At 42.0% G+C, this 72,089-nt stretch overlaps 2 protein-coding genes, 1 long non-coding RNA gene and 1 pseudogene across 3 annotated transcripts; 3 read left to right on the plus strand and 1 right to left on the minus strand.

The window, feature by feature from the left end:
- The first annotated feature begins 7,978 nt into the window (after positions 1 to 7,978).
- On the plus strand, positions 7,979 to 9,043 carry LOC146670718 (uncharacterized). The gene has a single exon (XM_085405051.1). The coding sequence runs from the start codon at positions 8,019 to 8,021 to the stop codon at positions 8,712 to 8,714; it is 696 nt and encodes a 231-aa protein (XP_085261177.1). The 5' UTR covers positions 7,979 to 8,018; the 3' UTR covers positions 8,715 to 9,043.
- A 1,741-nt stretch (positions 9,044 to 10,784) lies between these two features.
- Positions 10,785 to 11,659, plus strand: LOC146670719 (uncharacterized). Its single transcript, XR_014911561.1, has 2 exons — positions 10,785 to 11,123; positions 11,329 to 11,659. It is a non-coding gene; the product is annotated as an uncharacterized LOC146670719 (long non-coding RNA).
- Positions 11,660 to 19,401: 7,742 nt separating this feature from the next.
- LOC146670720 (GTPase IMAP family member 8-like) lies at positions 19,402 to 46,872 on the minus strand. The gene is made up of 4 exons (XM_085402763.1): positions 46,159 to 46,872; positions 31,664 to 32,386; positions 30,060 to 30,698; positions 19,402 to 20,387 (listed from the first exon to the last, which is right to left on the minus strand). The coding sequence occupies exons 1-4, from the start codon at positions 46,769 to 46,771 to the stop codon at positions 19,633 to 19,635; spliced, it is 2,730 nt and encodes a 909-aa protein (XP_085258889.1). The 5' UTR covers positions 46,772 to 46,872; the 3' UTR covers positions 19,402 to 19,632.
- A 6,160-nt stretch (positions 46,873 to 53,032) lies between these two features.
- LOC146670721 (uncharacterized) lies at positions 53,033 to 57,387 on the plus strand (annotated as a pseudogene).
- Positions 57,388 to 72,089: the final 14,702 nt, after the last annotated feature.

Consider the following 72,089-nt stretch of genomic DNA (forward strand, 5'->3'; position numbering starts at 1 on the left):
TGGTGGTACCCAGGAAGCGGAATGAGTCCACAGAGGTGATGAGGGTGTCAGTCAGGATGATGGGGGGGGGGGGGGTGGCTGTGTGCTTCCTGAAGTCCACAACAATCTCCACTGTCTTCTGGGCATTCAGCACCAGGTTGTTGTGGCTGCACCAGGACACCAGACATTCAACCTCCCTCCTGTAGGCAGACTCATCCCCATCCGAGATGAGTCCAATAATGGTGGTGTCATCTGCAAACTTGATTAGCTTGACAGACTGGTGGGTGGAAGTGCAGCAGTTAATGTACAGGAAGAAGAGCAGAGGAGAAAGAACATAGCCCTGAGGGGAGCCGGTGCTGATGGTCCGGGAGTCCGAGACATTCTTTCCCAGCCTCACGTGCTGCTTCTTGTCTGTCAGGAAGTCAGTGATCCACCAGCAGATGGGATCAGGCACATTCATCTGGGAAAGCTTGCCTCGGAGATGGTCTGGAAGGATGGTGTTCAAGGCAGAGCTGAAGTCCACAAACAGGATCCTGGCGTAGGTTCCTGGGGAGTCCAGATGCTGCAGGATGAAGTGTAGAGTGTTGGGATATGTTGATGTTGATAGCATCGTCTACAGACCTGTTGGTTCTGTATGCAAACTGCAGGGGGTCCAGGAGGGGGGCCGTGAGGGTCTTGAGGTAGGAGAGAACCAGGCGCTCAAATGACTTCATGAGCACAGATGTCAGAGCCACAGGTCTGTAGTCATTTAGTCCAGTGATCCTTGGTTTCTTGGGGACAGGGATTATGGTACTTGAAGCAGGCAGGCACATGACATGCCTGCAGTGAGGAGTTGAAAATGCCAGAAAACACTGGAGCCAGCTCGTTTGCACAGAGTTTGAGGGTGGCAGGAGACCCAACGTCTGGGCCAGGAGCTTTTTGAGCATTCAGGGTCTTAAACTGCTTCCTCACATCTGCTTCATGAATATGAAGGGTTGTAGTGGGAGAAGGTGGTGTGAAATCCTCCTTGGTGTGGGGTGTGGAGGGGGGTGTTGTAGGTAAAGTGTTTGATGGTGGTGATGGCTCTATGGAGGGGGGAGAGGTGGGGGAATGAGTGTCCACAGTGTCTCTATTGTTGGGGCTGTTGGAGGTGTGAAGGCTGCTTGATGGCTTGTTAAAACGGCAGTAAAAGACGTTAAGAGTGTTGGCTAAGAGCAAGTCATCAGTGGGGGGTTTTAGGCTTGTAGTTGGTGATATTCCTAAAACGTTTCCACACAGAGGCCGAGTCATTCTCTGAGATCTGCTGCTGCATCTTCTCAGAGTGCTGATGTTTAACAATGTCCACTTCTTTAGTGAACCTGTACTTGGCCTCTCTGTAGCAGTCCCTGTCTCCGCTTCTGAACGCCTTTCTCTTTTCCAGCCACAGCTTTTTGAGTTTAGGAGTAAACCAGGGTTTGTCATTGTTATAACTCACCCTGGTGCGTGATGGCACAATGCTGTCCTCACAGAAGTGGATATAGGAGGTGACAGTGTCCGTAAACTCGTCCAAGCTGTTAGAAGCAGCCTTCATTGTGTCCCAGTCTGTAGACTCCAAACACGTGCGAAGCTCCTCCACAGCCTCGTTGCTCCACAGTTTTTTAGTCCTCAGGACAGGTTTGGAGAGTTTCAGCCTCTGTCTGTACGCAGGGATCAGGTGGATCGTGACGTGGTCAGAAAGTCCGAGTGAAGCACAATAGGCCCCGCTGATCATGCTGTAACAGTGGTCCAATGTCCTCTCCTCTTTGGTCGGGCATTTAATATACTGCTTGTATTTGGGAAGCCCTTGGCTCAGATTGGCTTTGTTAAAATCCCCAAGAGCAATAATGAGAGAGTCCGAGAATGTCCGCTCCATGTGCAGTATCTGCTCCGCGAGGGCGCACTGATCTGCCTGCACATCCGCATCTGGCAGGATGTAAACAGCGGCCAAGATGAATGAAGCAAACTCCCGCGGAGAATAAATCAAATCAAATTCAAATTCAAATTCAAATTTTATTTGTCACGTACACAGTCATACACAGTACGATATGTAGTGAAATGCTTGGACAACTGCTCGTGACCTAAAGAAAACAAAAAAGGAAAAGGCTATGAATAAGATAGGAAATAAATATGAAAAATTAAAAAGGGTAAATTTAACTAGGAAGGAATAAAATATAAATTAAGGTTAAAAATGAAATAACTGTACAACACAAATTAGAATGAAGGGTAAATTTAACTGGGAAAGAATAAGATAAAATATATAAATTAAAGTTGAAAATAAAATAACTGTACAACAAAATACACAATATAGAACTATATAAGAATGTATGAAGAAATATAAATAAATATATACACAATAACAGCAGCTGTACAAGTATTAACTGGAAATGAAGAATATAATGTCCAGTGTTGTGCAATCCACATTATGTCTTTTGCAGTGCAAATATGCTTAAAGTGATTTAAGTGATGAAGTGAAGACAATGTCCAGAATGTCCAGTGTGTGTAAGAACTATATGTGTGGGTCAGTACTGTGTGGTGGTGTGATTGTGATTGAGAGACCGTATCGCCTGCGGGAAGAAGCTCCTCCTCAGTCTCTCTGTGTTGGTCTTCAGGGAGCGGAATCGCTTTCCTGACCTCAACAGAGAGAACAGTCTGTTGTTGGGATGGCTGAGGTCCTTCACGATCTTCCTGGCCTTGGTCCAGCACCGCCTGCTGTAGATTGAGTGCAGGTCAGGGAGCTCGGAGCGGATGGTGCGCTCGGCTGACCGCACAACCCTCTGTAGAGCTCGTCTGTCCTGCATGGTCCTGTTCCCGAACCAGGTTAAGATGTTTCCCGTCAGGATGCTCTCTATGGTGCACGAGTAAAAGTTCCTGAGCACCTTGGAGGGCAGTTGGAAGTCTCTCAAGTGTCTGAGGTGGTAGAGACGCTGACGGGCCTTTTTCACCACGGTGTTGATGTGACAGGACCATGACAGGTCCTGCGTGATGTGAACTCCGAGGTATTTGAAGCTGTCCACTCTCTCCACTGGGCACTCGTTGATGACGGGGGTCTGGTAGTTCCTCTCCTGCTTAGTGCTGAAGGATTTATATGTGTACAAAGAGTACAGCAGGGGGCTCAGAACACACCCCTGGGGGGCTCCAGTGCTGAGAGTGGTGGAGGCTGAGACATGTCCGCCCATCCTTACTGCCTGTGGTCTGCCAGTTAGGAAGTTGGAGATCCACTGACACATAGATGAGCTGAGTCCCAGATGCTCCAGCTTGGTGGTGAGTGTGGAGGGAATTATGGTGTTAAATGCAGAGCTGTAGTCTATGAAGAGCATTTTAACATAATTCCCCCTTCTAGTGTCCAAGTGAGTGAGTGATGTGTGGAGGAGATGAGAGATGGCATCGTCTGTGGAACGATTTGGACGGTAAGCGAACTGTAGTGGGTCCAGTGTGTCTGGTAGTGAAGAAATGATGAAGTCTCTGACCAGGCGTTCAAAGCACTTCATCACTACTGAGGTGAGGGCTACAGGGCGATAGTCATTGAGAGAAGCAGGGTGGGGTTTCTTCGGGACAGGAACAATGATGGACTCTTTGAAGCATGTGGGGATCACCGACTGAGATAAAGAGATGTTGAATATCTCAGTGAACACAGGAGCTAGCTGGTATGCGCAGTCTCTGAGGATACGACCTGGGATGCCGTCTGGTCCTGCTGCTTTCCTGGTGTTCACTCTCTTGAAGGCTCTCCTTACTTCATGCTTGGAGATGACGAGCACGTTTCCGGTGCTGGCAGTATCTTCCTGTCTGCAGCCGTTAGCGCCGCTAGCAGCACTAGCATTGTTGGAGTCCTTAGCGGCAGCCTCGAAGCGAGCATAGAAAGTGTTCAGCTCGTCTGCCAGAGTCACGGCCGCGTTCGTCATACCGGTTGTTGGTGCTTTATAGTCCGTTATTGTCCTTAGTCCCCGCCACAGGCTCCTAGAGTCACTCTGTTGGAGTTGTGACTCTAGTTTCCTCCCGTAGCGCTGCTTCGCCTCTTTCACCGCCCTCCGCACGTTATATGACGCGGCTTTGTACGGGTCCATGTCCCCCGTCGTGAGTCCCGTGTTGTAGGCAGCGGTGCGGGATCTCAGAGCGTCGCGGATGGTTTTATCCACCCACGGCTTCTGGTTGGGAAACGTTGTGATAGTCTTTGTCTCCACGGTATCATCCGCTAGTTTCCTGATGAATCCCACAACCGCTTCCGTAAACACGTTGACATCATCATCGGAGCTGTTTCTGAACATGCCCCAGTCTGCGTCATCGAGTGCGTCCTGTAACGCGGCCACCGATTGATCCGTCCAGCGCGTGACCTTCCTCTGAACCGGAACTTCCTGTTTCAGCCTTTGTTTGTATTTTGGCATGAGGAAGATGGCGGCGTGATCAGATTTGCCAAACGGAGGGCGGGATTGTGCCTTGTAGCCGTCCTTGACCGTAGTGTAGCAGTGGTCCAGTGACCTTTCACCTCTGGTGGGGCAGGTGATGTGTTGATAAAAGTTCGGCGCTGCGCGTTTGAGGTTGGCGCTATTAAAGTCCCCCGTCACAATAAGCGCAGCGTCCCGGTGTTGTGTCTGGTGCTGTGTGAGTGCCTCATGCAGCTCGCATGAGGCGGTGACCGTGTCCGCTTGTGGTGGAATATAAACGGCACTTACAATGACCGATGTAAATTCCCGAGGTAGATAAAAAGGACGACACATGATGGACAGTAGTTCCAGATTTGGTGTGCAGGAGCGTGTGCGAGGAACAACGTTCGCACTGTTGCACCAGTTGTTGTTCACCATTAAACACACGCCGCCTCCCCTTGACTTCCCCGAGTCCCGTGTCCTGTCCATGCGGTGAACCGAGAAGAACTCGGCCGGCTGGATGGCGTGGTCCGGCACCGCTGGGTTCAGCCATGTCTCGGTGAAGCAGAGGAGATTGCAGTCCCGAATGTCTCTCTGGAACTTTACCCTGGCCCTGAGGTCGTCAAGCTTGTTCTCCAGTGACTGGACGTTGGCGAGCAGGATGCTAGGCAGAGGTGTGCGGTGTGCACGAGCTCTCAGCCTGTTCCTGACGCCGGCTCGCTTCCCTCTAGGCCGCCGCCGCTTCCCTTTGTTCTCCCTCAAGATCTCACTCGGCCGGAGTTAAAAACTTCGAATTGTGAGTACATTGTATACCAATAGAAACAAGAGTGTCACTGTCATACCTAATGTACCCAATGGTGATGATTTTGCCGATTTAGAAACGCTGAAAACTAACTTAAAAAACAAAGACAAAGAAAAAGTGGTCGGAGCAGTCGTGACGGCAGCCGACCTCACCGGCGCCATCTGTATATCTGTATAAAAGGGTTTGCAGTGAATAAAAAGGTATTCCAGAGACGAAGAGCAGTGCTGAGCAATCACTGTTACATCTGTGCACCAGCCACTAATAATGTAGAAGCAGACACCTTCACCTGTGGTCTTACCAGAGAGAGAGGCCTGCCGGTCCGTGCACAGATGAAAACCCTCCAACTTGAGTGCGCAGTCCGGGATGTCCTCACAGAGCCACAACTCCGTAAAACATAAGACACAGGAGGAGGCAAAGTCTCTGTTCATGGTTCTCATCAGGGCCAGCTCGTCCATCTTTCCGGAGTGAGCGTACGTTGGAAAGGAAGATCCCAGGAAGAGCAGTTCGCAGTCCGCGTCTCCTCAGATGCACGAGTGCGCTGGCTCGCTTTCCTCTCCTTCGGCGTCTCACTTTCCTGATCAAATCTGCAGTAAATCTGCCGCAGATGCGACAAATATTGGAAGTAAATCCACAGGTGTTGTAGTCCTGTAGTTAAGAAGCTCTTCTCTGGTGTAAGAATATCCAGAGGAGTGCCCAGACACACAAGTTATGCACAAAAACAAAACAGAAGTAATGCACTGAAGTACCAGGGCATCCATATGTGGCGCCATCTTGGACTGTTTAAAGAATCTGATATAGGATAGAAAACTGAAGCAACCAGAGATTAAATGATGAAGACTCTGGGTTCTGTAGTTCACGTTTTACAGTCCTGAATGACTCTCTGCACATCCATATAATTTATTGAAGTGGAGTTTAGAATGCACTTTACATTTAGACTGTTGCTGTTTAATTTTTTACATCATGAATAAGGTTTACCTGCTAGGGGTTTGATGGATCAACTGGATAATATAGTCAAAGACAAACTTCATTCATCACATGCAAGAATCCTAGTTGGATTTTTGTTATCACTTGTAGTTTTTTAACCAAATATTGAAAACAACTCTGATAGACTGGATACCTGGCCGGGTGTACATTACCTTTCACTCAAGCATCTCAGGACAGAGCCCTGCTCCACCATGAGCCTGGGTGGATACGTGGTTATAATATAAAAGGACAGATACTGAATATGAATATTTCATGAAAATCGAATTATAATACAAATTCCTAGGTGTTTGTTATATCCAGCGAGAGTAATATTGATTACATATGTCTGAATTGCTAACCCTAACCCTAGCTCGACAGACCACAATGCCCTGGACTGTCAGTAGTTTTTTTTGTAAAAGAGAAGGAATATAAAAAAAAGATCAACATTGTGATATTATTTCTTCCAAACTGACCAGAAACATGCTTGTCATACTCTCACAGCAAAGGATCAGACTCACTGTGCATGACGGCTCGGGCCAGTAATGTTTTTTAGATGGTCAGTTGTTTAGTATGCTTGTGTACAGTCATGGTCACCATCTCTATTTCAGTATAATTAATATGCAGAAAACACAAAAAGTTGATTTTCTTCCAATATTCTAACATAATTAGAAAAATTTGACTTTGTAAGTACATATTGTTACAGTCCTAATGCCAATAAGATTCTTAATAACTCCTGCTTTGAAATACTGAACTTTAAAATTTACCTCATGGAAGATAATTTCCTTCTGAAATGTGCTGTGAATGAATGCTGATGCAACTCACTGTGGGAAAGCTGTTAATAAAATGAATCTGTGACACATGCAACACATTCACAGAGGAAGAGGACACAAAGGGAGGACACGCAGAGGCTGTGTTAAAGTCAGAAATCCAAATCTTTAGTCAAAAACAGGCGGCGGTTACAAACAGGAAGACAAGCAGTCCATCAAACAGTCTACAGGGTCAAACATACACCGAATTCAAACAGTAGTAAAAAATAACTGGACACTGAAAAACTTAAAGCAATTACAAAGAGAGAAAAACGACGATTTCTAAGGTTTATTTTCTTAAATGCAGTTAGATAAAGATGGAAACATACAGAATGTAAACTGTGTGAGTTTGGTGAACTTTGTTAGTAACATCCAACCATCCATTATCCGGGGCCGGGTTGTGGGGGCAGCAGCCTAAGCAGAGAAGCCCAGACCTCCCTCTCCCCAGCCATGTCCTCCAGCTTATCCGGGGGAACAACTAGGCATTCCCAGGGAAGCCGAGAGATATAATCTCTCCAGCGTGTCCTGGGTCTGCCCCGGGGCCTCCTCCCAGTGGGACATGCCCAGAACACCTCACCCAGGATGCGTCCAGGAGTAGGGATGGGTATCGTTTAGGTTGTATCCGATACCGGTGCCAAACCGGTACTTTTGAAACAGTGCCGGTGCTTAAACGGTGCTCGAACCGGTGCTTAAAGAATGGAGAACACAAACTTTGTCTAAAAACCTCTCATGTTAGGCTGTTTTTTTTGGGTAAAAAGATAACAATGTTAGCCTTTTCTGCAGCTATAGGGCATATATGGTATCACTCTTGGCTGGAAGCAGTGCTTAAACAATGGAAAAAACACAAACTTTGTCCAAAAACCTCTCATGTTTAGCTGTTTTCCACTTTTTCTTTGGTCATTTTAGCCTTTTTGGCCAGAGTGAAGGGAGTATCTGCCATCAAACAAGAAGACAGCCGCATGTAACTACGACAGTGTTTGCTAGTTCACCTTACATGCATTAATTAAATAACGTGGTTAGCCTTTGCTACTTCCCTTATTCTGGGAAGTAGCAAAGGATTCTGGGAAGTAGCTAGCCGGTCGTCACGGCAAAGCTACGAGAGCGTCTCTCAGCATGGGCCCGAAAAAAGTTCTGTCAGCCGAGGAAGGAGACGATATTAAGAAGTCGCTGGAGTTTATGACAGAGGAGATTTCTACTGTCAAACTGCAGCAGAAAGCCATCCTGGACCTGGTCGAGGAAGTTAAGGCTCTCCGCATCCAGAACGCCGAGAAGGATCGGCGGCTGGCGTACCTGGAGAACAGAGTGGCGGATTTGGAGCAGTACACCCGGATGAACGATGTTATCATCACGGGGCTTCGCATCAAACCCCGGTCATACGCCCGGGCGGTCGCCACTGACAATGTAGGAGGGCCAGGAGAGGAAGATGTCAACTCCACGGAGCATCAAGTGGTTACCTTTCTACGGTCCAAAGGTGTGGAAGTGGATTATAACAACATTGAGGCTTGCCACCCTCTACCCCGAAAAAATGACAGTAACAAACCAGCCATCATTGTGAGATTTGCAAACAGAAAACAGAAAACAGCACTGTTAAAACAAGGAAGGAAACTGAAAGGATCCGATGTCTTCATGAACGAACATCTGATAAAAAGAAATGCGGACATTGCCAGGAAAGCACGTTACTTGAAGAAACAGGGAAAAATTCAAAATACATGGACCACCAACTGCAAAGTATTCATTAAACTCAATGGAACACCGGAACAAGCCAAAGTGTTGGTCATCAGAAATATGGAAGAGCTGGACAAATACTGAGGTCAACTTACTCTGGAGGTATGAATACACATGTGACGTGACACACAACACAACACATGGCACAGTCCAAAAGAACTTCATCTGCATCCGGCAACAATATCAACATGACTCATTGGAATTCTCTTTATGATAATCTGGAACTGAGAACATTTCGATACACAGACCATAATGTTCTAGACTTAGAAAAGGATATAGACCCGGAAAATAATTTCTTCTACAACATCAGCTGTAACTGCTGCTACTTCACTGATGAACAGTTTAAGCACACCATCAACACGGAAAATAAATTATCAATAATCCATTTTAATAGCAGAAGTCTGTATGCCAACTTCAACAATATAAAGGAATATCTAAATGAGTTGACAAATCAACAACAATAAAATACAACAGAAAGCACAAATATTCAGATAGACCATGGCTCACTAAGGGTTTACAAAATGCATGTAAAAAGAAAAATACACTCTATAGGGAATACCTAAAACAAAGAACAAAAGAAGCTGAAAATAAATATAAAAAATACAAAAATAAGTTGACCAATATTATACGTGTATGTAGAAAGGAGTATTATAGTAAAATATTGAACAACAATAAACATAATATGAAAGGAATATGGGATGTTTTAAACGGTATCATTAAAAATAATTCTGGACAACAAAGTTATCCACAATACTTTATCGATAATGGCAATATTATGGAAAACACTGCTGATAAGGTCAACAGCTTTAATCATTATTTTGTAAATATTGGACCAAAACTGGCAGAACAAATTCCTGAGTCACTGCCATCAGTAGAATGTAGTGAAAACCTGATTGATAGGAACCCTAACTCAATGTTCCTCACATCAGTGGAGGAAAAAGAAATAATTGACATTGTACACATGTGTAAATATAAAACATCCACTGATTGTAATGATATTGACATGAAAATCGTCAAGAAGGTGATTGAAGGAATTGTAGGACCTCTAACATATATTTGCAACTTATCATTTCAGACGGGAAAAGTGCCAAACAAAATGAAAATAGCTAAAGTTGTGCCGCTGTATAAAACCGGGGATAGACGCCACTTCACAAATTACAGGCCTGTTTCTTTACTACCACAATTCTCCAAAATCCTAGAAAACCTGTTTAATAAACGATTAGACAAATTCTTAGATAAATATAAATTACTCTCTGACAGTCAATATGGATTCAGATCAAAAAGATCAACATCTCTGGCATTAATCGAATCAATTGAGGAGATTACGAATGCTATAGATCAGAAACAGTATGCAGCTGGAGTATTTCTGGATCTCAAGAAAGCATTCGACACAATCAATCATGACATATTAATTAATAAACTGGAACGGTATGGGATTAGGGGGGTTGTACTGCAATGGGTGAAAAATTATTTAAGTGACCGGAAACAATTTGTGAAGCTGGGTGTCCATTCCTCATCATGCTTGGACATTGCTTGTGGTGTTCCACAAGGCTCTGTACTGGGTCCAAAATTATTTATTATTTATATAAATGATATTTGTAAGGCATCTGATATATTAAAATTAGTATTATTTGCAGATGACACAAATATTTTTTGTTCTGGGGGGAATCTAAAGGAGCTGCTGGATACAATTACTTCAGAAATGTGCAAAATTAAAAAATGGTTTAACAGGAACAAACTATCGCTAAATCTAAGTAAAACTAAAATTATCTTATTTGGGAATTCCCTTAGAAATGCACAAGTGCAGATTCATGTAGATGGTGTGGAAATTGAAAGAGTACTTGAACATAAGTTTCTTGGTGTGATTATAGATGATAAATTAAACTGGAAGTCTCATATAAATCATATACATAACAAAATTTCAAGAAGTGTCTCAATCTTGAGTAAAGTAAAACACATTCTGGACCACAAATCACTCCACATTCTCTATTGTTCCCTGATTGCACCGTATTTGAATTACTGTGCAGAGGTTTGGGGCAATACTTACAAATGTTCGCTATCATCAATCTTTATATTACAAAAAAGGGCCATAAGGATAATCCATAAAACTGGTTACAGAGATCATACAAATCCACTATTCTTAAAATCAAAAATTCTAAAATTCACAGATCTGGTTCATTTTCTCACAGCACAAATTATATATAAAGCAATAAATAACCTGCTTCCTGACAATATTCTAAAAATGTTTTCTAAAAGGGAACGGGGATACAATTTGAGGGGGGAATTAAATTTAAAACATCCTCGTATCCGTACAACATTAAAAAGTTTTTGCATCTCTGTGTGTGGAGTGAAGCTGTGGAACAGACTAAGTAAAGATATGAAGCAATGTCCAAGCATGGCGCAGTTTAAAAAGCGGTTTAAGGATATGGTTTTTACAGGGTACAGGGAAAAGGTAGAGATTTGATAGGGTGTTCTTGTCTAATATTTTCATGTGTGTGAGCATGCACGGGTTTGTTGGTATGGGTATATATGTATGTGTATATGTATGTATATATATATATATATGTATATGTATATGTATATATATGTGTGTGTATGTATATATATATATATATATATATATATATATATATATATATATATATATATATATATATATATTAAATATATATAAAATTGTAGGTTGTGTATCCTTCAGGTGTTAATGGGGTTATTGAAAATGTGTATATGTGTGTATATACGTAGGTATGGATAGATAGAAACATATATGTGTATATATTTAAAAAAAAAAAAAAAAAATTACACATAACATATAATGTAATTACAAGGAGGTATTTCTGTAGTCTATTGATACTAGATAGTGGAAAAGGGGTGGGATTAAATAAGCTTATGCTTCTTCCTGCTCCTTTTTGAACATGGACGTTATTTGGAGTTGTGGTTGCTCGTTTTCCTTTTGTTTGCTTTGTTCATTTGTCTCTTTTAATTCTATTTTTTTTTTTATACTTTTTCAACATGTTCAAAATAAAGATTCAATCAATCAATCAAACATAAATAACACACGAAAAACATTAAGCTACTCAGAATCAGAATCAGAATACTTTATTAATCCCGAAGGAAATTAGGGTTACAGCAGGCAGCACGCTAATGGCGCATGCACACTTACAAAGGAACCTTCTGACCAAACTTACACAAACAACATATTGGGGAGACATGTCAGAGAGGTAGGCTGATAGGAAAAAAACAACGAAAATACATAACATGAGGTGAGAGGAGGAGAAAAAAAAACTCCACTCAGACTGAGCTCCTACTGGGAAAACAGTTTGATAACAGAAAAAAACACCTCAGCACAAAAAGCACATGACTATCAACACACCATAGAAACACAAGACAAGCAACAGGGGCAGGTAAAGGGTAAGAGAGAGCCGGTGTAGACAGCGCATCCAGTCCTGCAGCATGTCTGCGCTGGTCCAGTCGACTGCCATCTTCCCCGGGAGGGGACAAGCATCGAAGGCGTTTGGAAAGGGAGGGCGGATCAGTGTGTGCATATCAGTGTATGTGTGTGTGTGTGTCCAGAGTTCAGCTGAGACACTGTCCTTCGCCCTGCTAGGCTAAGTAAACAGTCAACCCAGGTTGCCTTGCATAGAATGGGAAGAACAGTCTAAACACAGTCCATTATCAGGGTATTGTTGTTCAGCTCCAGCCTTGAGACCGCAGCTGGCACCGAGAGGGTCTCCGCATGAAGTGATGGTGGTTTTTACTTTAGTGCGAACAACATGAATTTCAACATGAATTTCAAAGCTGTTCTAACAGACACTGGTCTCTCGATCTCCCGTTGGAGAGCCGTGAGCTTCTCCATGATGTTATCAAACTTACGCTCCGTGATGTTGTCATTCTTGTGCTCAAAGAGCCGATTCTGAGAACTCACGACCACAGTGAGCTTCTCCAAGATGTGATCCAATTCACGCTCAGAGGTGTTATTCGGAGTATTCACGGCTGCCGTAAGCTTCTCCAAGATATTATCCATGCTGCACTCAATGAGCCCATTTTGGGAAACTCACGCCTCGTCCCATCGTTTCAATCCCAGCGGGCAGCCTTGTGGGGGTTTGAACAGCCAGTTCCGCTTTCTTAATTCTTCGATAAGTCAGGGCCAAGCCAGCTCCGATCAGCAAGAACCCTGTTATCATGGTTCCGAATAGGTAGATATCTTCAGCACTCAGGCTCACCCAAGCCCAGACTTCTCGTTGAGAAAGGGGTGTCAATTGCATTTAGGAACCAGTTGATCAAATCCATAATTCTCTTTTAGGTTTTAGAGAACAGACTGTGAGAGAGTGTTCCACGGAAAAGTAATACAAAAAACATGAGACTAGACAAGGACAAAAGAGGCTAAGCAGGGAAGCTAAGGGAGGGGAGGAGAGGAGAAAAGTGTGACCGCCTTCGTCAAGAGCAAGAGCAAAGAGAACCACGTAGAGAAGAACGGCTGCTGCTGCCATCATCATCCGTCATCATTTCTGCTACACTGGCGGGGCTAGGGGCCAGGACTCTACTCTTCGGGTTCTTGGGTGATGCTGTCCGATAACAGGCACCACACCTGCAGTAGATGTGCCCGGTGTGAGGTCTCGCAGCAAGCTATCAAATACGGTGCTTTTCTCGGCTTTAAAAAAAACTGCTATGCATCGCCAGGTGTTTCATCGGATTCGAGGTATTACCTCATTTGCACAGTATCACAGTATCACCTTAAACCACTTGCAACGGTTGTATAGGGATCGAAGGGCCCGTAGCAATGGGCCAGACACCCCATACTCCTGCAGCACTTCCCACAGGACACTTCCAGGGACACGGTTGAATGCCTTCTCCAAGTCCAGAAAACACATGTAGACTGGTTGGGCAAACTCCCATGTGCCCTCTAGTATCCTTGAGAGGAAAAAGAGCTGCTCCAGTGTTCCGCAACCAGGACGAAAACCGCATTGTTCCTCCTGTATCCGAAGTTCGACTAGCGGACAAACTGTCCTCTCCAGCACCCTGGTATAGACTTTCTCAGGGAGGCTGAGGAGAGTGATCCCCCTGTAGTTGGAACACACCCTCCGGTCCCCCTTTTTAAAGATGGGGACCACCACCCCGGTCTTTGTTAGTAACAAATGAGGTAAAAATAAAAAAATAAAAAAACAGACAAAACACAGAAAGAAGCTCTCAGTATTCATTAATAACTAGAAAGCATCTAAACATTCTTGTCGTGGATTTTTACAGTCTTAGTTCAGCTCGCTGTCATCATTATAATCATCATGATCAATGGCAAGGTCCTGAGGTGGGCGGGGCTGTCTCTGGTGATGTCACCATGAAGGAACAGCATCTGGCACGTGTTGGTGAAACCTCCCAGTACACTGGTGTAGTTTCCTCTCCAGCTGTTTGACATTTGACACTTCAACGTTAAGGGGAAGAAGAAGAAACAGTGTTAGGTCAGGTGATCACATGGTTTCTAAAATTACTGACAGGCCATTATAAACGGATGACATGTGTTTATAGTTACTCTAGTTAGGTAAATCTACTTACCAAAAGCAGCAGCACACAGATGAACAAGGATTAGATGCTGAATGTTGCAGAAACATGGTCATGCAATGCTGCTGTGGTAGGTTAGACAGTCCAATAGTGATATCCTGCTCATATGAGAGTTTGAAAACACACATGCAAATATTTAATTGTATTACAGTCAAAGTGGGATGTTCATTTTTGTCCTTTAAAATGTTTGTGTATTTGAAAGCACTGTCACTTAAGGATGAGTTGGATCGTCTCTCTCTAAGAGTATCTCCTTTGAAAGCAGAGACAAGTTTACCCACTGATCCACGTCACGCCACCTGGATGTTGACTTCTCTCTCCCTCACTCAGAAACACTCCTAAAATAACCAAGCAAATAAATAATATTGAAGATTTACTTACACCATTACAAAATCAGCAAAAACATCTCCCTTTGATTCCATTTCTCCATTCCTGCAGAACATCAGGCAACAAATATCCCAGAAAATCAAAGTAAAATGTAAAGCACATAGTTGTGCCTGTACAACTATTTCTATTTTAGCTGTGTATGGTTTATCTGCACCCTCTGAAGAAAGATCAGAATTGTAATTTTCTCTGCTTTGTCTAACCTCTGCAGAGCCTCTGTCAAGAAAAACATATCTGTAAGCTGTGAGATTATTATATTGTCTTATGGCACGTTATACTCCTAATTAAAGATTGTGAAACTATTATGTAGTTTTAGTTTGCATTATTCTCCTGAAGAGGCGATAACTATTAGATTCATTAAACTGATTTGTATTACATTAGACTGCTGATTTATTGTGAATGAATTATATTGTTTTATGACGCATTATACTGCTGAGTTATAAGAAATACTGTTTTCAGACAGTCATGGCCTTATTTGTCTGATTAGAAGAGAACAGAGTTCTCTTCTAGAAACTATCTACACCCTCACTTATCTTAACTGCACTACTGTATAGCTCTGTGTAAATAATCATTCTGTACATTCGATAATCTTTAATCCTACAACTGTTTACAACTTGCATAGTTCCCATTTCTGTATAGCTGTATATCACAGATTTCTGTAAAGTTATTTATTTCATATTCTGTATAGTTTTTCATATTTATATCCTGTTCATAGCCTGTACGTAGCTTGTACTCACTACAGCCTGTACATACTTATAGTTATAGAATATTCACAACATACTTCATACCGTGTACATTATAACATACCATAATAGACCCATTTCTGTAATATAATCACATATCTATATTATTGCTAATATATATTGTAATATATCTATATCACTAAAGCACTTCTGGATGGATGCAAACTGCATTTCGTTGCCCTGTACCTGTGCATGTGCAATGACAATAAAGTTGAATTCTATTCTATTCTATTCTATTCTAACAGAGCATACCGGAGAGGTTTTCTGCCCCACCTCATCAGGAGGAGATAAAAAAGGGAGCCAAGGCCGTCACTTAGGTGCCGTAAGAGAGAAAGAATGTGAATGCTTAGGTTTTTACGACTAGGTGGGGTTCACTAGAGGCTATAAGAGTTTGAGTAACGCTCCACCATTTTGAGATTTCCTGTGACCCTCTTCATGCATGTCTCCCCATCCGGATGGTTTATGCTCATAAAGTGTTGAATTGTATGGACTAAAAGAATTGTTGATTGAGCATTTATACACCGAGTTTTGTCCTTCCTTCAGCCCAAAGATTAAAAGAATTTGGAGAATTTAACAAAGCATAGAAAATGTAAAATATACATTTCATAACACACACTGGACAAACCTCGGTCAGTTGATTTCCTCTGTGCAGTGCAGAGGAGCATCAGTCAGCAAGTCAAGGGGGTGAGACAGACTCGTGCCCTTTGTGACTCTGCTGGTTCTTCTGAGGATACATCACCATCTCTCCACACCGTCACCATCTGTGAGCACAAACCGCCGCTCTGCCAGCATGTAGGAAATCACATACAATGGCTTGCAAAAGTATTTGGCTCTGAAAAGTGGGGTGTGTGTAATTATTCAGCCCCCTGAGTCAATACTTTGTAGAACCACCTTTTGCTGCAATTACAGCTGCCAATCTTTTAGGGTCTGTCTAAAAGACAGACCCTAAAAGACCCTACCAGCTTTGCACATCTAGAGACTGAAATTCTTGCCCATTCCTCCCTGGAAAAATCTTCACTCAAAGACAAGTATCTTTGACAGTGTATATACAGATGTATTATATATGAGACAAATATTGTTCCTTCAGTATGTTGGCATTATTACATTTGGCTCAATGCTTACATACATGTGTAAAAAGAAAATGTCCGAGCTGTGAAAACTGTTTCTGATAGAATGAAGAGTCGACTGATATATGAAATATTCCTTTATTGGGTGAGAAAATCAGACCATGTCATAACTGCTTTAAGTCATACAGAATAGATATCAGAGCCTTAAACAGGCTGACTTCTGCTAAATGGGTCAAACTGGGCAGAAAGTAAACAAACACATAACATCCTTATAGAATATGATGTAACACTATAGATCAACTTAGCTCAGAATATATAAAGCATATAAACAATCACAGCAATATGATGCAACAAACACAGCAGTGCTACTGATCCAAAATACTCAAAGCTTCATAGAACTGAAACAAACATTTATTTTTAGCTCCATTCTGCTGCTGATACAGACTTTAGGTTTCTGAACATTACACTTGTTGCTGCCTTTCATAGTGTGTAACTTGAAGGCCCTGAGTACTTTCTCCCACACTGAAAACACTGGGATGATCACATTATTTGAACATTACCTAATAAGACTGATTCAGGACAGACAGTTATGTTAAACTTCACCAGCAGTCCTTCACAAACAGGGAACAGTCTGTCTATTCTCTCCATCTGTCAGCTGCTGCTGGCTCTTCCTCCTCCTCTTCCTCACACACTGCTGAGTTTGTCCTGGTGGATCATCAGGGGTGCAAAGCCTCACAGATGATGTGCAGCAGTGGGTCCCTCAATCTGTCCTCACTCTGGACACTTGCAGTTGTCACACATGGAAATCAAATGTGTGATAAGCTGCAGGATTCAAACACAAGTGTAACTTATAAACACATGTTCATACTTTTATTCCACAATCAGAGAGAAAGAAACAGAGAGAGAGTGCAGGAAAGACAGACAGGTGACAGTCTCAGGTGTACACACTGCTACACAACAGCACCAGAGAAGCAGGATTTAGTGTTTGTGTTATTACGAGTGTAAACAAGAAGAGTTCCAGATGGTACAGTGGACACATGTGTGACTCCTGTGATTAAAGCATCTTTCTTTCAGCTTAACGAGTGAACCGTCAGCTCGTTCAAACACACGTATGAATTGTGGGATATATGAGACCACGAGTACGCTTCGAATTGGGACAGCAGCCGTCACGTGACAGTGACTTAATCGCACTCAAAATGCGTACTTCAAGCGTGCAGTCTCTTAATTGGGACACAGCCATAGTATGTCAGTAGGGTAGTGTAGGCCAACTGGATAGAGTATTCCGATTGGCCCTTTAAGGTCAACCTTGTTGTTCATTGGTGGACTTCTCTTCTGCATGCAGTTGGTTTAGATTTGGGCATTTTGAGTCAGTTGATGACTTTTAGAATTATCTTTTCTGATTAGATGATTAAAACTTACATCATTTAGCTGTCTTTAGTGTATTCTCACAAATTTCAGTGATTCATTGTATAAAAGAATATGAACTTTTAATATGCATTCAGGTGTTATCTGACTCTAAAATTTCTTTTGCCATTACTCAGCTTTTTCTAATTTTAATTGTGTTCAGCTACTTTTCAACTTCTTCTGTGTGAACATCAGCTTTCAACAGTTCTGCACTTTTTTTCAGGTGAACAATTCTGTATTTTTCATATCATTCAACATTTTTAACTTGACATTCAGCAATTATTTCATTTCAGCTCAAAATATTCAGCTATCAGCATTCCCGAATACAGTTTCTTCAGAAAATGCATTTTCTAAGTAAATAATTGTTAGAGTAAATAGTTAAACATTTGTCATTTTTATATTTACCATTTGTCCATTGTTTTTAACTCTGTGAAAGGAATTCTTTCTTTCCTCCCATCCCCAGATTCTCGAGGTTCTGGGTGCGAGGTTGAAGTGTTTTATTACAGGAACGTCCTTTTGAAGGTCTGTTTGATGTTTGGTAGAACTTCCTACCCTTTGTATGGTTTCACTGTGTTATCTATGGTAAACCATACATTGGGTGTGGGGGAGACTACCACTACCCTCTTGATGACCAAGGATGTTGTTCCTGCTTTTAGGTTTTATGACCCTTTGATCAGCAGGAACAAACACACACACACACACACACACACACACACACACACACACACACACACGCACGCACACACACACACACACACACACACACACACACACACACACACACACACACACACATTTACATACAGTCCTTGTCTATGTAACCAAAGGGGGTTGCAAGGGGAGGTGTTTTGTAAACTATTGTTTGAAGTTTGTCAATAAAAGGCAGCGAGAGGAGGCCACCATCGTGGTCATTTCGACGTGCTGGTCACAGATGAAAAGGCCTCCCTTGCGCAAGAAATCGATCGAACACTGTTGCCTTGTTTTTCTTTCATGGGAATAAGTCCTGGATACAGCGGGGTCTGAGTTTAGACCCAACAATAATAGATTATTGAAAAACCAAATTGTGCCTTGTTCTCAGATTCACAGCAAGTGGAGAGATGCAGTGATACTACTGTTACCCATGTTAACATGTTACCTTCAACAGGTGGTCAGGCTGTCCACACATTTTATTTTATTGGACATTTCATTATTGAAGCGCCAAAGTCTTTATTTTGATCCTTGTGACTCTTTTGGTATTTTATAGGAGGAAACTGCATTCAGATGCAGGTGAATCCAGAATAAACTGCTGATTTTCTGATTCATGAGGTTCCTGCATGTGGAGTAAGTTTAACAGACACACAGATTTGTCTTTAATAATTTTGTCTTTACTTGATAAAAATCATCACTTTATTTCTTTATAATCATTCCTTGGTGCAGTCTCTTTTGACATCACAGAGTTCATAGCTTTAAATGTGATCTCTAACATCATTACAGTATGTTGTGTCAGCCCATTCATTTTCTATTATATTTCTAAACTGTTATCAGTGTCAGTGAATATTTTTCTGCACTAACTGGCTGGTTACAAGAAAACATGCTTCAGATTGCATCAGACCGATTCATGATACATTGTTCAGTAAGTAGACAACTCTGAGCTTCAAATCACCATAACTTTATTGGTTTACAGCAAATAGTTCATGAATACACTGAGAGTTATATAGTCAGTAATCAATAATCATCAATGAATAGGCCCCTCTTTCTGTAAAATATGAGTAACATTTAGGTAATTGTGAAATATTAAGTAAGTATTCAATAACTTCACACTGTTACTTCTATTTACATTCATTAATTTCTAATGAGCTGTAGAAATACCTAATATTACAGTATAACACAGACACTCTTTTCCACCACATGTGTCACTTTTTGGACAATGATTGTAGGTGGGTGAAAGTATGGGTTTCTAAGAGCCTGTCGTTTTGCTTCTTTATATGTCAGACTTGGATTTCCTCTTTGAAGATGTTGTGTCTCTTCGCTGATGGCCTTCTCAGCCTCTTGTAACATTTCACTGGTGTAGTAGCTTCCTCCATTTCTCTGAACCATTTCATTGATCTTCTTCAGCAGCTCTCTAACTTGACAGCGATCCTGGCTTCTGTTGTTCAAAACATGATATCCTCCACCACACTCACCAATGAAGCGGCAAAGAGCTGGACTATCACAGATAAATTTTTCTACAGTGACTCCATCTGCCTCCAGGTCATCTCCACGGGTGAACAAGGCCATGGTGTAACCTGCTGCTTTTTCTCCAAAAATCTTCTGAATCATTTTCACTGTTTCTTGTTCTTCACTTGTAAACCTGCCGGCCTGGATCACAACTAGGAACACATGAGGACCAGGAGCAGTATACATGATGCACTTAATGAGCTCTCCCACAACCTTCTCTTCATCTTTAGTGTCAAACAGACCTGGAGTATCAACTAAAGACAGTGTTTGACCATCAAAGTCTTCTGAGACATTCTCACACTCTGATGTCACTGAGCCAGAAGATGATGTAGATGTAAAAGCCTTTCTTCCTAAGATGGTGTTTCCTGTTGCACTCTTTCCCACTCCAGTCTTCCCAACAAGCACCATCTCCAGTCGTTCCCCTTGATCTGTTTAACAATTACACATGGTAATTGTACATCTCATTCACATTGATTATCATTTCTACAAAGAGCACATTTGAAATATTTCTGATGTAGATATATTCATTATTTCATAATAAAACAAAGACAAACCAGCCTGATAGTTATCTGGATATTTGCATCAACATCACAATTTGGGACAAAGTTGATTTATGCCTACCACATGTGATAAACTTGCATTAAAGGTTGTTCCACATAGGAACATTATGCATGGATGCAGGGCTGGACTGGGACAAAAAATCGGCCCAGGCATTTTGAGTAGAGACCGGCCCACCAGGTATTACAGGAAAAGCCATAAAGCCTTTGAATGAAAACAAACGCTGTGGTGACAGTGATGTACACTGTCTTGTTGGTATATATATGATTTCTATACATTTTACATCAGATGAAAACATTGGGTGTAAGATTCAGATAATTATTCAATAACAGCCAGACATTTTAAATGAGAATAAGAAAGTATTTCTTTGTGCTCCCTTTCCCTGTTAATGCCCTACCTGCCCCCCTGGCAAAACTTTTCTAGACCCGCCCCTGCACAGTTACCAGCTGTCAGCTACACAGAAAAGGATCCTGGTGTTATATGTCTCTCAGAAACAGTTCATAACTTCAACTCATTCATGTCACCTAAAAGGTAAACCTGTTTCTCCATCACCTGTTCAGCTCTGATGATTCAGTAAGGACATCTCCTGGTTTCATCTTCATGTTTCCATTGTCATGCATGCATGTGGAAGCTCCGCCATAGCCACCACAATACAACTGAGTTATTTTTACACACTGGTCAGCATCCAGCTGGCCAATCCACCACCTTTCATTGTTTATACCGTTACCAAAAAAACAAAAAAAATCCATCCATCCATCTTCATCCGCTTTATCCGGGGCCGGGTCGCGGGGGCAGCAGCCTAAGCAAAGAGGCCCAGACCTCCCTCTCCCCATCCACCTCCTCCAGCTTATCCGGGGGAACACCAAGGCGTTCCCAGGCCAGCCGAGAGATATAATCTCTCCAGCGTGTCCTGGGTCTGCCCCGGGGCCTCCTCCCGGTGGGACATGCCTGGAACACCTCACCCAGGAGGCGCCCAGGGGGCATCCTTGTCAGATGCCCGAACCACCTCAGCTGGCTCCTTTCGATGTGGAGCAGCAGCTGCTCTACTCTGAGCCCCTCCCGGATGGCCGAACTTCTCACCCTATCTCTAAGGGAGAGGCCAGCCACCCTTCGGAGGAAGCTCATTTCTGCCGCTTGTATCCGCGATCTCGTTCTTTCGGTCACTACCCACAGCTCGTGGCCATAGGTGAGGGTAGGGACGTAGATCGACCGGTAAATTGAGAGCTTCGCTTTTACACTCAGCTCCCTCTTCACCACGACGGACCGGTGCAGCGTCCGCATTACTGCAGCCGCAGCCCCAATCCGTCTGTCGATCTCTGGCTCCCTTCTCCCATCACTCGCGAACAAGACCCCGAGATACTTGAACTCCTCCACTTGGGGCAGGAACTCATCCCCGACCCGGAGTGGGCACTCCACCCTTTTCCGGCTGAGAACCATGGCCTCAGATTTGGAGGTGCTGATCCTCATTCCCGCTGCTTCACACTCGGCTGCGAACCGTTCCAGTGCGAGCTGGAGGCCCTCACCCGATGGAGCCAACAGAACCACATCATCTGCAAAAATCAGAGATGAGATTCTGAGGCCACCAAAGCGAAAGCCCTCCGCCACTTGGCTGCGCCTAGAAATCCTGTCCATAAAAATTATGAACAGAACCGGAGACAAAGGGCAGCCCTGGCGGAGCCCATCACCCACCGGGAACGAGTCCGACTTATTGCCGGCAATGCGAACCAAGCTCTTGCAACAGTTGTATAGGGATCGAATGGCCCGTAGCAATGGGCCAGACACCCCATACTCCCACAACACCTCCCACAGGACACCCCGAGGGACACGGTCGAATGCCTTCTCCAAGTCCACAAAACACATGTAGACTGGTTGGGCAAACTCCCATGCACCCTCAAGTATCCTGGAGAGGATAAAGAGCTGGTCCAGTGTTCCGCGACCAGAACGAAAACCGCATTGTTCCTCCTGTATCCGAGGTTCGACTAGCGGACGAACTCTCCTTTCCAGCACCCTGGCATAGACTTTCCCAGGGAGGCTGAGGAGTGTGATCCCCCTGTAGTTGGAACACACCCTCCGGTCCCCCTTCTTAAAGATGGGGACCATGTTCAGCGTCTCCATTGCCGAAGCTGCTGCATTGAGCTGCGGCCGCAAGGTGGTTGGTGCCTGCCGCGGTGGTAATCCCCGAACCAAATGGTGGACACCAGAGGTGAAGGGAGCCACCAGGCTGAAGAAGGAGTCCTATCGGGCTTGGTTAGCCTGTGGGACTCCGGAGGCAGCCGACAGGTATCGACAGGCCAAGCGGAATGCGGCTCGGGCAGTGGCTGAAGCAAAAACTCGGGTGTGGGAGGAGTTCGGAGAGGCCATGGAAAAGACAAAAAAAATTATCGTCCCATAAAAACGAAAAATTACCATTGGCCCACCGGGCAAATGCCCGGTATGCCTGATGGCCAGTCCAGTTGTGCATGGATGAGACATTTAAATAAATAAATTTTAGGTTTTAGGTCAGTGCCTGTCCTGGTGGTAACCCCCTAACAAAGTGGTCGACACCAGAGGTGAAGAGAGCTGCCAGGCTGAAAAAGGTTGGTTAGCCTCTGTGAACGCGTCTTGTACAATGGCAGAAGCAAAAACTCGGGTGTGGGAGCTTAGAGAGCAGATATGAAAACATTATTATAAATGAAATATACATGGTATAAAGACCTGCAAAGAGACAGTACGATGTACAATTTATTATAAAAGTAAGTAATTTTCCATATTAGAAATTGAATTTAACCAACTTCCTTTAAAAAAAACTGAATTAAAAAAAATCAATTTTTCATTTTTTTATATTTTTGTTATGCATTTTACAGTGTAATATTTATTTAAAAATGTTAATATTACAAAAGCTTCTGTCCTCATCAGTATACCTACATGTGATAAAAGCTGTGGGGAATTAAAATTAATATTTAATTAATAAGCCACACACGTGAGATTAAAAAAAAACTCTTTTTCAAGACTTTAATGGGCAAAGAAAGGCGGCATTAACTTAACATAAGAAAATCTATGTGAACACAGAGAACATACAGACTCCACACAGGAGACTGTGCCTGAGTCCAAAATCAGGACCTGACTGAAACTTGCACATTTTGGGATTTTATTTTCACTGTTCTTTACATGAGGAGATGTGTTCTTTAATAAAACTTGGTACAGTAAGACATCTCTTTCTAAAACTTCTACATCCATCCATTCGCTTCCGCTTATCCTTTTCAGGGTCGCGGGGGGCGCTGGAGCCTATCCCAGCTGTCATAGGGCGAGAGGCGGGGTACACCCCGGACAGGTCGCCAGTCTGTCGCAGGGCTAACACACAGGGACAGACAACCATTCGCACTCACATTCACACCTAGTGACAATTTGGATTATCCAATTAACCTATCCCCACAAGCTGCATGTCTTTGGACGGTGGGAGGAAGCCAGAGTACCCAGAGGGAACCCACGCAAACACGGAGAGAACATGCAAACTCCACACAGAAAGACCCCGGCCTGATGTTGGAATTGAACTCAGGAACTTCTTGCTGTGCGGCAACTGTGCTAACCACCGTGCCGCCTCTTCTACTTCTCCATGTCAGTTATTTTAATGTGTAGAGTGCTACACATTGTCAAACTGACCCACAGCTGCTCCTGTTTTTTTGGGTTTTTTTTAAATAAAGATAATCTTTTGTCTTTATTAGATAGTGGTGCAATGAAGATAGACAGGAAATTGTGGAGAGTAGTGATGGAATTTCCGGCTTGGCTCAATAAAAAGAGCCGGTTCTTTCGGCTCCCAACTGGCTCATCAGGTTGGTTTTGCTTTAATTAATTTATTACTAACAACAATATAAAATTATGCACAAAAAGAAATTAGTAATGTAAAAAAAAAAAACTGTGGTTTTATTTATATATGTTTATATATAAATATATAAGGTCGTCCCTAGAGAGACAAAGGACGTACAAATCCCAAAACACATTTCTAGTGTTAACTGAACTTCCAAACCAGAGCTACCTCGGTCACTTAGATTGAAAGCACATGTGTATTGTTTGTGTATTTATACACAAGCAATTATATATATTCAAATAATTTAAAAAAATGTTCACTTACCTGTTACTACCACACACCAAATCCGGTCATTGGTACCTCCTGGCTTGTGTAGCCACTAGGTTTACATGTTTTGGAGTTTGTACGTCCTATGGAATTTTTATGTGTTTTGGAGTTTGTACGTGCTTCAGGGTTCGTACATATTTTGGAGTTTGTACGTGCGTCTCTGGGGGCCACTGTAAATATACTTTTATTTATTCACTCCATATAAAATTTAATAAATAAATTATATAATACAAAAAACAACTATTTACATTTCAACCTTTAACTATTTCTATTTTTAGCTTTTTCATTTTAAACAAATTTAAAGTGAAACAACACAAAACACTGCCAACCACAACACAATTAAATATAAATTAAAATATGAAAACTAAGAGAAGATGCATATTCTCTGTCATATGGGCCTGCATGAATAAACTTTCTGAATACTTTAGTAGTGGATGATGACTATACCATTCTCATGTGACGTTGTTGTCCCTGGCTCTCTTTCTCTCTCTTTCTCTCTGTCTCTGTTCCTGTGCTACTGCGAGTGTAACTACCGCCCCTCCCCCCTCTTCCCAGCGCAAAGCACAAGGCTCGCGTGCAGAGTGTACCGGGAAAAAAAGTGCGAGAGAGAGGGTGAGAGGAAGAAAAAAAACAAAATCCCTTAGTCAGGACATGCTATATTGTATTTAGATGGAAGCTAGCGAGCTAATTTCCTGCTAACTTCTAACTCCGTTAAATGTCATAAATTCCATTTTCACGGATGCCTGGATGTTAAACTCAATTGTTACACCTAGTAGAGCAGAACGCTGATCATTTTATTACAGATGAAAGACTTTCGACAACTCTCAGTGATGCCACACAGTGATCGTTTGACTTAGGGACCTGCAGCGGAGTTTGAGCCCAGACACGGCTAGTGACGTCAGACTTAAAGACCAGATAAGGAGCCGGCTTAGGTCGTTCACTTCAAAGAGTCGGTTCTAAGAGCCGTTTCGTTCGTGACCGACACATCACTAGTGGAGAGAGAGGATTCGAAGACACACAGCAAAGAGCTATTGGTCAGATTCAAACATGGGCTTCTCTTCTGCAGACATGTGGTTGTCTGCTCACTGACTGAGCTAAACTGGTGCCCTGGCTGCTGCAAGTTAGGATGAGCTGTGAGGAGTTAGAGGTTCTAGAAGGATTTGAAATGTGCATCATCTGACCTTCATTTCATGATGAATATGAACAGCTGGGTTTTTGGTTAAAGTTATCAAAAAGATCAGATCTCTGGACGTGTCCAAACTTAAGCATGGCACTCTTTTCCCTTTAATCACTCCAAGATCGTGCAAAACAAAGATAACACAGTGGTCTGCTGTGTATATAAAAATAATATTTTTTTTAACTTGCTGCCTCTGGAGATCAGTTCATCATCTCCTGACAGAACAACTCAGTAGAAAATAATTTCAGACAGTCATTTACCATTTTAACAAAATACTTAGACAATACGTTAAATATAGATCCAAAAATAAAAATCACTGAAACAGGGAGTTTTTGAACTTTTTTTACCATTCATCCAAATTCATATAAAAATGTATATGTTATAGAGAAGTGTATACAAACACTGAGTGAGTATATATGTTATACGTGCACTTACTTCTGGCCATCTTTGTGTCTTTCAGGCAGTTGTTCTGTGCAGTGTTTCTGTCAATGTTCTGCTGCTGAATGCGTACTTTCTCCTTCAGTTCAGTATTTTATTGAGTTTCAAGCTCCTCCCTCTAAACACATCATGTCACATCACATCTTATAGTGCCAAGCCCTGTAACTAAAAGAGGCCAAGAAGAAACAAACCACAGTCAGGTTTGCAACAGTCAGGCTGTTTTTTGGATGCATTGCAGAGAAGGAAATAAGCTCTAATCTGTAAATCTGAAGCCTAAACTTTAACAAGTTACACCAGCTGAAGAGTTTTAGTCCAGTCAAGAGCAGCCTCATATTTTGACCAAAGTTTAGGATACACACTGAAAGTGTATGTGTGCACAAAAGCTGACATTGCAGTCTGATGCTATCATTGTTAAATTATTTTTAAAAAATTATTTTTCACATTAATCTTAAACACTTAGCCTTAAATTGAAAACAGAATTTTAGTATTTATTTGTAATTTAATTTAAAAGAAAAAATTTAAAACCATAATACTGTCTCCACACAGGAGCTCTCTTTGTCACCTCTACCACTACAGCACGTTCTCACTCCCAAAGCATATTATGCTATGTGACAAATCATCGGTATGTTATGCTTTCGGCCACCCAACACGTCTCTATGTTACGCAATCGGAAACGGGAGCAAATTGGAGGAAACATGAGAACCGCTTTGACTGAATAGGCACATGTACGTTTATTTTACTTTAATCGCTAAGACCATTAAGGTTGTGGTTAAGGTTAGGGATAGGGTTATGGTTAGGATTAAGGCTAGGGTTAGGCCTGGAATACACGGCTGGAACGTGTGTTACCGTTCTATTGGAACGTCATTCTATTGGATTTCATCCACAATCTGGCACGTATCATAGGAACGCAGACGGTTACCCTTCGCATTGCCATGTGATGCCAAGGGACGTGACAAATCGTGTGTATGTTACGCGTCCAGAAAGAGAACGGGCTCACCACTAAAGCCATTCTCTCTCACATGCTCACATTCTCAGGTTAACCTGGTTACAAGCTCTTAGAAGAGCACTGCTTGTGACAAATCTTTTCCATCTGTGCTCTTGGAAACTTTCAGAAGTTTTTCTCATTTTACTTCTTGTCTTATTATTGCTCTGATATGCATTGTCAGCTGTATGGCCTTGTACAGACGTGTGTGTCTTTGTTTATCATGTCAGTACAGCAGAATTACCACAGTTGAACTGTAATCAAGAGAACATCTCAATGTTTCTGATGTCATTGATCATGAGAAATGTGAACCCTAACCCTAACCCTAATTACTTACTTACTTACTACTTACTAACTAAATTTCAAGTTTTTTTGCAAAATTTCTGAAAACTTACGTAAATGTGATATTTGAGTGTGTGTTTTTTTTACTTTAAATAATTTGACAGAGAAATCAAAAATTATATTTTTGATTTGTCTTTATGGTGTACTGAGTGTATATTATTGAGGGGAAAAATAATTTAAATGAAGGAGAATTAAAATAAAACAACTGAAAAAAGTGAAGTAAGTCTGCATGCTTTCTGAATCCACAGTATGTAGATAAGATTTGTCCTGATTCGAGATATTGAGAACCAAAACAAAATACCAGAGGCCCAGAAGGATGCAATCTAACAGATGAGTTTATTGAACACACACGCGGGAAGATGTACACTGCAACACATCAGATGTAGATCTCCGCCCAAAAATACACAGACAATGGCTTTTATAATGTCAGGGTTAACACCAATTCTCGCATTTACAAGAACATAATTTGTATTTTAAGAACATTATTTGCATCTTTTACAGACAATGATCATTTTTAAAGCTAAATGCAAACACAGAAGTTCCCCTCTCTAACATCTTCTTCCAAATATGGTGATGATCTCAGGCCTTTGAGGTCCCCATGGACTCGACATCCTCTTTAGCACATTTTCTGTCACCTGTTACTAAGCAAACTCAAACGCAACAAGTTGCAACAAGAAACTGAATACATTCAGGCCTTTGCTGATGGCCTGTTTCTAGATTATATGCACTATATGTGTTTTGTAAGCATGTATGCAGTTTTAACCTTCTATAGCTCCAAGTCACTTACACAATAGATTGTCCGGACATCGCGCTGAACGAGGCTTATGACCTTTCCTTATTTGACTGAGCTTTAACTCTTTAATAAGCACAAAATGCAATGTGTGTATACAATGATTATGGCTGCACCTGTAATAAAAGGTTAATATGGTGCCAGTATGTTTAAACATCTTAATGCAGTATCAGTGCTGTAGATTATATTATTGATGCAATGTTAATGCTGCAGGATATATTGTAGCAGTAAAATAATTTCTTTAATTCGACAGATTTAAAGAACTCTGCACAGGAATGCACTGTGAGATTAACACTTAATCCAGACTAAAGTACACTAAGGGCGACCTCGAGAAAGATACTGTAGACTAAAGCATCCTTTGGTCAGCTCTTTGTTCACAGAGACGTTGCTCATGGTTGGAGGAAGAAAGCAGAGACCATGTCCCCACAGTTAAGCACGGTGGGATAAGTATTATGCTGTGAGGACACTTCCGTGTGTCTCTATCTGGGACTCTCATCAAGCTGGAAGAAATCATGGAGAAAATATTTGTGAAGATTTTGAAAGAAAACTGTAGTCACTAGCAAAACGGGACAACCACCAAAAACATCAAGGTCCATGCCAGGAGACCATCAAATCTCGGGGAGCTTGAGAGATTCTCCAAAGAAGAATGGGCCTGGATTTCTCAGGAGACAAGTGTGAGACTTGTTTGAAAAAACAACAACAACAACAACAAGCAACTGCAGGCTGTTATCGAGCAAAAATAACACATATCTGGCTCTTTGCTTCAGGGGGAAAATAACTTTGACCCTAATATTTAAAAAAAAAATCTTTCCTTTTTCAAAGTAAAATAATGACAGCATCCAAAATAAAACTAGGATGAAAAAAATTGTGTTAAAAACCTCCTTGCTCTGCTTAACAGCACTTGGGAAATATTTAAAGGAAACATATTTTTCTTGGGCGTGTGAAAATTCTGTCCTCATCAGTATATGTAGACATGATAAAAGCTGTGAGGGATTAAAATTTATAAAGCATATGAATTTAAGTCACATGAAAACATGCATGTGCATGTGGAGTAAATTTAACAGACACACAGATTTGTGTTTGTCTTTATTTGATAAGAAAATCATCACTTTATTTCTTTATAATCATTCATTGGTGCATTCTCGTTTGACATCACAGAGTTTATAGCTTTAAATCTGACCTCTAACAGCATTACAGTATGTTGTGTCAGCCCGTTGGGTTTCCTCTATTGTATTTATGAACTGTTATCAGTGTCAGTGAATATTTGTCTGCACTAACTTGCTAGTTACAAGAAAACATGCTTCATCAAAACTTCATCAGATTGCTTCACGATGCATCGTTCAGTAAGCTGACAACTCTTAGCTTCAAATTACATTTTGCAAAATCTGACATAAAGTTACTGGTTTACAGCAAAGAGTTCATGAATACACCGACAGTTAGATAGTTATTAATCATTCATCATAAGCCTCATTTTCTGTAAAATCCCGAGAGAAATATTTAAGTAAACATGATACATTCAGCAAAATAGTTTCACACTCTCATTGTCTCATATTTAATGAGATTTTTATAATCTGCAGCTCAGAGATCAAAAACATTGAGTATTAGATTATGCTGCAGGGTTGATTGAACTGATTTCTAGGAGCCTGATGTCTGAGCTCTTGATACATCAAAGATTGATTTTTTCTATGAAGTCTCATCTCTTCTCTCATGGCTCTCTCAGCCTTTTTGAACATTTCGGTGGTGTAGTATTTCCCTAGATTTCTGTCAACTATTTCTTTGATCTTGTTCAGCAGCTCTTTGACCTGAGAGGGATCCTTATCTCTGTTTTCAAGAAGATAATATTCTTGATGACAGAGACTGATGAAGCTGCACAGAGCTTTATCTTTACTTATTATATCTTCTATGGTGTCTCCATCTGCTTTCACATCACCTCCACAGGTAAACAACACCATAGTGAAACGTGCTGCTTCTTCTCCAAGCATCTTCTGAATGTTTCTAACAATTTCTTGGTCTTCTTCTGTGAATCTGCCCCCCTGGAGTACAACCAGGATCACATGAGGACCAGGATCAGCCAATGAGATGCATCTACTGATTTCTGTCATCACCTGCTCTTCACTCAGCCTAGTGTTTAACAGACCTGGAGTATCAACTACAGCCAGGGTCTGCCCTTCAAACTGTCCTGTTTCCTTCTGACTTTCTGTGGTTGCAGACAAGTTGGACTGAAAAGCTTTTCTACTTAAGATTGTGTTTCCTGAAGCTGTCTTCCCAACTCCAGTTTTCCCAACAAGAACAATCCGGAGATCTTCTTCCCTTGCTTTTCCTCCACCTGTTGGATAGTAATACACAAAGATGACTGATGGTGTAATCCATCCATCCATCCATTCACTTCCGCTTATCCTTTTCAGGGTCGCGGGGGGCACTGGAGCCTATCCCAGCTGTCATAGGGCGAGAGGCGAGGTACACCCTGGACAGTTCGCCAGTCTGTCGCAGGGCTAACATACAAGGACAGACAACCATTCACACTCACATTCATTCACACATTCACACCTAGTGGCAATTTCGATTATCCAATTAACCTATCCCCACAAGCTGCATGTCTTTGGACGGTGGGAGGAAGCCGGAGTACCCGGAGAGAACCCACGCAAACACGGGGAGAACATGCAAACTCCACACAGAAAGACCCCGGCCTGATGGTGGAATTGAACTCGGGACCTTCTTGCTGTGCGGCAACAGTGCTAACCACCGTGCCACCGTGCTGATGGTGTAAATAACTCTAAATTCATTTTCAGTCACTGGCACTTTAGAAACAGTTTACACATGTGAGCTTTTTTAAATTGTGATGTGCCATGCTTTTATATTTTGTGGAGTTATGGGTGCTTTTGTCAGTGGATTTAACATCCTTATTTCTTTATTTATCATTACCCTCTATCTCCTGTGTTTCCCTGTCTTCATTTTCCCCTTTTTGCGCTCTCCTAGTGTGTCAGTTTGTCTAGCTTTCTCTCTACATCGGCAAAAGATGAAAACCATGCAGCTAGCTAACAAGAGAGCTCAACTGGTGATGGTGGGGTTTGGGGATTAACTGGGAAATTGTTTCTGGAAATAGATTGGTTTTTTTTGTAGGTATTTTTGTTATTTAATTAATACTGATTAGTAAGTAATTAAAAATTACGTCTGTCGTGTTTTGAGCAACACATGTAATTTTCTTCTCCTCTGACAAAAAACAAGAAAAACACTACATGTCAGAGAAAAAGAAGGAAAGGAAAATATAAATACAAGGTCAACTGTACCTACCTTGAGTACTGCAAAAAACAGCAGCTCCATCAGAATCCTGATTAATCTGATTAAATGAATTATCTCCCTGAGCCCATCTTTTTCCATCATCAAGCACCATCCCTGGAGTTTCCCTCTGAGATCTTTTCATATCCTCTCTTCTGTCTTTCTCTCTGACCATTTCATCAGTGTAGTTTGTGCTTTCTTTATTCTTAACCATTATGTTGATCTTCTCCAGCAGCTCTCTGACCTGAGAGGGATCCTTGTTTCTGTTGTTAAAAACATGATATCTTCCACCACATTGATAGATGAACTCACTGAGAGCATCATTATCCCTGATGATTTTATTAATATTGGTTCCATCTGCCTCTACATCGTCTCCACGGGTGAACAACACCATCGTGTAATTTGCTGCTTCTTCTCCAAACATCTGCTGAATGATTTTCACAGCATTATGTTCTTCTTTGGTGAATCTGCCAGCATGGATCACGATCAGGAACACATGCGGACCAGGAGCAGCAGAGGAGATGTATCTACTTCTGAGCTCTTTCTTCACCTGCTCTTCAGATAGCCTGTTGTTTAACAGACCTGGAGTATCAACTACAGTCAGGGTCTGACCTTCAAACACTGCTCTTTCTTCCTGACAACATTTGGTGGGAGACACAAGAAAAGCATTTTTTCTTAAGATGGCATTTCCTGCTGAACTCTTTCCAGCTCCAGTTTTTCCAAGAAGAACAATCCTGACGTATGCTGTCGGGGAAGATAACAAAGACATTAATGATGACGTGATGAACTCCAGCTGTTGTCTAAAAGACAATAGTTCTGCACCTGAACCACCCCCCCCCCCCCCCCCCAAAAAAAAAAAAATTACAGTTTAAAGATGAATGATCAATTTTCAGACAGAAAAACAACAAAAAAGAAAGAGCAGGTAGAAAATTTTGGATTCTACTCAATTCTACTTCACTTCAGAAGGTCCTGGTTCGATTTGATTTATATTGGGGAAATTTTGCCACAGTCAGAAATATTATAATTCTGATCATTTAACAGTACTGACACTGTGAGACTTCATCAGCATCACAGCAGATGCCTTTGTGTCAAAGTTACTCAGGATAAAGCTGAAAAACAGGAAGCAGGCCTGGCCTGGCTTTTTATAGCAGATAACCTTAAAAATATTCTGCAGTAGGTCAAAAACTGAAGAAAACCATGAATCAGCTTATGAAAATTACCTGATGCTGCTGAAGTGAAGCAGAGCAAAGTCACAGATTTTTGATTAGAGATACAGCTAATTATTTTTGCAATTTGGCATAATTTTAAAAAGTTTGCATTTCTTTGGTATTGAACAGCAGAAATTAGGCTTTCTTGTCGGAGGTCATTTTTGAAAAAATAAAATAAAATGGTGTCTGACAGCGCTGTACTGTCTGGTGGGCGGGTGACCTGGTGTTGGCCAGAATGGCCGATGGTGCAATATGGCAGCCTCGCTTCTGTCAGTCTGCCCCAGGGCAACTGCTACAACTGTAGCTTGCCTCCACCAGTGTGTGAATGTGAGAGTGAATGAACAGTGGAATTGTAAAGCACTTTGAGGATCTCGAAAAGCGCTATATAAATCAAATCCATTATTATTATTAATAACACAATGCGGAAAACAAAATAATACCATAAAAAAAACAGAAAATAACTTTCTCATAAAAATACGGTTATTTTCAGTAATGACAATACACTTTGTTGCCCTAATTTTACATGGGATTTTGTCTTTTTCAAGTGACTTTAAAAGCATTAAATCAGGATCATTTTAATGTGATTAAACAATCAAATTACCTATAAACAAGGTCAATGAATGCGGCAATATGAATAATAATACTTAAATGTACAGAAACATACAGTTAACAGTATTTAAATAATAATGGATTGCATTTATACAGCGCTTTTCGAGATCCTCAAAGTGCTTTACAATTCCACTATTCATTCACTCTCACATTCACACACTGGTGGAGGCAAGCTACAGTTGTAGCCACAGCTGCCCTGGGGCAGACTGACAGAAGCGAGGCTGCCATATCGCGCCATCGGCCCCTCTGGCCATCACCAGTAGGCGGTAGGTGAAGTGTCTTGCCCAAAGACACAACGACTGAGACTGTCCGAGCCGGGGCTCGAACCTGCAACCTTCTGATTACAAGACGAACTGCCAACTCTTGAGCCGTGATCGCCCTAAATAACATTATTTGATGTAAAAAAAAGTTTATAAGAATCATTTTATATATTTTTATATATTTTTCCATAGTATTACATTTGAATTTAACAGTTCAATCTTTCAAATAACGGACAAATATTTGTGAAATTATGATACATTTGTGAATGTATTTTAACAATCTAAATATGCATATGTACAGACAAATATATTTAACAAACAAGAAAATGATGTCTTATTACATTTACAGTGATTTTATGTTATTTTACATTTGAAATGTAAAATTACAGTCTATATATGTAAATTAAATGATATTCTAGAAAAACAGTACAAAACTGTAAAATACACAGTAAAATACTTTTATATTATATTTCTTTTTTACAGTGTAGTTTTCATCCTCTTTTGCTGCGCGTTCAGTTAATTTTGGTTGGAGAGGGGCAAAACCTGCAGCTTTAGAATCTGTGATATGTTGGCCTTCAGCCCCGATGGCGTGTCTGTGTACATAGGGTAAGATTCCGACATCTCACAGATTCTGATGCGTCAGGTCAGCGCTTTGTGTTTATGTCTTTGTGTGGAATCCGTTTATCTGCTTTCATTTACTGTTTTAGGTTGTTGAAATGAAAGCTTTAACCTGACATTCTGCCAAAATACATTTATATTTAAAAATTGATTCAGGATTTAATGAATCAATATTGCGTTATACAAGCTAAAATCTATTTGAATTGGAAAATAGACAATTGAAACCCACTCCTAGTTTTCATGCAGGAACATGAACAGTAAGTCTGAACAGAAAACTAATGATTATTATAGACTGTCTTGATGCATGCTCAATCATCCATGTAAGGAAATTCCAAAAAAAAATGATTCTATTCATCTGGTTGTTTTTTGTGAGAGAAATGTTTTATCACTCATTCAAGCGACTCCTTCAGTCTCAGCTGACTCCAGGTTCCCCCAAACTTATAAACAGTACATTTGCATAGAGACTGAAGAAACAACTTGGATGACTGAAAAAACATTTCTCCTACTGATATTGCTACGTCCAGATAAACAGAATCAACTCTTTTGAGATTGTTATAGATTGTTTTGTAAGCTGAAAGTCTCAGAGGCTTTAACAACAGTGAGAAGCAGTAGATTACTTTTCATGGCAGTAATCTTCTACACTAACCAACACTATCAGAGATACAAAGCTCCACAAACAAATGGAGAAGTATTATTTGCTAGCCAGAAGTTCAAGGATTAGATACAGAGTGATCGAAACAGTATAACTAATTGTAATTATAGTTACTTCCTTTACGCAGTATCATTACAAGGCACGAGTTTTAGGAAAGACACATAAAAAATATGTTCCAAAGTTCATTATTCTGTTAGAAACATAAAGGTTAAAAAGAAAATAAATAATGTACATAAAACAAAACTGTAAAGGTAAATGAGTGTGTGTACATGTGAAAAATTCAGAAACAAAATGCACAAAGATGTAATATGTTCGTAATGTTTGTAAAATGAGACGTTTTGTTTAAAGGCTTGGGTAAATTATTATGTGTTGCTAGCTATTAATTCTGTACAAATATAACCTATTAAAAGCATTATGCAGTGCTTTTAACTCTAAACGTCACACACAGGTAAAACTAAAATCAGTATATTAATCAACATCAAACATAATACATCAATCAGATTCACTAACAGTGCTGCTGACTGAACTTGACTGCTGCAAGAACAAGTAAAGAATCCCAAACCAACGACACTCAAATACATTGAGACATGAGATCAGTAAGAGCTGGTTTCTGTCTACAGCTGCTTTAAACAATATATCTGCACATCCTCTGCACCTGCACATCCAATAAATTTCACAAAAGATGTTTGAAAACCATAGTATAAAACATGTAAATCTACTCACTGCTGTCCATGTTTGTCTGTTTCAGTGTCTCTGCTGTTGGACGCTTTCTTTCTCTTTCAGCTCTCACTTATAACCTGCTCCAGGGTCCTCCCTCTAAACACTTCACTGCCTCTCACAGAACAAACGTCGAACACTTTAGATCAGGGTGAAACTGAACTCTGAGCACTGAGTGGGAAAACTGCTCCACCTACTGTTATCAGTGTGTACCTGCAATCCAACAGGAAAAACTTTATATACACTGCAGTTTCACAGATTCTTGATTCAGTGACCATCCATTTGTGTGCTTTATTACAAAGTCTGTGACTCTCCTCAGGGGTCTTTATGATTTCGTGGGTTGGCCAGCGTAGAGCTGTAAGGGTTCCTGGGTCGTTTACCAAGTGTTTTCAGTTTAGTCATGTTCTCTCTTTACTTTCCATATGTTCACATATCCTGTTCTATTATGTCAGCCCTTTGTCACTCTCAGTGCATTACGTTCTAGGTCCTCTTCCATGTGTCATTAGTCAGATTAAGTTCAGCTGTTCACTCACCAGTCTCTAATCAATAATCATTCAGCCTGTGTATTTAAGTCCCTCAGTTTCATCAGTTCAATGTCTTGTCATCGATGTTGTCACTGCAGTCGTTCCTGTGTGTGTTTTCTGTTTAGCCAGCCATTCAGTAATCCAGAGAGCCAGCGTTCATTCCTGTTCTGTTCATCCACTCACTATAACAATCTCCTTTAATACGCACCATGGGTCCTGCGTTTGGGACATCTCTTGACCCAAATTTGACATTTGTATGTTGTTTTTTATTATTCCATCTATATGTTCTCCAAATGCCATTGCACTAATTATCTGTAATCGGCAAACTTTGTTAAACCTCTGACCATCCCACCGTTTTGAGCCAGATCCGCGTTGGAATATCGGAGATGCCACCTCACTGCGAATGGATTTTTCCACCTGCACATATCGCCTGCCTTTTTCTTCTCCATATAGTAAAACAACAGAGGACATGAGGAAAACTGAGCGGTATTTGAGTCCGCCATCTTAAAGTGCAGGATGCAGTTAACCCTTACTCCATTATGGATGTTCTGTGATCTCCCTCTATTTCCCGTGACCAGCTCACCTTCAGATTGATTAATCATCGATGGTTTCTTCTCACGTTAAAGGTCATACTCTTGACTTGGTCTTTTCATATGGCCTGGACATTACTTTTAGGAACATCAGCAATGCTGATATTTGATGCTGATCTAAGCAACGCAGGACTGAAATTTGAGGGCCCTCGGCGCCTTGTGTGCATTATTGTCTCTGGTACTGCGGCTAATTTTTCTGCGGCTTTTATAAATTCTGGCCTCTTTTGATGCCGATTGCAATACATTTTATTCGGTTGATGAATTTGCTAATACCATGTGTCATGTATTGATATCTGGCTATGTCTTAACCCTCCTGCCTTCTTGGGACCTTTTTGTGCCACTGCTATGTGTTAAATGGCTGCCATTTCCACTGTGTTCAGTGGAATATAACCAAACTTGCCACAGGATAGTTTTTACCTGTCAATGTTAATATTCCAGTGTGAATTCCTTAAATCAGCCTAAAATGGCTGAGCAGCAGAAATCCCCACACCCATCACCCTGGGGACCATTTTCTGCCCATTGACTTCCATTATAAACGCTATTTTTCAACCCCAAATTATCATCATATGATTTTATTTTTTCTTCTTTTCTTGGATGTCAATGAAGACTCAGGGCCTTGAAGTTTTAATTTTTAAATTGCAAAAAAAATGCAAAAAAAATAATGGCAGGTCAAAATGTATGTTGGTGCCAATCTTTGGTCCATCTAAAGGCCTACTTATAATGACAATCACATATTACTTCAACTGGTTTTTTGTGGAAATATTTAGTTTCGTTTTTTGGTTTTTGGGGCTTATAACACAGGGCGCTCATGTAATAACACTGGGATTTGAAGGGTTAAAACAACGAAAATATAATTAAAACTTTACATGAATATTTCAGGGAGAAGTAGTTTTACAAGGTTGGCTAATTTAAAGTGGAATAAAATATGGATATATGGTCTTTTTATGGCGTGGCTGAGAATGGTCCCTAGGGTGATGGGTGTGAGTTTTTTAAAGGATGGCAGGAGGGTTAATGTGATGACTTTTGAACCGGATGTTGTTGTCCAAAGGAGGCCCCGTTAAGTGGCTAGTTGTCAGGTCGACAGTATTCAGTAAAGCAAGAGAAAGACCGCGCTTTCTGTCCTGATTTAATTCAGAGTGCTCTGCCTAATTCAGTAAAAAGGTGGGCACACAACAATGGCGACGAGGATGACACGAACCTGGATTTGTTTTTGTGAGAAGTAGACCCAGCCTTCTTAGAGTCCCTGGGGGGGGGTGCTGTTGTCCTGCTGGGAGACTTCAATGCTCATGTGGGTAATGACAGCAAGACCTGGAGGGGCGTGATTGGGAGGAACGGCCTGCCTGATCTGAAACCGAGCGGTGTTTTGTTATTGGACTTCTGTGCAAATATCAGTTTGGCCATAACGAACACCTTGTTCGAACATAAGAGTGTCCAAAAGTGCACGTGGCACCAGGACGCTCTAGGCCGCAGGTCAATGATCGATTTTGTAATCGTATCACCAGACCTGCGGCCATATGTTCTGGACACTCGGGTAAAGAGAGGGGCTGATTGGTGCCTGCCGTGGTGGTAATCCCTGAACCAAATGGTGGACACCAGAGGTGAAGGGGGCCACCAGGCTGAAGGAGACCTATCGGGCTTGGTTAGCCTGTGGGACTCCGGAGGCAGCCGACAGGTATCGACAGGCCAAGCGGTATGCGACTTGGGCAGTGAAACGGTTCGCAGCCGAGTGTGAAGCAGCGGGAATGAGGATCAGCACCTCCAAATCTGAGGCCATGGTTCTCAGCCCGGATAGGGTGGAGTGCCCACTCCAGGTCGGGGATGAGTTCCTGCCCCAAGTGGAGGAGTTCAAGTATCTCGAGGTCTTGTTCGCGAGTGATGGGAGAAGGGAGCCGGAGATCGACAGACGGATTGGGGCTGCAGTGATGCGGATGCCGTCGTGGTGAAGAGGGAGCTGAGTGTAAAAGCGAAGCTCTCAATTTACTGGTCGATCTACGTCCCTACCCTCATCTATGGCCACGAGCTATGGGTAGTGACCGAAAGAACGTGATCGCAGATACAAGCGGCAGAAATGAGCTTCCTCCGAAGGGTGGCTGGCCTCTCCCTTAGAGATATGGTGAGAAGTTCGGCCATCTGGGATGGGGAAAAGTCGGGCATTCAACCGTTCGCCTGCTACACTGATCCAGCTACGCTCGGACCGAGATGGACGCGGTGGTTAACATCCTTTGAGTTGTTTGCTGATGGGAAAGGTCTTATTTTGACGGATAATGCTACAGACGCGATCAGACAGCAGAGACGCGATCTTCTACTGCACTTGGACGGACAGGACGTGCAGAACGTTTTCTCCACTCTGCCACAGATGGGAGAGGCGAAGGATTACACCGCGGCGGTGACTGCGCTCAACACTTATTTTGTTGCTCAAGTGAATGCAGCATACGCACGCCAAACTTTCCACAAATTGTCCCAAACACCAGGTGAGACTGTGCATTCAGATGTGAAATCAAGATTGGTGACAGGACTGAAGAGGCCGAATTTATTTTGATTAGAGGTAATGGTGAACCACTCCAGGGAAAAAAGACTGCTATAAAGTTAGGAGTGTTGAAAATAGGTGAAAATGTGGCAGCTGTCACAGATTTAAAGCACACTCTTAAAGAAAAGTATCCAAAAGTGTTCAAAGGAGTAGGAAAGCTAAACACCAAACAGATCAGCCTGTACGTTGATCCAAATGTGAAACCAGTAGCACAGCTACTGAGGGGCATACATTATCATTTGAGGGATGCAGTGGAGAAAAAGATCAATGAACTAATCGACATGGACATTATACAGGGTGGGCCATTTATATGGATACACCGTAATAACATGGAAATGGTTGGTGATATAAAAGTCCTGTTTGTGGCACATCAGTATATGTGAGGGGGCAAACTCTTCAAGATGGGTGGTGACCATGGTGGCCATTTAGAAGTCGGCCATCTTGGATACAACTTTTGTTTTTTCAATAGGAAGAGGGTCATGTGACACATCAAACTTATTGGTAATGTCACAAGAAAAACAATGGTGTGCTTGGTTTCAACGTAACTTTATTCTTTCATGAGTTATTTACAAGTTTCTCTTTGTTCACAGCCATTGACATGTCAAAGAGGTTAACACGTGAGGAGCGGATAGAAATTGTGTTGATATCTGGTGAACTCAGTAACAGGGTCATTGCAGCAGATTTCAATGCAAGACACCCTACGAGACCACCCATCTCCCATGCTACAGTTAGCAAACTGCTTGCTAAGTTTCGTGAAACTGGTTCAGTGTTGGATTTGACAAAATGTGGACGGAAGAAAACTGTCACTAATGAAGAAACATCAGTGGCTGTCCTAGCTTCATTCAGCAAGAGTCCACAGTGTAGCACTCGCCGCATGTCACTGGAGAGTGGCATTATTCGAACATCCCTTCGGCGGATATTAGCTACTCACAAATGGCACCCTTACAAACTCCAGCTACTGCAGCATCTCAACGAGGATGACCCAGATCGGCCCACAGAATTTGCAGAATGGGCAAAACAAAAATTGGAACAGGACCCTCAGTTCATGCAGAAGATTTTTGTTGGGTCTGTGTTTCCACAAGCCCCGCTAATTCTGGAGACTTATCCATCATGAAGAAAACAAGACAGTCGATCGATCGATTATTTGTGCAAGGGAGGCCTCGTCTGTGTCCACCACGAAAATCTTACCTATAAACAAGGTCAATGAATGTGGCAATATGAATAATAATGCTTAAATGTACAGAAATATACAGTTAACAGTTGGTTTAACCCTTTAAAGCCGGTCGGCGCGAGCACGCTCTGTTTTGCGTAACTATTTTTAAATCCCAGTAGCTCTGCAACCACATAAGCTAGCGCAATAATTTTTTTTGCATATGAAACCGGAGGAGTTGTACTTACATCTTATGCCATCAGCTTGTCCTAGGTCACCGTCTCCTTCCACATATAGCTTTGCAAAAACTGCATAAAAAGCACTTGCAGCAACAAAAACATAATATTCCAGAAACACGCTTTGCCGATCCGATCAGCTGATCATAACACTTCCTACATTGGAATAGACGTCAGCGCGAACTTTTGCATGTCCGCCATGACCTGCCCGAAACCGGAAGTGACGTCATTTTCGCGGAAATGTAGGTTTTTTTTTACCATCAGGGCCTCATGAGCCAATACTGGTGTTTTTAAAAGTTATGTTTGACTTTATGACTTTCTGTGTCGTTTCTGGGATGCTTAGGACTCATATTGCACTTCTGGAAATAGTTTATTTTGATGCATATGCTGTTTTTTTGCAAATTTGCAGTATAATATTTATTTTTCCAGCAGTATATAAAAATTGGTGTATTTCAAAAATAAAACTATGAAGACACTCAAAATAAATTTCCTGTTGTTGGAAACTATTTTGTGCAACTTTTTTGTATTTACAGTTTTGAGGGATAAGCCTCTTACATTTCTCTAACTAGAAATATATGTTAAAAAAGCAAAAACGATTTTCAATGTTTTTGTAGTTTATTGCACTTTTTTGCAATTTATGTAGTTACTATGCACTTAATGCATACATATTATTAAAATCTGGGCTATAATGGTTGTATTGATGTATAGCAACTTGAAATGCTCCCAAAAATGGCACTACAGCATGTAAAAATATACTATAAGCTCTGGCGGACTTGGTTCTATGGTAGGTCTTAAAGGGTTAAATAATAATGGATTGCATGCCCTGGGACAGACTGACAGAGGCAAGGCTGCCATATCGCACAATTGGCCCCTCTGGCTATCACCAGTAGGTGGTAGGTGAAGTGTCTTGCCCAAGGACACAACGACCGAGAGTGTCCGAGCCGGGGCTCGAACCGGCAACCGGCGAACTGACAACTCTTGAGCCACGATCGCCCTAAATAGCAATAATAATAATAATTATTTGATGTAAAAAAAGTTTATAAGAATCATTTTATATATTTTTCCATAGCATTACATTTCAATTTAACAGTTCAATCTTTCAAATAACGGACAAATATTTGTGAAATCATGATACATTTGTGAATGTATTTTAACAATCTAAATATGCATATGTACAGACAAATACATTTAAAAAACAAGAAAATTATGTTTTATTACATTACAGTGATTTTACATTAATTTAAATTTGAAATGTGAAATCACAGTCTATTTATGTAAATTTAATGATATTCTAGAAGAACAGAACAAAACTGTAAAATACTTTTTTTTTACAGTGCAGAAAAAACAAAATGGAGGGCATAATACTGAGTGAAGAATTTGTGGTTCGAAGTCGTTTTACACTCTGCAACACGTCCCCAACCACAGCCTGAATCAGGAAATTGCTTTCTATGCAACAATGAACAAAGTTTTGCATGGTCCTCTGTGCAAAAAGTTTACAGAGCACAGAGTCAGATTACCTTCTTCTAACTATTTCAGTGTTCCAGTGTTTGTGATTTTGTCTCTGTTAAAGAGATGCATAATTTACTGTTTTTATGTTTTGTGGTTTTAGGGTCAGCTCATGCAGCAGCAAAGTATCCGTGAGAGATGCCCACTTTGTGCTAATATTACCACCACCACTATGACACCCATAACAACAACAACATGGTGCACATGCATGTTTACTGACAGCCCAAAAATGGTTGTACTGTGTGAAAACTGTGGAGGTTAAATATGTGGGAGGAGTGTAATACAGCAGGGTGCAAACAGGTTGCTGCAAAGTTGGACGTTTTAACATGAGAACTGATTCATTCTGTATCTTCAGGTGACATTAGCAGAGCTGCAGTTTTTGGTATTCAAGTAAAATGGTAGATTGTTTCTTTTTTTTTTTTTTTTAGAAATGTGAGGAAACTGAATGTACACTGCACCCACGGCTTTTTCCATACTGCACAAAGGGCACTATTTAACATTTACAAGAGGGCAATGAACCACTGCCAGAGAAGAAAAGGGCTTCATACCCTAGCAACAATAAGTGCTTAGAAAACTGTAATCTTAAACTCTGTGGGATTCATTAACAGAGTTTGTTTGATGGCAGCTGAGTAACCTGATAGGACTGTTTAAATTTCAAATGTGGAGGCAAAACTGTGGGTCAAAATCAGCCACATGTAAATATTTCTGTTTATTTTATTGGCTCACAGTCTTCCTAAATGTGAACCACAAAGCAGGTGGAATGTGAGGGGGGAAGTTTTCATGATTTTCTCTGATAATAATAAACATGGCCCACATTTAGTCTGTACTGACAGCCTTAATTCTGTGTCTGGTAGGTTTAAATTAGCTACTGCTCCACTTTATTATATTAGCCATTTCTGAGGTTTTTTGTGAAATGTGAGAAACACTGAATCCAAACAACACTTGATTTAAACTATGTTAGACCCATCTTGTGGATTTTGTTCCACACAACATTTGCAGACCCATAATTTAGCCATAAGTACCAAAAGTGACATAGATGTTTCTGCTGTCTGGGATTGTTCTGTAAGAGTATCACAAAGACTGAATTCTCTGTGACTCAGCGGGACGAAACTTTGCGGGAATTTCTCTTTTGTAAATATGCAGATAGAAATGAATCATAAACAACTGAGCTCAGGCATGTAGCCTGTAATTTGTTGACTCATTGAACAGACAGTTAGATATTCATGAAAAGTGGGTGAAAACCTTTTTTAACAATGTGCCTAAAAATGTAAAAAAAAATTGCATTGTTTGGCTCCAAATGGCCACTGAACGGTTCTCCCTCTCAGACAGCTGAGCAAACAAAATGGAGGCTTTTATTCAAAGTAAAGTGCTTGCGGTGTTAAGCTGTCTTTCTTTGCAGTGTTCCCCACACCACATCCTGAATCAGGACGCTGCTTTCTGTACAGAACACAGAGACTCTTTATTAACAACAGAAAGTCCAATGTAGACTATTTTCTGACTGTTGTTTTCACAGCTCTGAGAGCTTAATTAACATTTTCAGAATACGTAAACATTTATTTTTTCTGGTCAAGTCTCAGCCCATACATGTCAAACTGTCTGCAATGACAACATGTGTAATGGGCAACCGTTACACTTAATGTGCATATGCTCAAAATACTTCCTGCCCCTTTACATCCGCCTCTGTCGCTCAGTGTCCAAACAGACCATACTTGGCAATAACTAAAGAACTATAGGATGTGGGTGGAGTCTAAATACTTCTCTGGGGAGTACAAGCTGATTTTTACTAAAGTTCAAGGCTCCTTTTTAAAATCTGTTATAACCTCTTTTAATCTTATGTCAAATACAATGAAGTTAGTGTGATACAGATGTATCACACAGACATTAACTCTTGCTTCTGTCTCTAACCGACTCACATTGAAAGTCCCCTGTGTTACTTTTTCTTCTCGTGAGTCAAATCTCCCTGTGAGTTGCAGTTCTGAGAATAACATGTGACTGTGATGATAAGCTAAGGAGGGACGCTATTTTTATTACCTTGAAATAAACACAAGATCAACATTATGTCTATGAACATGAGAAACATTTATCAACATGGCTTCCTGCTGGGTTTTATCTCAGTTCATGTAAAGGAGGCTTGATGTACAGCTGTTTATCTGCATCATCTATGTTCATTTTCATTACATGTGTTTACATGTGTTGGCCCCGTTTTTTCTTTTCGTTGTTGCTTCAGGATGCTGACTGTGTGCCAACACACAGTGAGACCAAATAAACTGAAACTGGATTTTACTGGTTAGTGTTATGAATAAGTAATAATACTTTTTAAAAAAGTCCAACTTCAGGGGGAACCCCGACAGTTTCATTTTGCATAAAACGTCAGTCAGTGAGAGACAGAAAGACAGCACCTACTGAGCCCGACTCACATATTCTCTGTGATTTAACTCATTTTAAAATGTTTAATAATATATAAATCACTGTGTGAGCCTCGGTTGGATTAATTTAAACTCTGATGCAAAAGAATTGAATCCATTCCAACAAAGGAGCTACCACCCCTATACACCAGGTAATGAGGAAATGACATGTTGGGGTGGATGCAGGTGAAACTAATGGGCATAACGAGACACAGACCTTCAAAATAAAACAGGAAATTCAGAGACTGTTTTACCAAAAAACTCAGAGACACAAAGAGAACACCGGGAGAGGACACAAGTAAGGATAACAGAACACTAAAGACAAGAACCAAAACCCGAGGAACTAAGAAAACAAGAATTAACCCAAAACATAACACAATACTAATACAAAACACTGGGTCCAACAATGACCCAGGAGCATGACAGTTACCTTTTTAATGCATGCTGGTCCACAGTTTGTTCAGCAGGTAAGGCTGATGCATGAAACATTTTAACAGATTGATGATGATTTTGATGAAGATGATGATGGAGAACTGGCTTTCTTTTATTTAACAGTGTAGTTATTACCACATTTATGAAGTTTAACCTTTTTAAATAATTTCCAACTAATCTTCAAATTAAAGTGTAACTTTTATAAATGCTGATTTTGGTATTTTGCTATATCATCAAATGTGTTAAATTAAATAATCTGCAGTGAATTTCTGCAATTAAATGTGCTGCTTTTATAATGAAACAGATTCAGTTAAATTCTCTTATTGCATCAAACCTGCTGTAGCAGAACCATAATGTGCTTCCACAATAAATGTTTGAAAAACTTCATGCACCCTGTGATCAAAGAGACATCAGTTTCACTATAAAAGTCAGACACAGTAACTGAAACATCAAATAACACTCTTTCTTCACATTTATTATCATGTTATAAAGCCCCGAGGAAACATGATGCAGATGTCTTTGGTGTCCTTTAATGTTACAGTTTGATCAGTACAAACATCTCAGTGAGTATACTTCTCTACAAACTGGTTGATTTCAACTTCCTTTGTTACAAATCCTTGTGGCATAGGAACAGCATAGGAAAACAAGAAATTTAGTAACAGCTATCTGACAGATTGTTTTAGACTAAAATGTCACAATCAGCACATGATCAATATTCAATAAAGACTAGAAAAGTGAAAATGAACCTAATTAGACAGATTAATTACAGAGATTTCTAATGCTGGAATTGAATGAAAATAATACTTAATGAAAGTGATACTGTTCATGTGGCCCTGTGAGCAGCTGCTGCATGAGAGAAACTACATATTACTGTATACTGCATTCATTTTTAATTGCAGTTACAAGACCAATTGCAAAACCAAGTCCAGCTCCCACTGCAGCTCCCATTGGCCCTGCCATGCTACCAATTGAGGCTCCAGAAGCAGAAGCTCCAGCAATTGTCTGAATAAACTCATTGTTCTTCTCAGCATCTGCTCTTGCTTTTGTTGCTGTGATATTTGGATTTTGTCTCCGAAGTTTTTCTTCTTCTTCTCTTATGGCTCTCTCAGCTTCTTGTAGCATTTCATTGGTGTAGTATCTTCCTCCATTTCTCTTAACCATTGCATTGATCTTCTTCAGCAGCTCTCTGACCTGGGAGGGATCCTTGTTTCTGTTGTTAAAAACATGATATCCTCCTTTACACTGACTGATGAAGTCAGGGAGAGCTGGATTTTTATGAATAAAGTCTTCTATTTGGACTCCATCTTCCTCCAGGTCATCTCCACGGGTAAATAAGGCCATCGTGTAACATCCTGCTTTTTCTCCAAAAATCTTCTGAATGAGTTTCACTGTTTTTTGTTCTTCTTCTGTGAATCTTCCAGCCTGGACGACAACCAGGAACACATGAGGACCAGGAGCAGCAAAAGAGATGCACTTAGCAATCTCTCTCTTTACTTTCTCTTGATCTTTAGTATCAAACAAGCCTGGAGTGTCAACCACAAAAAGTGTTTGACCTTCAAACTGAGCTGAGACTTTTTCACACTGTGATGTTACGGAGGCAGAAGATGATGTAGAGTCAAAAGCCTTTCTTCTTATGATAGTGTTTCCTGCTGCACTTTTCCCAACTCCAGTTTTCCCAACAAGCACCATCCTCACAAGTTCCTGTGCATCTGTTGGACATTAACATTTCATTTATATTGATAATGATGATGTTATGAGATAAACAGCACATTTAAAACATTTAAACTGTTTTTTTCCCAATAGATCAAACAAAGCAGCCCAATCATATTTGGATATTTGCATTCTGAACTGGACATTATATTATTGAAAAGAAACAGAATAGCAGACAAAAGTGAAACAAAAACAAAAAGAAAAACAACAAAACAATATTTTCCTACCAATGCGAAAAATTTTCTAGCTTATACCATTAGAGAACGATCTAAAAAAAGATTCTTCAAACTGACAGCTGTGCTATCATGAAACCACATATATGTACAAATTAATCACATCATTTTCATGATTTGCCACAATTTAACATGGTGTGTATTAAAATATTCATTATAACAGCTTACTGGGTTGGATGAAAAATAAGCCATTTTTAAAACTAGGGGGATTATCATTGACAAAAACAAAAATATAAAACATGTATATTCATAATAGACAACTTAAGATTTAGATTTAAATTAGATGCAATACTAAAAAAATCAGAAGATGTTGTGGTGTGTAAACTCAGCAGCTTGGTGCTCTCAGGTTTTTGTTTGCTGTGATTGTTTTGTGTGTTAGTTCAGTTACGTGAGGCTCAAAATTAAATACAGAAGGACCGAATACTTAGATTTTAGGAGAGAATACAATATATATATATATATATATATATATATATATATACGGCAGCAAAACTGGACTGTATTCCTGCAGTAATACAGCAGACCACGTACGTCACCATTCCACCTTTGCAGCAAAGACAAAAGCAGGGGAAGAAAAAAATCATAATCTCTTTTTTTTTGCCTTTTTTTTTGTTCAGGTACAGGAATTCGGCAGCCAAATGTGTTTTTCTTCCTGTGCTCTGTCTCCTTTTTATATTTCTCCTATTTTGTCCCTCTATCTTCTCCTTTTTTCCTGCTTGTTGACTCTGTCATTTTTATTTCACATGCAATTTTAATGACGATAGAAATAAGAAGAAAAGGAAGAAGAAGAAATTAATAAATAGATATAAATGTTATTTTAAAAAACAAGAGGAGCCTAAAGAGTTTATCGAGCTCTTCTATACCAAATACATTTGCACAACACTACTTTCAAATCAAAATTCTGATTTAAAAAGCTGCCAGTAAAGAAAAAAAATGTAAACAAACAAACAAACAAAGAAAAACCCTCATCTTTTCTTAGACTCTTGGGCAAACTCCTGGGCCATTTCTCAATATGTACTTCTGTTCTTGGTAATCAACTGTTCTGATTCAAAATACACATTAGTTTAAATCCTCTCTGCCATCTTTTTATACATGGTTCAGTTTTAAAGTATTTACATTTATACATGTTAACCAATGAAAGTCAGACATTGCTTTTCAACCATGCGTCAACGGAATTATTTTAAAAATAAATGCATGAAACAGGCCTTAAAAGGATGGCCCTTTACTTGTTTTAAAAAAAAAAAAAAAAGTTTTTATCAAAAGTTAATAGAAAGGGGCTACACGAATAGAATGAGGGACCTATGGATTCTTCGATACCCAACATCCACAATGACGGCGAAACAACTAGTAGCTTAGTGTTCCAACATTCGAAAGAAGGGACTGCTATCACAGCTAGAGATTGACGAGGTACAAGGTAAATGCTACGGCAAGGAGGAGTCAGGACGCCAGGTCAGGGGGGAGATATCATCACCCCCACCCGAGATTGGGTACATAGCCCCAAGTGCGATAGGAGAAGGATCGTTGAGTGCGAGAGGAACTGACCTGAAAAATAGGATCATGGCCAAGCTTGAAACCTGGATCCCCCGTAGCCGGTTACCAAGATTACGTGAAGTACCTTCAGAAGGTCTGCTAGATGATGTTAATGCAGCACTACGGACAATACCTACAACCACGATTACCGACACTAACAAGCTGATCTACAATACGGCAGCAGTGATCAGTGAGATGCTTGGCTACAAGTTGAACAGCCACAAGGGGCAGTACCCTCCATGGAGAAGGAGGCTAGAGGGCAAGATCAAAGTAGCACGGAGGGAGGTTAGCCAACTAATGGAGTTGCAGAAAGGTGTGACAAAGAAGGTGCATAAGAAATACAGCAAGCTGTCCATACCTGAGGCCTTGGAAACTGCCAAGCAAAGACTCACAGCCTTGGCCAGCCGCTTGAGGAGGTACACCAGAGAGATAGAAGGCAGGAGAATAAACCAGCTGTTCTCCACAGAACCAGCAAAGGTGTACTCTCAGTGGCAAGGGAACAATAAGAGAACAGCACCACCAAGGCTGGAGATGGAGCAATACTGGAAGAGCACATGGGAGAAGGACGCAACCCATAACGGCAATGCTCAGTGGCTAGTGGATCTGAGGGCAGACCATAGCGACCTCCCTGAACAGGGTCCAGTAACCATCACAGTGGCAGATATCCAAGAAAGGGTCTCCAGTATGAAGAGTTGGACAGCACCAGGGCCCGACATGGTTCACGCCTACTGGCTGAAGAAGCTGACTGCACTCCACGAGCGTCTGGCAGCACAAATGAACCAGCTGCTAGTTAACGAGAGACACCCGGAATGGCTAACCGAAGGTCGAATGGTCCTGATCCCCAAGGACCCCAAGAAGGGAGCGGTCCCATCCAACTACCGACCAATAACCTGCCTCAGTACTACATGGAAGCTCCTGTCAGGCATCATATCGGCTAAGATGAACAGGCACATGGGTCAATACATGAGTGGGGCACAGAAAGGGATTGGCAAGAATACCAGAGGCGCAAAACACCAGCTACTGGTAGACAGAACAGTCAGCCGAGACTGCAAGACCAGACTGACCAACCTGTGCACTGCCTGGATTGATTACAAGAAGGCCTATGACTCAATGCCCCACAGCTGGATACTGGAATGCCTAGAATTGTACAAGATCAATGGGACCCTAAGAGCCTTCATCAGGAACTCAATGGGGATGTGGCGTACAACACTAGAGGCCAACTCCAAGCCCATAGCACAAGTCACCATCAAGTGCGGGATCTACCAAGGAGATGCTCTGTCCCCACTGCTGTTCTGCATAGGCCTGAACCCCCTCAGTGAGATCATTAACAAGACTGGCTACGGATACAGACTACGGAACGGAGCAGTTGGCAGCCACCTCCTGTACATGGATGACATCAAGCTGTATGCCAAGAGTGAACGAGACATCGATTCACTGATCCACACTACCAGGCTATACAGCAATGACCTTGGAATGTCGTTCGGACTGGAGAAGTGTAGTCGAATGGTAACAAAGAGAGGGAAGGTAGTCAGAACTGAGGGGATTGAACTACCAGAAGGCAACATTGCAGACATAGAGGACAGTTACAAGTACCTGGGGATCCCGCAGGCAAATGGGAACCACGAAGAGGCCGCTAGAAAGGCTGCAACCACCAAGTACCTGCAGAGGGTCAGGCAAGTCCTGAGGAGTCAGCTAAATGGTAAGAACAAGATCCGGGCCATCAACACGTACGCCCTGCCCGTGATCAGGTACCCTGCTGGGGTAATAGGCTGGCCAAAGGAGGAGATAGAAGCCACTGACATAAAGACAAGAAAGCTCCTTACCATGCATGGAGGGTTTCACCCCAAGTCCAGCACCCTGAGGCTGTACGCTAAGCGGAAGGAAGGGGGCCGGGGACTGGTGAGTGTCAGCACCACAGTCCAGGATGAGACAACGAACATCCAAGAATACATTGGGAAGATAGCCCCAACTGACCGAGTGCTCAGTGAATACCTCAGGCAGCAGAAACCCAAGAAAGAGGAGGGAGACGAGGAACCATCATGGAAGGACAGGCCCCTGCACGGTATGTACCACCCGCAGATAGAGGAGGTGGCTGATATCCAGAAATCCTACCAGTGGCTGGACAAAGCTGGACTGAAAGACAGCACAGAGGCACTAATCATGGCAGCACAAGAACAAGCTCTGAGTACAAGATCCATAGAGGCTGGGGTCTATCACACCAGGCAAGACCCCAGGTGCAGGCTGTGTAAAGATGTCCCAGAGACAATCCAGCACATAACAGCAGGGTGCAAGATGCTAGCAGGCAAGGCATACATGGAACGCCATAACCAAGTGGCCGGCATAGTGTACAGGAACATCTGTGCCGAGTATAACCTGGAAGTCCCGAGGTCAAAATGGGAGATGCCCCCAAGGGTGGTGGAGAATGACCGAGCTAAGATCCTGTGGGACTTCCAGATACAGACGGACAAAATGGTGGTGGCTAACCAACCGGACATAGTGGTGGTAGACAAACAGAAGAAGACGGCCGTAGTGATCGATGTAGCGGTTCCAAATGACAGCAATATCAGGAAGAAGGAACACGAGAAGCTGGAGAAATACCAAGGGCTCAGAGAAGAGCTGGAGAAAATGTGGAGGGTGAAGGTGACGGTGGTCCCCGTGGTAATCGGAGCACTAGGTGCGGTGACTCCCAAGCTAGGCGAGTGGCTCCAGCAGATCCCGGGAATAACATCGGAGATCTCTGTCCAGAAGAGCGCAGTCCTGGGAACAGCTAAGATACTGCACAGGACCCTCAAGCTCCCAGGCCTCTGGTAGAGGACCCGAGCTTGAAGGATAAACCGCCCACAGGGGCGTGCTGGGTGTGTATATACAGTGGGGCAAAAAAGTATTTAGTCATCCACCGATTGTGCAAGTTCCCCCACTTAAAATGATGACAGAGGTCAGTAATTTGCACCAGAGGTACACTCCAACTGTGAGAGACAGAATGTGAAAAAAAAATCCATGAATTCACATGGTAGGATTTGTAAAGAATTCATTCGGAAATTAGGGTGGAAAACAAGGATTTGGTCACCTCAAACAAGGAAAATCTCTGGCTCTCACAGACCTGTAACGTCTTCTGTAAGAAGCTTTTCTGTCCCCCACTCGTTACCTGTATGAATGGCACCTGTTTGAACTCATCATCTGTATAAAAGACACCTGTCCACAGCCTCAAACAGTCAAACTCCAAACTCCGTCATGGCCAAGACCAAAGAGCTTTCGAAGGACACCAGGAAAAGTATTGTAGACCTGCACCAGACTGGGAAGAGTGAATCTACAATAGGCAAGCAGCTTGGTGTGAAAAAATCAACTGTGGGAGCAATCATCAGAAAATGGAAGGCATACAAGACCACTGATAATCTCCCTCGATCTGGGGCTCCACGCAAGATCTCATCCCGTGGGGTCAAAATGATCATGAGAACGGTGAGCAAAGATCCCAGAACCACACGGGGGGACCTGGTGAATGACCTGCAGAGAGCTGGGACCAAAGTAACAAAGGTCACCATCAGTAACACACTACAACGGCAGGGAATCAAATCCCGCAGTGCCAGACGTGTTCCGCTGCTGAAGCCAGTGCATGTCCAGGCCCGTCTGAAGTTTGCCAGAGAGCACATGGATGATACAGCAGAGGATTGGGAGAATGTCATGTGGTCAGATGAAACCAAAGTAGAACTTTTTGGTATAAACTCAACTCGTCGTGTCTGGAGGAAGAAGAATACTGAGTTGCATCCCAAGAACACCATACCTACTGTGAAGCATGGGGGTGGAAACATCATGCTATGGGGCTGTTTTTCTGCCAAGGGGACAGGACGACTGATCCGTGTTAAGGACAGAATGAATGGGGCCATGTATCGTGAGATTTTGAGCCAAAACCTCCTTCCATCAGTGAGAACTTTGAAGATGAAACGAGGCTGGGTCTTTCAACATGACAATGATCCAAAACACACCGCCGGGGCAACAAAGGAGTGGCTCCGTAAGAAGCATTTGAAAGACCTGGAGTGGCCTAGCCAGTCTCCAGACCTCAATCCCATAGAAAATCTGTGGCGGGAGTTGAAAGTCCGTGTTGCTCGGCGACAGCCCCAAAACATCACTGCTCTCGAGAAGATCTGCATGGAGGAATGGGCCAAAATACCAGCTACTGTGTGTGCAAACCTGGTAAAGACCTATAGTAAACGTTTGCCTCTGTTATTGCCAACAAAGGTTATGTTACAAAGTATTGAGTTGTATGTTTGTTATTGACCAAATACTTATTTTCCACGCTGATTTACGAATAAATTCTTTACAAATCCTACCATGTGGATTCATGGATTTTTTTTTCACATTCTGTCTCTCACAGTTGAAGTGTACCTCTGGTGCAAATTACTGACCTCTGTCATCATTTTAGGTGGGGGAACTTGCACAATCGGTGGCTGACTAAATACTTTTTTGCCCCACTGTATATGGAATGGAGAATGTAAAACAAATTAACCCGCTGTATAAAACTGGGTCGTTGTATGACCACATGTTACTACTTAACCCGTATGCAGATTCCAGGTTTCTTAAATATATCGCTATATTATGTGATGCACAATGTTTCCTTGTTAATCTAAAAACAAATGAATTAAACTGTGATTATATTGATATTTGGCTTCAATTTAAAAAAAAACAGTGAGTTCAACCCTTTGTGCTCTGTGCAACTGAAAGATACGTGAATACTAATTTACTTTTTCAAAGGTGGGCGTTGTATATACTGTGATATTTCTATTAATAACATGTTAGAGAATCTCATTAATGTTGCTGGCATAGAGAGAGGAAAAGAACAAATGCTAAATATTGATGGCTGCCTCTAAAATAATAACAGACAATTATCAAAACACATGTGAAATGTACATACATTTTTTTAGTGAGGTACCTCATGTGGTGTGGCAGCAGGTATACCTTGTACTTCTGTATAGTAATAAATATCTCTGTTATTACAGATTGATGCCACAGTGATTGATTTCATGGATGACAAGACCCTGTCTGGTTACATCCCAACATATGGTGACCGGATAGCTGCCAGACGGTTCTGCTTGGAAAACAGTGGTGCAAGTACTAAGGAATCAAGAAAAAACTCATTGCTCGAAAAATTGAAGGAAAAGATGGGAATCAATGAAAATGAGAAGAAACCTGATCATGAGGAGGCATTTGTTTCTAAGAGAAAAAGAACATATGCAAAAAACAACAAATGGGCTGAGAAAAAGACTCGAAAAATTGAGTTAGGGTGGATCCATGAAGGTAAGCAAGTGAGAATCAGAATCAGAATCATCAGAATCAGAATACTTTATTCATCCCGAGGGAAATTAGGGGTTACAGCAGGCAGCACGCTAATGGCGCATGCGCACTCACAAAGGAACCTTCTGACCAACTTTACACAAACATCACATTGGGCAGACATGTCAGAAGGTAGGCTGATAGGAAAAAACAACGAAAATACACTACATGAGGTAAGAGGAGGAGAAAAAAAAAACTCCACTCAGACTGAGCTCCTAGTGGGAGAACAGTTTGATAACAGAAAAAACACCTCAGCACAAAAGCACATGACTATCAATACACCATAGAAACACGAGACAAGCAACAGGGGCGGGTAAAGGGTAAGAGAGAGCCGGTGTAGACAGCGCATCCGGTCCTGCAGCATCTGTGCTGGTCCAGTTGACTGCTATCTTCCCCGGTAGGGCACAAGCATCGAAGGCGTTGGAAAGGGAGGGGGATGAGTGAGTACTTATCAGTGTAAGTGTGTGTGTGTGTGCGTGTCCATAGTTTAGCTGAGACAGTGTCCTTCGGCCTATCAGGCTAAGTAAACAGTCCTCCAGCCAATCCAGGTGTCCTTGCATGGGATGGGAAGAATAGCCGTAACACAGTCGTTATCAGGGAGTGATTGTTCGGCTCCAGCCTTGGGCCTGCAGCTGGCGCCGTTATGGGGGTCCGCAATCTCAATGTTGATTTTGTAAATTTCCGTGCGAGCAGCCCAGGAGAATTTTTGGCTGCCCTAACACTCCGACACTGGCCTCTCGATCTCCCGTTGGAGAGCCACGATCCTCCCCATGATGTTATCAAGCTTCTGTTCCATGGTGTTGCCATTCTTTTGATTCTGAGACCTCACAGCTGCAGTGATCCGTTCCGTGATGTCGTCCAACTGTCGCTCAAGGGTCTCATTTTGAGCAGGCCTCTCTCTGATGTATCCCCCCATACGCTCAATGTTGTTGCTTTGAGCCTTCACAGCAGCTGTAAGCATCTCCAAGGTGTTGACCATATTACGTTCGTTGTGAGAGGTCGCGCCTCGTCTCATCTCTTCAATTCCAGCGGGCAGCCTTGGGGGGGTTTGAACAGCCGGTTCCGCTCTCTTATTTCTCCGATAAACCAGGGCCAAGCCAACTCCGATCAGCACGAACCCTGTTATCATGGTTCCGAATAGGTAGATATCTTCAGCGTCCTCGATCAACAGTCCCGCCAGACACATGACCCTCCAGTTCTGCCACCTGTCCATCGTGTATCCGGCAGGGGAAGTCCCTCCAGGGCACTCAGGCTCTCCCGAGCCCAGACTTCTCGTTGAGAAAAGGGTGTCAATAGCATTCAGAGACCAGTTGATCAAATCCATAATTCTCTTTTAGGTTTTAGAGAACGACCGTGTGAGTCTATTCCAGGGAAAGTAATGCACACGAGACAAGACAAGGACATAGAGGCTAAGCAGGGAAGATAAGGGTGAGGAGGAGAGGAGAAAAGTGCGACCGCCTTCGCTGAGAGCCAAAGAGAGAGCAGAGGAGGAGGAACAAGGACCTTTGATGTGCCCAAAGACTCCAAAAAAGTTGACATATTACAGTATGCTAAAGATCTTTTCTTTCCAAGTGGAAAAAGCAAATTTGGAAGATGGGAGGTGTTCAGTCATGACATATTAGACTATCAGGAAGAGGCCGTATTTGATGAAGATGTCACAGTTGGAGAACTCTATTCAGCACTTAAAATGGGAATGTTGAGATTTTACTTGTGCACAAGAAGATTTTCCAATGATGAAGATGATGAAGAAGTTTATGATAGAGGGAAAACACATGTAAACAATGTTACACAACTGACTGACTCACATCAAGGAGATGAAGAAGCTTCTCACACTGTTGTGATCTCATCATCAGAATCTAGGAATGCTGATGAAGATGTATTATTAGACACATCTGAGGTAATGATTGGACCCTACCTTGGAGAGCCTCTGCCTTGTCAACTTGATGACACTGTAATAGATGAACCATTCCTGCAGTTTGAGGAAGATGATCTGGTCATCACATCCATTACACTTCCTCCAACAAACACAGCAGTCAGTAGTCCAGATACATCTATAAGCAATGAAGCAATAAGCTCTGCAGGATCATATGATGTTGTCTGTGTTACCATCAAACTTCACAGGGTTACTATTCTGGAGGAGATGATCCGCCAGTTCAAAGATCCAGCACTCCTCATACACCCTCTAAAATACACCTACATTGATGAAAAAGGAGCTGATGCAGATGGCGTATCAAGAGATGTGTATGCTGCATTTTGGTCAGAGTTTGTGGACAACACAGCTGAAGGAGAGGAGTTCAGAGTGCCATCACTGTCTCCTAAATGGCAGGAAGAAGAGTGGAAATCCATGGGTAGAATTTTACTGAAGGGATTTCAAGACCATGGATATTTCCCTTGTCGCCTTGCTCCTGTTTTCACAGTGGCACTCATCTTCGGTGAGAATCAAGTATCAGATGATCTGCTGTTTGAAAGTCTTCTCTTTTACCTAAGTCAATCAGATAGGGATCTGATAACAAGGGCACTAAAAGAAGATCTTTCAGATGAAGACAGGGATGAAGTGCTGGATCTCATGGATCGCCTGGATGTATCAGTGCTTCCAACCAAAGAGAACTTAAAAGGCCTTCTTCTGAAAGTCGCACACAAACATCCATCCATCCATCCATCTTCATCCGCTTTATCCGCACACAAACAATTAATCCAAAAACCAGCATATGCCGCAGAGAAAATGTCCTTAGTTGCAAGCTACTTCCTAAAAGAAACTTTTCAAAGCCCACAAGATGTCCTACAAATGTATGAGGATAAAAAGCCAACAACGAGAAAGCTTTTGAAGTTGATTACTGCCTCTCCCACCACTCAAGCAGAGAAGCAGAGCTTCAGATTTCTGCACCAGTACATCAGATGACTTGACGATACAGGGCTCAGAAGGATGTTCAGGTTTCTTACTGGGTCAGATGTCATCTGTGTTGACAAGGTTGAGGTACTGTTCACGCCTGTGGATGGACTGGCACGACGACCTGTGGCACACACATGCGGCCCTCTTCTGGAACTACCATGGACATACACGTCCTACCCAGAACTACGAAATGAACTGGACAATGTTTTGGCTGCTAAAAGCTCTTATGAGTTCAGCATAGCTTGATTAAAGTCCATCATGTTTAAACCAAAGAATGAAAGGTTTGCACTAACAATGACTGGCTATGAAGCTCTAAAGTTTGTTAAACCCACAAACAGGGAACACATCATTGTATAAAAAAAAGAAAGAGCTTAAATTTCAGGGAAGCGTTTTATTTCATATTTGAATTTATTTTCAAAAATTGTGGATAACATCAATTTGTTTCCACCATGAAAAATGTAAATTTCAGTTTAAATTTTCATACTTAAAAGTTTTACTAGTTTAAATGTTAACTAATTATGTTTAATAAGTTCATATGGTTAGCAGCAAGAGGTGAACTATGCTTATTATTAGTTCTTATCATGTGTCAAGGTCCTTTTCCACAGGTCTGTGGTGCAGTTTTGTAGGATACAAGATGTCTGCTAGAGGGGATATTTTGTTTAGTAATAATTCAAAAGACTTAATATTAATTATTTTCAAGTATATTTTTTTTACCTTTCCACCAGTCATTTGTTTAGAACATATTTTAAGGGAATAACTTTGGAAGGCAATGTGTTTGATGCAATAGTTGACTGGAATAAAAGACAGAAAATTGGCACATAAGTTAAGTTTTGTAGTGTTTATCAAGAGTCTGTGTTTTCTTCTCCTTGAACACAAATAAAAGGGAGGTTAACCTTTTAGAACCGGTAGGAGCGGACACGCTCCATTTTGCATAACTATTTTTAAATCCCGGTAGCACTGCAACCACGTGAGCTAGCGCAATAATTTTTTTTGCATATGAAACCGGAGGAATTGTACTTACATCTTATGCCATCAGCTTGTCCTCGGTCACAGTTTCCTTCCACATATAGCTTTGCAAAAACTGCATAAAAAGCGCTTGTAGCAACAAAAACATAATATTCCAGAAACACCTTTGCCGATCCGATCAGCTGTTTGTAACACTTCCTAGTCCATCAGCGCGAACTATCACATGACCGCATGACCTGCCCGAAACCGGAAGTGACGTCATTTTGTGGAAATGTAGTTTTTTTTACCATCGTAGCCTCATGAGCTTATACTTGTGTTTTTAAAAGTTATGTTTGACTTCATGACTTTCTGTGTCGTTTCTGGGATGCTTAGGACTCATATTGCACTGCTGGAAATAGTTTATTTTGATGCATATGCTGTTATTTTGCAAATTTGCACTAAACGCGTAGTGAGGGTGTGCTGGGAACGTCTAGCAGAGGCCCCAGTCCGCGAGATCTTCAACGCACACCTCCGGCAGAGCTTCAACAGCATTCCGAGGGAGACTGGGGACATTGAGTCCGAATGGACCATGTTCAGCGTCTCCATTGCCGAAGCTGCTGCATTGAGCTGCGGCCGCAAGGTGGTTGGTGCCTGCCGCGGTGGTAATCCCCGAACCAAATGGTGGACACCAGAGGTGAAGGGAGCCACCAGGCTGAAGAAGGAGTCCTATCGGGCTTGGTTGGCCTGTGGGACTCCAGAGGCAGCCGACAGGTATCGACAGGCCAAGCGGAATGCGGCTCGGGCAGTGGCTGAAGCAAAAACTCGGGTGTGGGAGGAGTTCGGAGAGGCCATGGAAAAAGACTTTCGGACTGCCTCGAAGAGATTCTGGCAAACCGTCAGGCGTCTCAGGAGGGGAAAGCGGTTCTCTACCTGCAGTGTGTATAGTGCTGGCGGAGCGCTACTGACGTCGACTGAGAAAATTGTCAGGCGGTGGAAGGAATACTTCGAGGACCTCCTTAATCCTACTGACACGTCTTCCGAGGAGGAAGCAGAGTCTGGGGATGAGGGGAATGACCCGCCAATTTCCGGGGGCGAGGTCACTGAGGCAGTTAAACAACTCCTTGGTGGCAGAGCCCCTGGTGTTGATGAGGTCCGCCCCGAGTTCCTGAAGGCTCTGGACGTTGTAGGGCTGTCCTGGTTGACACGCCTCTGCAATGTTGCGTGGAGATCAGGGGCAGTACCTGTGGACTGGCAGACCGGGGTGGTGGTCCCCATCTTTAAGAAGGGGGACCGGAGGGTGTGTTCCAACTACAGGGGGATCACACTCCTCAGCCTCCCTGGGAAAGTCTATGCCAGGGTGCTGGAAAGGAGAGTTCGTCCGCTAGTCGAACCTCGGATATAGGAGGAACAATGCGGTTTTCGTCCTGGTCGCGGAACACTGGACCAGCTCTTTATCCTCTCCAGGATACTTGAGGGTGCATGGGAGTTTGCCCAACCAGTCTACATGTGTTTTGTGGACTTGGAGAAGGCATTCGACCGTGTCCCTCGGGGTGTCCTGTGGGAGGTGTTGCAGGAGTATGGGGTGTCTGGCCCATTGCTACGGGCCATTCGATCCCTATACAACCGTTGCAAGAGCTTGGTTCGCATTGCCGGCAATAAGTCGGACTCGTTCCCGGTGGGTGATGGGCTCCGCCAGGGCTGCCCTTTGTCTCCGGTTCTGTTCATAATTTTTACGGACAGGATTTCTAGGCGCAGCCAAGTGGCGGAGGGCTTTCGCTTTGGTGGCCTCAGAATCTCATCTCTGATTTTTGCAGATGATGTGGTTCTGTTGGCTCCATCGGGTGAGGGCCTCCAGCTCGCACTGGAATGGTTCACAGCCGAGTGTGAAGCAGCGGGAATGAGGATCAGCACCTCCAAATCTGAGGCCATGGTTCTCAGCCGGAAAAGGGTGGAGTGCCCACTCCGGGTCGGGGATGAGTTCCTGCCCCAAGTGGAGGAGTTCAAGTATCTCGGGGTCTTGTTCGCGAGTGATGGGAGAAGGGAGCCAGAGATCGACAGACGGATTGGGGCTGCGGCTGCAGTAATGCGGACGCTGCACCGGTCCGTCGTGGTGAAGAGGGAGCTGAGTGTAAAAGCGAAGCTCTCAATTTACCGGTCGATCTACGTCCCTACCCTCACCTATGGCCACGAGCTGTGGGTAGTGACCGAAAGAACGAGATCGCGGATACAAGCGGCAGAAATGAGCTTCCTCCGAAGGGTGGCTGGCCTCTCCCTTAGAGATAGGGTGAGAAGTTCGGCCATCCGGGAGGGGCTCAGAGTAGAGCAGCTGCTGCTCCACATCGAAAGGAGCCAGCTGAGGTGGTTCGGGCATCTGACAAGGATGCCCCCTGGGCGCCTCCTGGGTGAGGTGTTCCAGGCATGTCCCACCGGGAGGAGGCCCCGGGGCAGACCCAGGACACGCTGGAGAGATTATATCTCTCGGCTGGCCTGGGAACGCCTTGGTGTTCCCCCGGATTAGCTGGAGGAGGTGGCTGGGGAGAGGGAGGTCTGGGCCTCTTTGCTTAGGCTGCTGCCCCCGCGACCCGGCTCCGGATAAAGCGGATGAAGATGGATGGATGGATGGATGGGATGTCACATTCTACAGTATTTGTTTTATGAGTTAGGGTAAACTCATCTGCCAGTATGGCAGCCTGCTGTAAAGTGGAAACCCTTTGCTCACTTAAATAACAAGAAATAGACTCAGGAACAGAGTTTTTAAAATCCTCCACCAGCATAAGCTCACGTATGGACCCCACATCGTTAACCTGGCTTGCAGAACACCACCTATCAAAGAGCTTTGCCTTCTCCCTAGCAAAGTCAAGGTAGGACTGGCCCTGTGCCAACTCCAAACCTCTAAAGTTCTGCCTATAGGCTTCAGGTATGAGTTCGTGGGCTTGGAGGACAGCACTTTTAAGCTTTTCATAAACTAAGCAGTCCTCCATCGACAAAGCAGAACAAACCTCCTGAGCCTTACCTGTCAATTTACATAGTAACATCACGCACCACATGTCTTGAGGCCATTGCAGTGCAGTCGCTATGCGTTCAAATGCAATAAAGAAGCTATGAACACTGGACTCACAGAAAACTGGAACCAGGTGGATGTTATTGCTCATAAACGAGCCTCTGGACACCTGTTCACCAACAGATGTAGGCCCAGTGCTCGTCAGCTCCAGCTGATTCAACTGGAACGCCATTTCAGCCTGAAGAAAACCACCACACACACCTGTGCCAATTCTCACAGGCTAGCGAACAATCAATGGTAACCGAACAACTTACTCTTCTTGACCAACTTACCTTTTGCTACACACACATTAACAAATACAACCTACCCAGTTCCTAAGCACAACAAACTTTACCTATCTATCTTCTGGAGCGTGCTGGGCTCGAGGCAACTTGAAAGGCAGAACTTCAGCGACCGGAGCCCTGAATTGCCTACCCCCAACAGGGAACTAATCCCCGCCCAGGATTACTCCAAAAATAAAAAAGGCAAAATAACAAAAGAGTGCCCGAAGGAAGAACTTAAAACAAAGCCCAGCTGGACACTCACCTAACTAAACTGGGAATTTGAATCTCTAAAGGTGAAAAAAAAACAACAACAAGATAATCAAAAACCAATTCCAACTCAAAACTCCCTTTTCAACGATCCCGGACGAGCCCCCACTTGTTACGTTCCCCTGAGGGGTCTAGGCGGGGAGGGGGAAGTAACAAAAGTGACCGGGTCAGAAAAAGGAGTCCAGGAGGCAAAAGGGTTAAATTAAAGAGTTTTATTAAAATTTCAATTTATACTAACTAAAAGAGACGGACAAGCCGCTATCACCATTTAAGAAAACAAACAAAACTCAGGCATTGGTCAATAAAGTAAAACGTAAGCCAAAAAGAAAGAGCAGCTCACTAGCTGAAAACCACCAAAAACACAGCTCACTAGCTGCAAACACAACCACTCAGCTCACAAGCTATAACCACACTACTGGCACTCTGGCCCAGAGCTCACCTTTCCCTGGCTTAAATACTTTTAATTACTGATGTGAGTCAGCTGTGTAACAGGGAAAGGTGGCACCTCAGGCAGAAGAGGTGGTGGGACACGCCCACACAGGCACCTTCAGGAGGAGGCCCTGCTAGGGCCGTAACACTTTCCTTTCCAAACCCAATTTGGAAACTCTTATTCATGCTTTTATCACCTCACGTCTGGACCATTGTAATTCCCTTTTAATAGGGGTCGGGTCGGGCACTTTGTCACGCCTGCAGTTAGTGCAAAATGCGGCGGCGCGATTTTTAACCGGTAGTAGGAAATTCAATCAAATCACTCCGGTTCTGGCTTCCTTGCATTGGCTTCCCATTGAATTTAGGATTTGTTTTAAAGTCCTTTTGTTGGTTTTTAAATCTTTAAATTGTCTGGCTCCTGTCTATTTATCTGATTTGCTGAAGCCACATGTTCCTCCTCACTCGCTCCGTTCAGCTGAGCAGCTTCTGCTGTCGGTCCCTAAGTCGCGGCTGAAATGCAGAGGAGACCGTGCCTTTTCAATTGCGGCTCTGATGCTCTGGAATAACCTTCCCCTCCAAATTAGACAAGCGTCATCAGTGCAGGTCTTTAAGTCCAGATTGAAAACCTATTTTTATTCCCTGGCTTTTAACTCTGTAGGAAACTGACACCTTCTTATTTATTTTATTGTATGTAATGATTTTATGGTATTTTTAATTTGGTTGTTGTTTTGATCTGTGTTGTTCAGCACTTTGGTCTGCCTGGTGTGTTCGTAAAGTGCTATACAAATAAACGATGATGATGATGATGATGATATGACGACTAAAGTGCACCTTAATGCTGCCAATGAATACACATGTTCTTTGTGAAAGCAGGTGTGAGCACAGCTGACATGCACCACACTGACCCCACTCGCCCCATTTCTTCATCCACTTCTTGCTCTTGTGCTTGAAATGAGACGCAGACGCAGCAAAAGTCAGAGGCTCTAAAATCCACAAAAAGGGGGCTCGTTAGATCAGGATACTGGATGTGATCCATAGAAAACATGGATAATACTCCACTTTATTTGAAGACATCTGTAGCACTGCCTCAGTTCTGGATGTTTCCACAGACTCCTCTGTGCACCTAAAGAAAAGGTCAAAGGTCAGCAGCACATGTAGTTGGGACAATTCTTCATTTACAAACAACAGTCGCACAAACTAGACAATTATTTTCACCTGGCCAGAGAATCTTAATGGCTCCAACATCAACACATCCACAATGTTGGATCCAGTTCTACCTCACAGAGTTACTAAGACACACCCTCTGCCAGCATCACAACAGCTCCACCTGCTTCACCTGCCTCCTCAGCATCTGTACACCTGAAGAGAAAAGAAAGGCTCCAACAGCTCAAATCTACAAAGGATTCATGAAGTTTCATCCAACAATAACACGTTTGCCTTCCACAGTGTGCTGTTAGACACCACTGTACCTCTGCCATTTCAAAAAGAGCAGCTTGGGAACATTTTGGCTGCAAACACTTTGTGTTTAAGTTCCTAATCTTTGTTTTCTTTGTGAAGCCGACAACATCTGGAGCTTTTTGACTCATAGAAACATCATTTTGTTCTTTAGATGACAGCAGATTGGGAGTGAATAATCAATCACTATCAAACCAATAAAAACAAAAATGCTGATTTTACAGGAACTTTGTTGGAGAAGCTGTAAAGGCATGAAACTGGTGGAGATCCCAAACCAGTTGATAGTGCTGGTTATTCCAAATAAAGCTGTTTCCATTTGAGATGAAATGACTTTCTGTCCTGATATATAATAAAGATGTTGTTGTTTTTGAGCCCGTGTATAAAAAGTAGATCCAGTTTAAAGTCAGCTTGAGTTTGATGTCTTTATGTCAAAGCTGCTCATGATGTTGAGCTGCTGATGGAATAAAAACAGTGAAAAATCTCCTCAATATAAAAGCATGTAGTCCAGACTTAAATGTAGCCTGTTGTTAGCTGAGGTCCACACACAGTGTTTGACAGTGTAAACTGTGTGAAAGGGCTGCTGGTGGAGCTCACTAGGATGAGCAGGTGACCATGTGCCACGAGGTGGAGAGCAGCTGGCCTGGTTTGATTCTGATCACGCCCCCTTTCTCTCTCCCTCTGCTTTGCTGTCACTTATCTTCACTGCTCTTTCCAATAAAGCTGAAAAAGGCCCAAATCAAAGAAATCTGCCTGCAGCCTCTGAAATGTCTTCTGTTTCCTTCCCGACGGCTTTTTCACCGTCAGCCCATCAGACAGTCCAGCAGCATTTATGATGATGTCATGATGTTGAAGAGACTGCTGTGGTGGCCTCCCGTGACCCCCAGCCTCATCACAGCTGAGATGCAGACATTTGAAAACATTCAGCAGACAACTGAATAACAGTCCAACACGAAGGACTTCCGGTGTGGCGGTAGAGCAGTATGGTCGCATAAGTACAGAGCTCCCGTAAGCCAAGTAGATAAACTCCGCTAAAACACGAATTGAAGCGTGAGACAAAACAACTTTGGAAGATGAGCGGAGGGACAACAAAAGCAAAGAATAAAAAAAACTGCGGACACCCAAGGTAAAGACATAAAACATCCGAACAACGAGGACAAGCTAGCACCTGAAGCTAATATGGCCGCGTTTCAAAACGGACTGGATTGTATTAGCAAACAAATTCAATCACTCCAAAATGAATTGAAAACAGACTTCACGACGTTCAAAGAAGAAATTACTGGCCAAATGAGACACGAACTGTCTAAATTCAAAGAAGACATCGACCAGAAGTTTAAGAGCATGACTACAGAACTTAAAGAACAAGAAGGGAAATTAGAAGCTGCGCTGACGCGCACGGAAGAAATAGAGATATGGAGCCACGAGGCCAATCAAACCCTGACAGAACTAATGAGAGGACAAAAAATGATGCTGACCAAATTGGATGACTTGGAACTGCGATCCAGACGTAACAATCTGCGGATCTACGGAATACAAGAGGGAGCCGAATCTAAGGCAGAATCGCTGGCCCAGTTTCTGGAAGCCTGGCTCAGAGAGGAGCTTAATATTAACATCAACCTCCAGATTCAACGCGCACACCGAGCATTAACCCCGAAACCGGCAGCGGGTCTCCCCCCAAGGTCAGTCGTTGTCAATTTCCAACAATTCACAACTAAAGAGATGATACTCAAAAAGGCATGGGAAAAGAAAATAGTCACTCTGGACGGAAGCAGGGTTTATTTTGACCACGACTACTCGGCGAGAATGGTGCAAGAACGTAAAGCGTACGTGAATATCAAAAAGATACTAAAGAAAGAAGGCATCCGCTTCCAGACTCCTCTCAGCAAGATGCGAATCCACTGGCCAAATGGAGTGAAAACTTATGGCAACGCGGAGGAGGCTGCTAACGACCTGCAAGCGAGAGGATACAACGTGGAAAAAGGGATAAGCAGCTGGGACAGAGAGAGCACCGAGGGACACCTGTCAATCGGGGCAGTGACATGGAAACCGGTCCGTCCCACGTATGCTGGGGTGGCTAGCAGGCGAGCTCGAGAGAGACTTCAAGAATTTCAGCATAACGATAACCATGCATGAGAGGCGTATAAGGAGTCGTATAACGACAAGATGGATTCACGGTGTGTCTGGTAGGATTATATGGAAACACGAAGTTGGCTAGGGATGGACAGTACACAATAATGACTAGTATGAGTGTGACAATCTTTTGGGAGTCATATCTCATTACTGGAGGGGGGCCCTTTCAATATGAGAGCCATACCCCCCAAAAACAAAGAGGGGAACAACAGGTGGGGAAGATGGTTGGTACCTCTTTATTGAAGTCCTCTTATCTGTACATAGTTAAACTAAGTTGTAACTTGTGGATAAAAATGTTTTGTTTAAACAAGGGTTCAATGGAGTGCCTGTGGGGGTCTCAAAAGATAGCCGGTAGATCACAAAAGGATAATGTTCACTGCACATGAAGAAATAAAGTGTATGTCCTTGAATGTTAATGGAATCTGTAACCCAGTTAAAAGAGCCAAGATTATGACTAAACTGAAAAAGGAGAAGACACAGATAACTTTCCTACAAGAAACTCATTTATCAAAAATAGAACACGAAAAATTGAGGAAATTTGGGTTCAAAAACACCTTTTACAGCTCTCATACAAACTCTAGGAAAAGAGGGGTTGCAATTCTCATAACTAATTCCCTTAAGTTTCGATCTCACAAAGAAATAAAGGATAAAGAAGGTAGACATGTCATTGTCAAGGGTGTGATTAATCAAACAATGGTCACATTGATGAATGTGTATGCCCCCCCTGAAAGTAATAAGGATTTCTTTAAATTGATTTTTGATATTCTTGTGCTAGAAGCAGAAGGTATATGCATATGTGGAGGAGATTTTAATGTGATATTAGATAGTGACTTGGACACAACCAGCCTGAAGAAAAATAAAAATTCAATTTCAAAATTAGTAAGATATACATTGGAAGACACTAACTATTTTGATGTCTAGAGAGCTTTGCATCCGCTACAGAGGAATTATAGTCATTATTCAGCAACACATTATGTATATTCAAGAATAGACTACTTCTTTATGCAAAAAGGGAATAGAGATATAATAACAGATTGTTGGATTGGAGTGGCAGATGTGTCGGACCATAGTGCTATCTACTTAAAAATCTATCTTAAAGGTAGACCAAAAAACACAATATGGAGGTTAAATGTGGGGCTGTTAAACAATAAATCTGTGGTAGAACAAATACAAAAAGATGTCAAAACTTATTTGGAAGAAAATGACAATGGTGAAACCGATCCAATTATTCTATGGGACTGTTTGAAGGCAGTTATACGTGGGAAATTAATCGCAATATCAAGTAACCTTAAAAGAGAAAGACTGAAGCAATATAATGAATATGTGGATGAATTGTCACAATTGGAGAATAACCACAAACGCAACGTAGATGTCAAGATACGACAACAAATGAAAGATATTAAAAAGAAAATTAATAATTTACTCCTATATGAAACGGAAGTAAAAGCAAGATATGTAAAACAGAGCTACTATGAATCAGGCCCTAAAGCTGCGCGGCTATTGGCAAGACGTTTAAAAAAACAACAGGCAGAAACAACAGTCAACAAATTGTATAATTCTAAGACAGAACAAATGACACATAACCTAGAAGAGATAGAAAGTATCTTTACCGATTATTATAAGGACCTGTATCTACAAAATGCACCTACTAATAATGACCTAAATGATATCAAAACATTTTTAGACTCCTTAGATCTACCCTCTATTGGAACAATACAAAATGATCGCATGACAGCACCAATAACGATAGAGGAGATTCAGAAAGCGATTGGAAAATTACGAACAAACAAGGCACCAGGCAGTGATGGGTTTCCTGCCGAATGGTACAAGAAATGTGGAAAAGACTTGATACCCTTACTCCACCAGACTCTTAATTGGACTCACACTAAACATGTGATTCCCCCCTCTTGGAGGGAGGCAATAATCTCGGTGCTGCCAAAACCACAAAAACAAAGAGAATACTGCCAAAATTACAGGCCTGTATCAGTGTTAAATGTTGATTATAAAATCTATACTACAATCCTATCAAATAGGCTCCAGTCGTTTATACCAGACCTGATAGATGAGGACCAAGCAGGTTTTGTCAAAAAATAGACAGGCACAAGACAATATTAGGAGGACCCTACACATCGTACACCAAATACATAAAGACAAGATACCGGCTGCATTGATAAGTTTAGACGCAGAAAAAGCCTTCGATCGAGTCAGCTGGGACTTCCTGTACCTAACCATGGCAAAGTTCGGGTTCACTACGAAATCAATCCAATGCATTAAATCTCTCTATGACAAACCGACTGCAAGACTAAAAGTTAACGGCTCATTGACAAAGACATTCCAACTAGAGAGAGGAACTAGACAGGGTTGCTGTTTGAGTCCAACCTTATTTGCCTTGTATATTGAGCCATTGGCACAAATGATTAGACAAGACTCCCTAATAACAGGAATAGAAATCAATAGACAAGAGCATGTAATTAGTCTATTTGCTGATGACGTGCTGATAGCCCTCAAAAACCCCACAAACTCTTTTATGCAGCTTACAGAAATGTTAGGAAAATTTGGTACGCTTTCTGGCTACAAAGTAAATATACTTAAAACTCAAGTTCTAATGTTTAATTGTATACCAACTCAAAATCTTAAGGAATGGGAAATAAAGTGGGAGGCAAAAACCCTTAAATATTTAGGTATAAATATAACCAAAAACTATGCCAAACTATATCAAAGTAACTATGGACATATAAATAACAGGATAAGGCAGGATATGGAAAAATGGAATACATATCCGTTAGGATTTAGTGACAGGATAAATGTGATAAAGATGAATATCTTACCACGATTGCTGTATTTATTCCTCTCTCTTCCGATAAGCATACCTCAAACCCAATTCTCAGAATGGGATAAGTATATATCTAGATTTGTCTGGGAAGGCAAGCGGCCAAGGGTACGATACAGTACTTTACAGCTTACTAAGGAGAAAGGGGGAATGTCGCTTCCTAATTTAAAAGAATATTTTCGTGCTGCACAGATACGCCAGATAACATATTGGTGTAGTGATGATTACGGGGCTCGCTGGAAGGATGTGGAGCTCTCCACACTCAATGTCCCAATTCAAACAAACATGGGTATAAAAAAGATCCCTGAATACGTAACTAAAGACCAGGATAGGAACCCGATAATATCCTTTACATTAAATGTATGGTATGATACAGTAAAGGAGTTCAGGATTGGCAAAGAGCTTGGTTTGCTAAAATGGATAGCCTTCGACGAAGAATTTAGACCAGGAAAATTGGATCTTGGTTTTAAAAATTGGAATGAAAAGGGAATCACAGCAATTTGTTTATTAATCAAAAAAGGAGAAATTAAAAGTTTTGAAGAATTAAAACGGGAATACAACTTAAAAAACAAGGATTTCTACAGATACTTACAGGTGAGAGATTACTTTAATAAAAACATAAAAATAGAGGAAGACAAAATCCACCCTATTATAAGAATAATTATACTGGCATATAAAAGTGTTATTCCAAAAACAGTGTCTACCCTATACAAATGTTAGATGGAATCAAGACAGGAATCAACTGTCTATGTTAAAGTAAAATGGGAAAGAGAGCTGAGTGAAGAAATCACTGAGAGAGTGTGGTATGAAACATGGAAAGAACATAAGAATACAAGTAGCTCATTGAGGTGGAGAGAATTCATCTGGAAAAATCAAATTCGCTATTTTATTACACCTAAGATTAAAAATAAACAAACCAATACACAACAACAATGTTGGAGGCTGTGTGGATGGGATGAACCAGACCATACACACATTTTCTGGAAATGCAGAAAAATTCACACTTTCTGGGTTAAAATTCACTCGGCTCTCTGTGATGTATTAGGTTATATAATTCCTAGAACCTGCCTTGTTTTGTATCTAGGGTACTTGGAAGGTACTGTAGATGTAAAGGATCGTTACCTGGCTAAGATTCTTTTTTTGGCAGCAAAGAAGGCCATCACCAAAAACTGGCTTAAGACAGAAACACCAGGAAAACAGCAGTGGGTAGCAATTGTGGAGGACATTATGGAGATGGAGAACCTTACATATAAACTGAAATTAAAGGACGAACGCTTCTTGAGGGACTGGGGAAAATGGCTGACGTACAGCGGAAGAGGAAAAAAAGACTGAACTGAATGAAGATGGGCATACAAAAAAAAAAAGAAAAAAAAGAAAAGGTGAAATGAACGATGGAAATGTTTGACACCACAGGCATGTTTCCTTTGTTTTTTCTTTTGTTTTGCTTTATCTTATTTTTCTAATTATTATTCTATATGTATTTATATTTTTATACATATATATATTTGTTCGTTTCTTTTTCTTTCTAATTTCACTGTCTTGAGTTTGTGACTCTCTTTGTATTCTGTTATTCTGAAGAAACTGTATGCGTAATGGACAGGTGAATTGTTCAAATAAATAAAATAAAAAGTTTAAAAAAAAAAAAAAAGAATAACAGTCCAACACAACAGTCTGTGTACAGACACACACTGAACTTTCATATAGTCAAAGGAGTCAATCAAACACAGCTGGTTGAGTCATTTCTCTGTGAGTCTAAAGTGAATCTAGTATTTGAAAGTCCACTTCCTGTATTTGTTGTTGAAGACTTCTTCAGCTTCTTCTCAAGGACATCAGCTGCTTTTTTGGCAGCAGAGGCAGTTAAGAAGCTTCCTGAAAAACACTGAACAGTGAGTTCACAGTGGCATATGACAAATTCAGCTTTCTATGTGCAAATGTGTCTGTGTCAACCTTTCAAATGCTGTTGAATCCAAAACATCAGCGGCTCCTCGGCTGCTCACTTCATGCACTTCTGTCTTTGTGACAGTCCAATGACATCACAGCTGTTTCCACCCCCAGTGTCTCAGGACTGGACACCTTTAAACATGTCGAGGATCAAACAGCCGTCCAGCTAAACATACATGAAACTATCAAAGCTGACAATCATTCCAATAACATCTAATGGTTCATATATGTAGACACAGGACTACAAGGAAATGGCTCTCAGCATCTGGCTGTGGGAACAAATGAGTCCCTGTTTGTGTTCAGATTGTGTGCATGTTTTAGACGTGTGTCACATGTAGAAACACAACAATCCCACAATGACACAAAGATGTGTTTGACACAACTGTGCAGCTGTAAGTTGTTTCTAATGATTCATTGAAGCTCTTCTAACATTCTGGAGACGATCAGTACATGAATCTGTTCAACACGACAACAATTTGACTTCAATGTGAACGTTTGCCATTAAATAACCTTCTTCATCCAGCTGACAGCATCTTCATCCTATGATATGAACAGTTCCTCCTGTTGATGACAAACCTCTGACATGATCTGCTTGAGGAGCTTTTTCATGTGCAGCTCTCTGAGCTCAGGGCTAAGTTGCTGTGTTTCATCTTTAAGAGCTGCTGCCTCCTCGCCGGACTTGTTCTTCTCTTCTTCTCCTAATGACACCATTTCTGCTTCATATCTTTCACTGGGCCTAAAACAGATGAAGAGTAGATCTACTGCTCTTCATCTGTTTGTGTCAATATGGAGAAACATGAAAGACAAACACAGCACATACAGACAAATGTAGACAGGATGTGCAGCCAGTCCAGTAAATGGTCTCAATATCAGCTCTTTAGAAAATGATCCTGATGAACATGAAACTAACATCCAATGAGAAACAGCTTCCTTGTTTCATGTCCAATAACAATAAATGAAGAGCTAATAAAGAGCTATTCTATTGTAAAATGCTGAGATGATTATTAGACAGAACCCAGCGGCTCACCAAAAGCCTGCATTGAACATCTATATGAAAGTCATCTATGCTCATATATGGCAAAATCCTTTAACTGTCACTGTGTTTTTCATCTGTGCTCTTGTTGGTTGGACAAGTTTGTAAATGACAAAGAGCTCAGTGGACTTTGCATCCATCAGATCCTGTTAGATGTTTGTTTTTCCTTCACAGCTTTGTGATGAAGGCTGAAGAACAGAGATATGAACTATTGCCAATATGAATCCTGATGCATGACGTGGGCACAGACCCACCACAGCAACACTCAGCTCACCTCATTCCAGGCGCTTGTCTGCTGGAGACCATGAGCCTTGTTAGTCACACATTAGCACCGTGGTAGGAAACAGCCTCCATCATTTCATTAGATCTGAATTTGGACTGTTTCCCTCTGGATGAACCAAGTCTGTCAAATCTATTGATCCAACACAAACAAACACATTGGCTCACAGTCAGGTTGGCTTTGTATGGATGGTGTAACAGGGGGCTGGGAAAGGATGCTGAAAGCTGAATATAATACAGAACAATAACAGGACATATAATAATGCAGCAAACATGATCTTCAACAGGCACACTTCTATTATTCATGATCACAAACACAAAGAACTTGTGCAGCCTGATATCAGCCCTAATATATGAGTGTGTTTGCCCAAAGATTGAAACAGCATCAACATGACAGCTGTAAGAAATCTTCTCTCAGCCTTGTTTGGCAGAAGATCCCTGCAACAAAGATTGTAGCTGAAAGATGACGTGTGTAAAGTTTGCTCTGTGGGAGGGTTGAGGCTGTTTTTAGACCTTTGATAGTTTCCAATCCAGTTCTGACAGACAGAAATAAAAACAACATCATTAAGATCAGATCATGGAGCTGTTTCCTGCCTTGTTTCTATCTTCACATTACAAGACTTTACTACAATAAAGATGCTGACATGTATCTGTAGGAACAACATCATTGGATCTATAACAACTGGAGC

The sequence above is a fragment of the Rhamphochromis longiceps genome, linkage group LG4 (assembly GCF_057381845.1).
Source record: "Rhamphochromis longiceps isolate RC_006_pf linkage group LG4, R_longiceps_female_GT1.1, whole genome shotgun sequence".
NCBI lineage: Eukaryota > Metazoa > Chordata > Actinopteri > Cichliformes > Cichlidae > Rhamphochromis > Rhamphochromis longiceps.

Bases quoted from the DNA above. Each gene is read 5' to 3' on its own strand.
- LOC146670718 (XM_085405051.1), top strand. From the start codon at position 8,019: ATGGGCCCGAAAAAAGTTCTGTCAGCCGAGGAAGGAGACGATATTAAG.
- LOC146670720 (XM_085402763.1), bottom strand. From the start codon at position 46,771: ATGGTGCTTGTTGGGAAAACTGGAGTTGGGAAAAGTGCAGCAGGAAAC. The intron at 30,699-31,663 runs GTAGGTACAGTT...ACTATCCAACAG, and splicing joins TGTTTTTTGCAGTACTCAAG to GTGGAGGAAAAGCAAGGGAA. The intron at 20,388-30,059 runs ATAGAAAAAATC...AAGGGGAACGAC, and splicing joins GAGAGAAGAGATGAGACTTC to TGGAGATGGTGCTTGTTGGG.